The sequence below is a fragment of the Bactrocera tryoni genome, unplaced genomic scaffold (assembly GCF_016617805.1).
Source record: "Bactrocera tryoni isolate S06 unplaced genomic scaffold, CSIRO_BtryS06_freeze2 scaffold_11, whole genome shotgun sequence".
Classification (NCBI taxonomy): domain Eukaryota; kingdom Metazoa; phylum Arthropoda; class Insecta; order Diptera; family Tephritidae; genus Bactrocera; species Bactrocera tryoni.
In genome coordinates this window covers 9,257,573-9,329,661 of record NW_024395824.1, presented here as the reverse complement: position 1 = coordinate 9,329,661, position 72,089 = coordinate 9,257,573, and the positions used below count along the sequence as shown (strand labels likewise).

The 72,089-nt window shown below is 36.7% G+C and overlaps 2 protein-coding genes across 4 annotated transcripts; one reads left to right on the top strand and one right to left on the bottom strand.

The window, feature by feature from the left end:
* Positions 1-33,708: 33,708 nt before the first annotated feature.
* Positions 33,709-65,289, top strand: LOC120779606 (bone morphogenetic protein 4). Of its 3 annotated transcripts, none has more exons than XM_040111953.1 (2): positions 33,709-34,079; positions 63,076-65,289. In XM_040111953.1, exon 2 carries the CDS (start codon positions 63,412-63,414, stop codon positions 64,399-64,401), a length of 990 nt encoding a protein of 329 aa, XP_039967887.1. In that variant the 5' UTR covers positions 33,709-34,079; positions 63,076-63,411; the 3' UTR covers positions 64,402-65,289. The 3 variants fall into 3 exon arrangements, with proteins under 3 accessions (XP_039967887.1, XP_039967888.1, XP_039967886.1); XM_040111954.1 differs by lacking the exon at positions 33,709-34,079 and adding an exon at positions 47,275-47,804; XM_040111952.1 differs by lacking the exon at positions 33,709-34,079 and adding an exon at positions 53,410-53,484.
* Positions 34,156-34,935, bottom strand: LOC120779607 (putative nuclease HARBI1). Its single transcript, XM_040111955.1, has one exon. The coding sequence runs from the start codon at positions 34,918-34,920 to the stop codon at positions 34,165-34,167; it is 756 nt and encodes a 251-aa protein (XP_039967889.1). The 5' UTR covers positions 34,921-34,935; the 3' UTR covers positions 34,156-34,164.
* Positions 65,290-72,089: the final 6,800 nt, after the last annotated feature.

Below are 72,089 nucleotides of genomic sequence, written 5' to 3'. Positions count from 1 at the left end.
AAGGAAATAATCAACCAATTTCGAATTGTGATTTTAGTGAATTTCCAAGGTGCAAGTGCAAGTGAGTATATCACCGACATCCGGGTGAACACAAGCTTTACAACTAAACATATGGTCCTTCGAGCCTCTTTGAAAGGCACCTAGAAAAAAATAAAATAAAAAATTTGACCAGGGAAGAAAAATACAGAGTACAAGATACTCGTACATACACAGATATTAACAGTGAAAATAAATTATAATAAACGCGAAACAAATTAAAACAAACTAACACAAAACTCACTAAAAACTAAAAGCGGGCGCGATTTAAAAAACAAAAAAAACAAGTAAGGAAGGGCTAAGTTCGGGTGTCACCGAACATTTTATACTCTCGCATGGTAAAGTGATAATCGAGATTTCATAATACGTCATTTACATATTTTTCAAATACCGTATTTTTGTAAAGTTTTATTCCGCTATCATCATTGGTTCCTAATGTTTATACTCGTATTATACAGAGAAGGCATCAGATGGAATTCAAAATAGCTTCATATTGGAAGAAGGCGTGGTTGCGAACCGATTTCACCCATATTTCGTACATGTCATCAGGGTGTTAAGAAAATATTATATACCGAATTTCATTGAAATCGGTCTAGTAGCTCCTGAGATATGGTTCTTGGTCCATAAGTGGGCGGCGCCACGCCCATTTTCAATTTTTAAAAAAAAGCCTGGGTGCAGCTTCCTTCTGCCACTTCTTCCGTAAAATTTAGTGTTTCTGACGTTTTTTGTTAGTCGGTTATCGCACTTTTAGTGATTTTGAACATAACCTTTGTATGGGAGGTGGGCGTGGTTATTATCCGATTTCTTCCATTTTTGAACTGTACATGGAAATGCCTTTTGCGAAACGACTCTGTAGACTTTGGTTGACATAGCTATAGTAGTTTCCGAGATATGTACAAAAAACTTAGTAGGGGGCGGGGCCACGCCCACTTTTCCAAAACAATTGCGTCCAAATATGCCCCTCCCTAATGCGATCCTTTGTGCCAAATTTCACTTTAATATCTTTATTTATGGCTTAGTTATGACACTTTATAAGTTTTCGGTTTCCGCCATTTTGTGGACGTGGCAGTGGGCCGATTTTGCCCATCTTCGAACTTAACCTTCTTATGGAGCCAAGGAATACGTGTACCAAGTTTCATCATGATATCTCAATTTTTACTCAAGTTACAGCTTGCACGGACGGACGGACAGACGGACGGACAGACGGACGGACAGACAGACATCCGGATTTCGACTCTACTCGTCACCCTGATCACTTTGGTATATATAACCCTATATCTGACTCTTTTAGTTTTAGGACTTACAAACAACCGTTATGTGAACAAAACTATAATACTCTCCTTAGCAACATTGTTGCGAGAGTATAAAAAGAACAAAGCATTAAGCACGGCAGAGGAATCCAGCAGGAAAGCAGTGAGGAGGAAGGCTACACACAGCAATAACGCCGGAAAGAGGAAAAGACGAAACTCAGCGAGAAGGAAGAGAAATAATCTCATAAAACATAAGTATCTCACCCTCTGAAAGACCCTTGGCGGAAATTAATGTGAGTCCAGTCCAATTTAATTTTTAAAAGTTGAAGTTTTATGCACGCATGCACATACTTATATACATATGTATGTATTTTTGTTTTTTCTTTGAAGTAACAGTCAGTAATGTTTCGGCAAACAGTTACTTATAAAAAACTCAACTGTTCTTGGTAATATACATACATATATATATATATATATATATATACAGTAAGACGGTTCGGTATATGTATACGTATGTGTGTACCGAAATAACTGACCTGCCTATAAGCTTATTTTGTGTTTCCAAACACACCACAATATAACTGAAAAAATAAAATTAAATTAAAATTTTACAAAGTCAAGTATACCAACCTGCAACTATCCAGCGATACCCCTTGGGCTAATAAGCAACAAGCAGGATCGTGTACAACGAATAAGCAAAGGCGAACAAAGAATAAAGAGGGAAAAAAGGGGAAAAAGGAAGTATAAGAAGAATACATATGTATATATAGACATTATTAATATGTATATAATAATAAGTGCAACACATGTGTGCATATATTTCCGGATTTTTATTCTATTACACAAATATGTATACATGCCTATGTAATTAAATAATCAAATGGTACATACATAAATTAAATAACGCCAAGGTTCAACGACTTGCCTTTCGCTTAATTTGTGTTTCCAAACACACCAAAAAATAAAATACAAAAAAAAAACCAACAAAAAATTTGTTAAGTCAAGTATAACTTGCAATAATTCTTGCGATACCCCTTGGGCTAAAGAAACAAAAAAAAAGCAACAAGCAGGATCGCTTTAAACATAAGCAAAGGTAAAAAAGAGAATCACAAAAGGTAATAAGCGAAATTTATGTATGTGCACATATTTACTTTTACATTTGCATGTCTCCCGCCGAAATTTATACCGCAATATCACACTCACCTTTATGCTCATGCTCTTTCCGTACTCAATCTCTCACTAAAGAGATCCTTAGAAAAACAAGTGATAAATATGTATGTACTGACCTGGGAACAAATACTTATAATCTTTCAATATAACATATACATATACATACATACAAAAAATGTATGGGCAATCGAACTTTCCGCGCCAAATTTTATAAGCTGTAATTAATATACATATATTCATGGACATATGGTACATACATAAATCAACTGCAAAAATTTTTTGAAAAACAGTTGTTACATAACTACCTGCCTTCAAGCTTACTTCGTGTCTCCAAACACACTACAAAAAAAAAACTTAAAATTTTTTCAAAGTCAAGTATTCTTACTTGCAAGTTCTGGTGATACCCCTTGTGCTAACAAAGCAACAAGCAGGATCGCTTTAAAAATAAGCAAAGGCAGAAGAAAAAAAAAATATAACAACAACATAACAGTGGATATTTGTGTATGTACATATGTATACATATGTATATCGCGATCTAACTACATATTTCTCGGTTATCTCTCTTACGTTTTCTCTCTGTCTTAATACATACCAACGGACCAATATAAAGGTCAACGAACTTCAAAAACAAAAAAAGGGAAAAGCCGTCAAAACGGAACATAGAAAAATCATCAGAGTATATGTACATATATGGAGGATATCCATATTCAAACATTGGAAAATTAAATAAAATTAACCAACACTCATATTCACGTATGCGCATTTTTACATATATACGTGCTTATAGTACATATATACATATGTGCATACATCGAGTAATTATCGAAATTTCCTTTTAGCGCTCCTTTTGACTAACGTACATAGGCAGATTAACAAAACATTTGCATACATATGTACATACTTAAATGTTAACATATTTACAAACATATAAAAATTTTATACTTATTTAGTATCATTGTTCCGCACATTTCGCTACATTGCACATACGTATTATATACATACATATGCATGTAGATACATATGTATATGACAATTGTGCGAAACTAGAAGGGAAACGAAAGAACAAACAAATATTAAGCATAACTATATGCATATAAATATATACATACGTTTATTTTTGCGATTACTATTAATTTCTTTCCTTTTGCGTTCTTATCTCAAAAGATAGACGTACTAAGGAATAACATCCAAATTAATCGCGTATTTCACAGATACGTTTAAATAATACACGGTAAAAAAAATAATAATAATAATTATTATTATTATTACATATAAACATTTTTTGGTTTTGACAATTTATGCGGTGAATACGTGTTCGTAAATTTATATTATATCATTCAATTAATAATAAAAGTTTCAAATCTATTTTTCTTTTCAATTCTAATTTACGCATTTGCTCATAATACCAATTTTAATTGTATTTCAAAGCAAAATATTGCCAAGCTCAAAGCTTACAATTTAATTCTATAAATGCAATCGGAAAAATCAAAAGAGGTTAAACCAAGAACACCTCAATTATTAGAAATTCCGAAAATGGCTGATGATGATAAATCACAAAGCACACCTGCAGAAGCTACACGCTCAAAGCAGGGTGCCAAACAAAAAAGAACCAAAGATATTTCAGTGTCAAGGTTCATAACTGAAAGTGACAGTTTTGTTAGATACTGCACAAGATTTACTGCTTCCCCGATTAATGATAACACAGAATCGGTTCTAAATTTAAAAATTCAAAGCATAGATAGCATATGGGCACGCCTTCTGGCAGCATACGATAGAGTACTAGATACTGACGACGCTGAACTCCCAGAAAACGTAAAAGCTTCGGCGTCAGCTAAATATGAAAACTGCCTCGAACAATATGAAATTACGAAGGCAATGATATTGGACCAAATAAATTTATTAAGGCCATGTAGAGCCACTACTCCTCCCCCGACAGTAGTTACGACACAAAAAGATGAAATAGATACAGGTATATTCTTGAAAGTATCAGCTTGTGATACTGAAGCTTTTCACGGAGGTTATGAGCAGTGGCCGTCCTTCCGGGACATGTTCACTGCCGTATATATTAACCATCCCAAACTTTCACGAACTCAAAAGCTGTACCATCTCAGATACAAAACAAAAGGGGAAGCTGGCAGTATCGTCAAGCGTTTCGCTTTAAATGACGAAAACTTTAATCTGGCTTGGGAAGCACTGGTCGAAAGATACGAAAATGAAAGAGTATTGGTAGACAACCAAATAACAATTTTAATGAATTTACCAAAAATTCAACAAGAAACCAGCCAAGAGTTTCAAAAACTATACTCGACAGTGACTAATTGTTTATCTGTGTTAGAAACACAAAAGATTTCCACAGAATCGTGGGACCCTATCCTAGTAAATATTTGTGCAGCAACACTGCCTGATGCTGCTTTGCTACGATGGGAGCAATCACTAGTGGCAAGAAAGAAATCGCCAAAATGGCATCAAATGAAAGACTTCTTAACAACTCAGTACGAAATAGCTGAGCGAGTTGACAAAAAAATAGTCAAGCAAAAAAATAATCAAAATGAGTCGAATAAAAACTTTTTTAAACCCCAAGCCAGCAATAATACACAATATACTAGGCACGCTAATAGAAGCCAAACATTTGTGACAAATCAAACAAATAAATGGCAACCATTATGTGAAATATGTAAAGGAGGTCACAATATAAAATCTTGCGAGAAATTTAAAAAATTATCCGTTTCTGACAGAAACAATCTTGTCAGACAACATAAACTTTGCATCAACAGTCTGTGGAATGCTCATACAACAAAAGACTGTGAAAGCAAATTTAATTGTGTGTACTGTCAACGAAGACATCACTCACTGCTTCATATTACTAACTTTCAAAATATGAAGCAAAATAAATTTCAAAAAACCACCGGGTTAGTCACTACAACCAAAAGTGATAATCCCGAAATCTCAAATCCCGAAAAAAGGGAAGAACAACCATGTTGCTCTAAAGCAGCAAAAATTCAAGCTCTTCATTCAGAGAATGAAAGCAAAATTCTTTTACCCACTGCGGTCATCACCATAGAACATAAGGGTGATTTATTCAAATTAAGAGCACTAATTGATCAAGGATCTCAAAGATCTTTTATATCATCAAAGGCTCAAAATCGGCTCAAATTGCCAATAAAACATTCAAATTTCCAAATTTCAGGAATGGGCGGAAGAATTATACAAAATTCAAACAAAATTTGCCCAATCACTATAGTCTCCCCAAACGCGGATATAAGAATAGATGCACAAGCCATCGTTCTACCGCAACTCACAAATTTGCTTCCAAGCTGTGAAGTAAATAAAAAGCAATGGGAAAAATGCTCATATCTCAAATTAGCAGATCCCAACTGCCATACCCCATCACAAATCGATTTGTTATTAGGTAGTGACTTAATACCTCAAATAATTCTTGAAGGTATAGAAAAAATATCCAATAAATTGTTAGCCCAAAATACAATCTTTGGGTGGATATTAAGTGGCCAAGTCACAGAAAAAATTAATTCTTTTACAACTGAAATTGAAAATATTTCAAACGAATATTTAAATGATGAACTCAAAAAATTCTGGGAAGTAGAAGAATTACCTCAGACTAATCAACTTTCAGAAGAAGACCAGGCATGCGAAGCCTATTACAAGTCCACAACAACAAGAAACGAAAATGGTCGTTATGTTGTGCGACTCCCTTTCAAACCCACCTTCCCAGATTCGATAGCTCTAGGCCACTCTAGAATATCAGCAGTCCAGCAATTTCTAAGCTTGGAAAAAAGTCTGATAAAGAAAAGTGAGCTCAAATCAGCATATGATAATGTGATGGACGAGTATCTAGACCTCAATCATATGGAAGAAACTGTACCATATGAAAAAGTATCTAAAGGTAGATATTTATCTTTTTATCTGCCACATCACGGGGTAATACGACCTGATAAAATCACAACAAAGATACGAGTGGTTTTCAATGCCTCAAAGTGTACGAGCTCAGGCAAATCACTGAACGACATACTATATACTGGCCCAACCTTACAACCTGATCTCATGCTGTTAATATTAAATTGGCGCATGTTTAAATACGTATTTAATGGGGATGTAGAGAAAATGTACAGACAAATTCTAGTACATAAAGATGACCAAGATTTCCAGCGTATAGTCTTCCGCAAATCGAGTAATAGTCCAATCAGCGACTACAAACTTAAAACCGTCACCTTTGGCATCAATTGCGCACCCTATTTGGCGATCAGGACACTGCGTGAAGTGGCAAAAACATGTGAAACAAATTTGCCCTTAGCAACTTCTGTGTTACAAACACAAACATACGTGGATGATATTCTATCAGGTAGCTACAGTCTGTCCTTAGCGTGCGAATCACTATCTCAAGTGATCAAAGCACTAAATTCAGCGGGATTCCCCTTAAAGAAAATTACATCAAATCATCCCGAAATAATAAAAAACATAAAAAAGGAAGACTTATTAGATACAAATTTCCTTAAATTTGAAACGGCCAGTGCAACAAAAACCCTAGGGATTCAATGGAAAGTGATAACAGACCAATTTTCATATACAATTGAGTCAATATCTGCAAACGCCAAATACTTTCCTCGGTGGCAAAACTTTTCGACCCCGCAGGATGGCTTTCGCCAATAATGATACAAGCAAAAATCCTAATTCAAGAATTGTGGCAAGATGGCACTGAATGGGATGAACAGGTAAAACTTGTACGTTTAACAAATGGGTACAATTTGCTAACAATTTGCATACTATATCAGAAATTCGAATCCCTCGATGGGTAAATTTCCCCCCTAACATTAACACAGAATTACACGGTTTCTGTGATGCCTCTGAAAAGGCTTATTGCGCAACAGTTCACGTACGCACACAGTACGAGAACAAAATATCTGCACACCTCTTGGTAGCCAAAGCCAAAGTTGCACCTTTAAAGACACTCAGTCTGCCACGGCTTGAACTGAATGGTGCTCTTCTGTTAGCAAAATTAATTTCAATAGTTCAAACCCATCTGAAATTAACCGATCATAAAACATATCGTCAGACTCAGAAATAGTTTTAGCATGGTTATAAAAACCACCCTATTGCTGGAAGACCTATGTATCTAACCGAATATCCCAAATTCTAGACTTAGTTGGCCCAGCAAAATGGCAACATGTTGCAAGTGCGGATAACCCAGCGGATCTTGGGACAAGAGGTTGCAAGCCACTGCACCTCACCAGCACTACACTCTGGTGGAATGGTCCAACATGGCTAACAGAATCACAAGAATTCTGGCCAAAGTCTCCCGCTCGTAATATAATACCGCCGGAAAGTCGGAAAATTTAAAATTTTCATATCACTCCAGAAGAGGATGATATTCTCCACCGATTTTCTTCCTTTTATAGAGCACTAAGAGTAGTGGCTTACATGCACAAATTCACCCAAAGACTTAAACAAAAAATGAAAGGGATACCAAATGAATCTTGCGTACAACTAACGCATACCGATTTGCAACATGCCAAAGATAGCCTCATTACCTACACTCAAACTCGCTATTTCAGTCGAGAGAAAGCAAAGTTGGTCGAAAAACGACCACTCGAAAAGGGAAGCTCTCTTCTCGTCTTAAACCCATTCTTGGACGCTAAGGGATTAATAAGGGCAAATGGAAGATTAGCGAACTCCAGCCTTAGTTATAACTAACGACATCCCATTATTATACCTGAGAAATCCCGTTTTGCTCATTTATTCTTAATATATCTTCACCAGCTTACACTACATGGTGAGCATCGCTTGATGCAGCAAATGGTCCGACAAGAATTTTATATACCGCGTCTAAAGCCACAACTTAAAAAGACGATTTTTATGTGCAAACAATGTACCTTGTACAAACATAAAATGCGTACGCAGATCATGGCAGCTTTACCACCTGAACGCTGCAATTATGCTCTACCTTTTACTATTACTGGGGTTGATTTTGCTGGACCTTTCCAGATAAAGGCCTCGATGTTAAGATTTTCTGCCTTTAGAAAAGGGTATGTGGCTGTTTTTGTATGTTTTACAACAAAGGCAGTACACCTCGAGCTTTGTTCAGATCTGACAACTGCGGCTTTCCTCGCAGCATTTGCACGCTTTGTCGGACAACGCGGATTTCCCTCAAAGATTATGAGCGACAATGGAGCACAAAGAGCCACCGAGAAAGTATTCATAAACTTTATGAAAGAAGTATCCCCCGAAATTGTTAAAAAATATGCACCTCAAGGGATCGATTGGCAGTTTATACCTCCATGTTCTCCACACATAGGCGGACTTTGGGAATCAGCAGTCAAAAGCTTTAAGTCCCATTTAAAGAAAACGGCTGGTAATCATAAATTTAATTATGAGGAGTTTACTACACTACTCACTCGTATCGAAGCCGTATTAAATTCAAGACCTATATCACCACTCTCGCAAGATCCCTCCGATTTCTCAGCTCTTACACCTGGACATTTCCTCAGAGGAGCTCCCCTTCTCGCCATACCTGAGACAGAAGGAGACTCACTCACTTTAATAAGTCGAAAAGGTACATCGGGGACGAGATGGTCATATAAGAGTAGTAGATGTACGAACACAAACTGGCCTACTAACTCGACCACTAGTGAAATTGTGTTTTCTTCCAAATACGAAGAACCGATCACCGAAAACACGCGAACGCAAACGCATACATAAAATTAAATAATAATTAATCAAAAATACACCGTTTTACAATCCGTACGTACAAATCAAAAGCATAATGAACGCGGTTAATAATAACCAATAAAATCCATATATAAGTGATATACAATACCTAAATACATACATCTATATATATATATAGTATACACGTATACATATATAATGAGTAGCATATTTCATACTACTAGCAAAACCAAGTTAATATACATATTCCTATTCCACTAGAAATGGACATAGAAGACAACCAACTTACTCCCAAGACTGTGAAGTCCACGATTGCTGCACCTAGAACATCAGCTCCACCCATCGCCGCACCAAGGACACGAAGAGTCTTGAGTCCGCCAAGGCAATCACCTGTTGCAACACCTAGGGATACATATGAAGATACATTTGAAGAAAATTTGCCTCCCCGATGCAGCTTATGCCAGCGACCCCACGTTCTGAAGAGGTGCACTATCTTCAAAAGCATGAAACCAGCTCAACGCCAACAGATCGCCCGCGCACACGGACATTGCACGAATTGCTTGGCAGACTCCCACACCACATTCGAATGTCCAACCGACGGGTCATGCCAATACTGTCAACGCCCTCATCATACCCTGTTTCATCGGTTCCCTCGCCGAGTCAATCCACCAGCAATTCACACAAATAATAGACACAGACAGCACGAGGATCCTATCCAGCGCCGAAGAGTGCATCATTCCAGGCGCACCAGGGGAGCGCACTCACGACCACCTGCCCCAAACTACGGTCATCGTAACCAACAACCCAAACCAACTGGGCTGAACGCCGTAGTGAGCACTCTGCAACGGTTGCAAAGACTTCTAAGCGATTAATCCGCCTAGGGGGCCGGGATGTTTATGCGACCTCTCATCTTGCGATATTTTGCTACGCCGCACATATCATCCTGGCAGCACTCATCGCACAAAACCCACACACAACACAACAAAAGGTTATACCACCCAATGCAACCCAACATGTGATCCACACAACCACAGCTACACATCATACCAACCACACTACACACCAACACATCGTTTTTTCACCACCCACAACCGATACAAAAGGATTGGTCAGATGGGAATAAGGCTCTTTTTTCGTTTTACCCGTGACCTCTAAGGTTTTCGCTATAATCGAGACGTTCGTCGACGCAACGCTGTGTAACACTAGTGAACTAAAACTTTAAACATTTTAAACTTTAAACAATTTTCACATTGTTAACTGAACCAAAGTGCCAATAATTGTTGTGTAAAGAAAATAATACTTTTTAAAAGTCGAGAAGCATTGAAAAAAGAAATAAAGAAGTAAAAATAAAAGGAATTCGTTTGAAAAGGAAATATTCAACCAATTTCGAATTGTGATTTTAGTGAATTTCCAAGGTGCAAGTGCAAGTGAGTATATCACCGACATCCGGGTGAACACAAGCTTTACAACTAAACACTATATGTAAAACAATCTTTTGTGGCCACTCTCAAGTGAATGGCAATCAGAGAATTAGCAGGTAAAAACCTTTTAATATTTTATTTAATAAAGAAACCCACGTATACTTGAAAGCTACGTTAAAAAAGGCTCAGGAAAAGATGTTACAGTACCATAATAAGAAAAGGCTTACAAAAAGCTATCATACGTGGAACAATATATGGGGAAAGGAATAAACTAAATCCTAAATACAAAAAACAAATAGAAGACTTAGGAAATAAAGTAAAAATACAAAAAAGATATAAAATAATACATAAAGAAAATATGAAAGTTTAATTTCATTACTTTATAGGCACAATGAATATGTTTTACAGATTTCGTTGATACTTCTATGTATGTATCAACAATACTATATCAGACATAATTGACTACACCAGAAAAAATTACTTAATTGTAGAGGAAGAAGATGCAGCAATTTATTAAAATTAACAAATTTATCATTATTTGAAAATACATTAAAAAATATCTAAATCCAACGAAGGAATAATATTAATTGACAATTCACGTATGGACTTTGAAATAGAAATAATAGAAACATTATTAAGATAATTAAAAATTGACAATAACAGACCAAAAAGAGGCATTAATGAAGTATTTGTAATACCCGTTTCACAAACAAATGGAAAATTACTAATCGAAAGTGAAATATTAAAATGCGAAAATAAATTTTGTTCCGTCCAATTTTGCAAAAAAAAAAAACAGATAAATAATGCATTTATCATAAAAAGAAATAATACTTGTTTATCAGACATGGTAAATAATAAACATGCTAATTGTACGAGTACAAAGTTTAATTAAGCAAATGAAGTAATAAATATTGTAAAAGACCGTGCTTTAATAGTTTCTGGAAAACATAATGTGAATAATCATACAAGAGACGGAGTATATTTAATAACTTACGAAGATAATGTACTAATTGATAATATAAAATATGAAAAGCCCACTGGTAAATTTTTTAAATATTTAAAAGAAGAAAAAATTAAGCTATTTTTTGTAAAAGAGTACATTGAAACAACAAATATTGATTGAAGATTGTAAAACTTTAACATGTTAACACCAATAAAACAAAAAATAAAAAGAAATCCCGTTTGGGGGGCATTTAGTAATTTATTATTGATAACCGTATTAGTTTATTTTGTTACCAAAGTAAAAATATATATTATATTAAATATTAAAATTAAAAATTCAATGGAAAAAGACAAAATGTAAATAAAACTATGGACATAAATTAATATATCGCAGAATATATATTCGGAGACGGGACGCTTTGATATAGAGGTGGGGGAGTTAACGCTACCTATAGCTAACAGCACTTGTATATAAAATAAATAATAAGTATATAATTTCTTTATTAAAAGAATGTGTCAAATATGTCATTGACACATCGACAATTACGAAGCGGCCACCAACTATTACTTATGACAGTCTTTATGTAGAATTAGAGATCATCATTATCTAACACCTAAGCTCTGCACTTCTTAGAATGTAAGATGAAGCTTGGTATCTAGGCTTAAGAAAGTAATTGTATAAAAGAATGTGAAATAAAGATATTTCAGTTTAGTACGTTAACAAAACTCACTAGATTCACTTCTTTTGTGATCTTTTCAAAAACAACCCCGCGTTCTCGGAAATCATAATTTTCATATCTGGTTTTATAGTAGCAGATGATTGGCTATTGCCGAATTATTTGTGACTGATGTGGAAGCAACAGATAACCATTTCGAATTTAATTTTGTACATCGCTTACTTAATACATACTTTATTAAATAAAATTACCTTTGTTTTGTTGTTAAATTATATTTTTAAAACGGTTTAATCTAGAGGAAAGTGTTTCCACTTATTTGGGCTGATGTAGCATTAGCAGATTATGTGATAGGTATGCTAAACTTATTAAAACGTCGGGCCATAAATATCTCAAATTTAGGTTATATAGCCCAATTTGTAAATTAGATACATCAACTTATAATTTTGATTGATAATTCATGCATTATATGCTCATAATATTGTAATTTGTTTGTTCGAATAGCGATAGTGTTTCCTACAACACTTACAAATTATGGATATATGTATGCATATACAAGTACATATGTTCCATACTATGTATCTACATGATAACTATGAAGAGATGCGTTTATTTATTATTATTTTGTAAATTCGGTAATAGAAAAGAAGATGAGATCTTAACTATAACACAAATTATATATACTTAGTCATTAGAAATTTTTTGTAGATTCCAGTGAAAAATACCCTCTAGATTTAACACATGCTTTGAATTTATCTCACCGCTGCAGAGCAATTACTTTTAGATTAACACATTTACCACCATATGAAAAATTTGCATCAATCGTTAGAAATCCTGATATGTATTTTTAGGGATAATTCTGTTATGTTTTGGCTCCGATTCCAACCTAGTAAGTTTCTTAGATTCATCTTCATGCCAGGATGTGAAAATAAACAGTAACCTCACTAACAAAGGTTCAAAGCTGGAAATGTGTTATCTCTCCAAATGAATTAATATGTAAAGGTGATAAATTAAGATACGGAAAAAACTGCACTATTCGTTAGTTATATATATATATGTATATATATATATATATATATCGCACACTCAACAGACTTTGACCACATTGATTTTAGCTTTCTGCAATCTCCAGACAGATATTAAATGACACAAATCTCCAATTAAAGTTGAGATTTTTTATTTTAAAGCCAATGCGATAGTTTAATCGTTGTCAAAGAAAAAATATAAAATATTTATTTGTTTGGTGCTAGTATTTTGTGTAAAATACCGTTTCGTTCCTAATATATGACGACTATAATTTTAAACTACTAAAAAAAACAACTTTTGACACGAAGTAATAATATTTACAACAAGATTCAAATCAATAAAGAAATAGAAAAACATACATATAATACATAGGTATATCATTTGCAATACATAAAATGTATATTATGCGTTAGTTTTAATATTAAATGGTCAACCTTCATGCTTTTGTTTGATAAATTACTTACTAAAACAAACTTCAAGTCAAATACCACACGGTACCTTTTTTTATAATCACTTAAGTAAAAAGGCAAATTAAAAGTGTTTGTTATAGATTATAACACTGTAGAAACGTGAGTTCATAAGTAATAAGGGGCTAATGAATTATTTCATTTACATACAAATTTATAGCCTAGCTCATCATAGGAATAGTATAGTTGATTTAAATATGTGCAGATCAGTAAATTATGTTAGCCAGTAATTTTGTTAATTTTTCATTACAAGTAGCGTATTAATTCAAACTTATTTATGAGGCCACTGCTTACCACTTAAGATTACACTGGAGCAATTCGGTATATAAGTATAAGCTAATTATTGTTATAACTGCGTTCGAGATAAATATTTCATATTCACAAAGAATTTTCGTTAAACCAGGAATGATATGAAGAACTAATAAAATATTTATAATAATTTCAGTAATTTTAAAATGAAATATTATATAATAAATTATTTTTTTTGTTTCTAATCATTTTTTTACATCTTTTGGTAGATGATTTTCTATGAGAAATGCACTGACTTATTCAATCACAATTTCCCTGCTGCCTAATTGCATTATGCGTTCTTGTAGCCACTTTACTCATGAAAAGACAATTGTAAAAATCTACTTTTCCTGTTGGTGAGAACAAGATGTCTAGCTGCAGTGCTTTGTTTGCTTTCAAAGAGCATTGAAGCTAATTTAAGTTTATTTTTAAATCGGATTAAAAAGCATAATTCGGAACACATAGTGAAACACATTATATACGCCTCTTATACATACATACATATATACCACATATATATGTATGTTGTATAATAATTTACGATATGTACAGTTTTGGCTATATATTTATGAAATATATGATAAAAACTGTATTTAAAATGCTTATATAATAACATTTCTATGATCTAAAATGGTATTTCATTCTTAATTCGTTTATGTTAAGTTCTAAACAGATAATCTCTCTGCAGTGACAGAGCTGACGCCTGTTGTTTGCAAAGATATCAATTAGTTATTTGATGGTAATCTGATACGTTCGTACCAAGACACAGTGATCGGTCATGTATGAAATCAGCGGCCAATACTACTTCCATGCCTAAATCAAAAATTTTTTTTTCTTAGCTTTTTATAATTATAATAAGCAATAAAAATAATATTACTATTAATCAAACTCTCCAAACTAGGCTCCCACTACTCACGCTGCCTCTCGCAAAAACACATATTTATGTACTACTGTGATCAAATTGAAAGGTGAAATGGACAAATTACATTTCCTTCAAAGTAATCCCCTCCCTCTGCAATACACTTATGCCAACGAATTTTCCAGCCATCATAGCACATGGAAAAATCCTCCGTCGTAATGGCCATCAGAACCTTCTTCGATTCAGCTTTTATATCCTCAATTGAGTCAACGATCACGAATAACTACTTGTAGTAACAGTACTACCAACTTACAGAACAAAAATTTACCGATACGAAAAACACACGAAGTATAAATTAAATATTCACCTTTCAATTTGTTCACAGTTGTACATTGTAAAAAACATAAAACGTAAGAGAAATAATTTTAATGATAACGAATTTAAATTTACTTAAAATAGTTTAAGTTAATAAATGAGAAAATATTTCTAATATTATTCAAATGACTCAAGGACTGATTTTAATAGAATCGACTCTTTTTTGCAAGGTAAAATTAATCGGTTAAACAAGTCCTAATTTCTAGCAAATGGTGAATCTTTTCGTGTAAGATGCAGTCGATATATCATATCGTCCTTATTCTTTGATTCAGTAGCTTCTTCAGAGAGCTTTCCTATTGAAGCTATTACATTTTGAATGACACTGGAAGCGTGAATCAAAATTGTATGTACTGAAGGAGGAAGATAATAACAAGAATACATGGGTATTAGTTCCCTCGGAGTATCCAGAGCAAATTTTCTAAATTTGTCCACATTAATTATGTACCCAGATGATAAGGCTTGCAGTAATTTTGCACAACTTTAAATTCGCTGTTTTTCTATGCAAGTTATTTCAGCTGATAATTGGGCATTATTAAAACATTTTCTTGTAGTGTTGTTATCTTTTAAAGATTTACTACTACTCGTGTTTGGTTTGTTGGCAAATAAACTGATTTTTTATGAAATGCGGCCTGAATATTTTGTTTTCTTTTTGGAAATCGCTCGTTTTCTTTTAAGCCCTTTATTGTCTGATTTCAAGTCTATAAGAAACGTTAACATACTTTTCAAAAAATCGACTGAAGGCATTTAAGAGTAGATATCTCTTCAAACTTCTTTTTGTAAGCATTTTTAATATTATTAATCTCAGTAGGTTTGGTTTGGCAGATGAGGTTTCAGTTAAAGCATTACATACTTCGCCTGCCAGGGCTAGCATGGGCCACTATAGGGGTCAGCAGGTGACAATGAAGTGAATCGACACCGCCCATTAATAATTTTGAAATCACCAACCCGGAAGCAACATAATCAGAGTGAGCGGCTTACTGGGCAAAGTCTGACTACAGGTTAGGAGCGGCTTAACAAACCACCTTCCAATGGGTATGTGGGTATAAAATGGTACGGACATGGCGAATATGGTACATCAGAAAAATTCAAAGTTACGGTGCAGGGTGTACAAAAGCCCAGTGTCGGCGGTTTTGGGGGTGAGCAAGCAGACCACTTGGCCATTGAATGAGATAAAATTACAAGTTTGAAAGTGCTGAAAAACAAATATGAGCACAGTCGTACAGTCTCGCTGCAAAAAAGATCCTGGGGATCCTTGGGAGAAAAAAAATATATACGAGTATAAAACCATTAGGCATGTGCATAGAAAGACTATATTAAACCCAAGAACTCCGGTTCACAAAACAAAGTCTTACTGAGTGCTGTAAAAACCACACCGTAAACGCAACGTGATGAGAGCAAGCGAATCGAAGGACTCTACCAAAAAGGGCTTAAAAATCGCATGGTTAAGGGTAGCCAAAGAGTCAGACAATATAGAGAGAATAGGCGAAAGTGCGGTCAATGTGAGGAGACAAATACCAAGACATGAAGCTTGGGTTAGAGTAAGGCACAAAACACTAAAGAATAAGAAAGCAAAGAAAGGAAACTTCAAGCCACCTTAGCCGCTGCGACCGAATCCTCTAGTTATTGCAAAAACTGGAGACATGTCTTACAGTGACATACTGAGAGCGGTTAAAAAGGATGGGAACCATCCTGACTCATGACCTAACTGTCGAGTTTCGCGATTTGGACGAAATCACAACAAAGGAGTATATATTCGAGGTCAGCCGCACACAAGTAAAGAAGCTGAATCTCCTCAGCTCTGATTCATTAAAACATGTTAAAATGTTATCTTACGTAAATGGAAAACAATGATAACCATTAAATGGGGAGACGGAGGTGTCCCACATTCATAAAAAAGTGTATGAAAAACGAGAATATATTGAAAATACTTTAGATCAATGTAAATCACTGCGAAGTCGCACAAGAACTCTTGACGCAAACCGCGTAGAAAAACAAAGTCGATGTCGTTATAATATTTGAGAAATACAAAACCCGAGCTCGTGGTGATAAAATGTTCTAGGAAAAATCATTGACATACAATTCCTTTTAAACGGCGGATTACACTTTTACAGCTGTTACTTACCAAAAAGCTTACCACAGACAGATTTCGAAAAAGTTCTTAATGAGCTAGTTGGGGATGGATCTACTCAAACTCATGTTCTTCTTCTTTATTGGCGTAGACACCGCTTACGCGATTATAGCCGAGTTAACAACAGCGCGCCAGTCGTTTCTTCTTTTCGCTACGTGGCGCCAATTGGATATTCCAAGCGAAGCCAGGTCCTTCTTCACTCTATCCTTCCAACGTAGTGGAGGTCTTCCTGCGTCCAATACTTTCATAGATGGAGTGTTTTCGTCCATTCGGACAACATGACCTTGCCTGCGTAGCCGCTATCTTTTAATTCCCTGAACTATGTCGATGTCGTCGTATATCTCGTACAGCTCATCGTTCCATCGAATGCGATATTCGCCGTGGCCAACGCGCAAAAGACCATAAATCTTTCGCAGAACCTTTCTCTCGAAAACTCGCAACGTCGACTCATCAGTTGTTGACATCGTCCAAGCCTCTGCACCATATAGCTGGACGGGAATTATGAGTGACTTATAGAGTTTGGTTTTTGTTTGTCGAGAGATGACTTTTCTTCTCAAAGTGTAAACACAATGGCTACGACAGACTGCAGCGGCACGACAGTGAACTGAAAACGTCGTTGTTCATATTACTACATGTACATTTTGAGAAGCAACAACAACACAATGGCCGGCATGTACACAAAACAACGCAGTTGTCCATTTTGTATGTACACAATTTCGTTGTGGCCATACTAATTCCTTTCACTTCAATGAAATTTTAATATTTTGTTCAAAGTGAAATTTTTTATGCAAAAAATAAGTAAATAGGTCAATATTTTTGCTTTAAATTATCAATTGTTATTACAAATGATATAATAGAGCTATAATATAGCTATTTTATGCTTTTATTTGTAAAATAACGTCAAGTTTGTTGAAGCTGTGAATAATTTTACATTTTACATATTAGTGGCATCACCACTCTACCTCCTCTTTCTATCTTCCATTCTACTGTTAACTCTACTGTCGTCCTACTGTCGTTGGCAAAAATAGGAGCAAATTGAAGTTAGCGAGAACGACAACTGTCGGCCTGCAGTCGTGTAGTTGTGCAGCTGTCAAAATAACACTGCCCATAAGAACGTGTGTATTTTAATATTTGACAGATGTAGTTTGCAGTCTGTCGTAGCCATTGTGTTTACACTATCAATTGCCTACTCAGTTCGAAGTAGCACCTGTTGGCAAGAGTTATCCTGCGTTAGATTTCTAGGCTGACATTGTTTGTGATGTTTACGCTGGTTCCAAGATATACGAAATTATCTACAAGTCGCGAGTGCGACGACTGTTTGTTGGATGACAGGAGATATTTCGTCTTGCCCTCGTTCACTACCAGACCCATTTGTTTTGCTTCCTTGTCCAGTCTGGAGAAAGCAGAACTAACGGCGCGGGTGTTGAGGCCGATGATATCAATATCATCGGCATACGCCAGCAGCTGTACACTCTATTTAGTTATGCAGCTCGAATTATTTTCTCCAGAAGCAGGTTGAAAAAGTCGCACGATAGGGAATCGCCTTGTCTGAAACCTCGTTTGGTATCGAAGGGCTCGGAGAGGTCCTTCCCGATTCTGACGGAGCTTTTGGTGTTGCTCAACGTCAGTTTACATAGCCGTATTAGTTTTGCGGGGATACCAAATTCAGACATCGCGGCATAGAGGCAGCTCCTCTTCGTGCTGTCGAAAGTATTTTGAACTCTTCGTCGATTTGATGGTGTGTGTCGATTCTCCTTTCACGGGTCTTTTCCAAGATTTGGCGCATGGTGAATATCTGGTCAGTTGTTGATTTTCCAGGTCTGAAGCCACACTGATAAGGTCCAATCAGTTTGTTGACGGTGGGCTGTAATCTTTCACACAATACGCTCGATAGAACCTTATACGCGATGTTGAGGAGGCTTATCCCACGGTAGTTGGCGCAGATTGTGGGGACTCCCTTTTTATGGATTGGGCATAGCACACTTAAATTCCAATCGTTGAGCATGCTTTCGTCCGACCATATTTTACAAAGAAGCTGACGCATGCAAACTCGTATTAAATGATGATATTCAATAATCAGAAGACGCAAATCAAAAGTCTGAGTTGTTAGTTCAACATATCCGCAGAGTCCAACGAAGGCCAGTATGCTGATGGAATAATGAAAGTTCTAAGGACGCATGGAATCACACCCAAAAAACGTTGAGGATGGTTTATCTAGCAACCAATAGGTGCTGCAGGGGGCGTTCTACTGTCGACCAAATCAAAAATCTGACCGGTAACTAATGCTGTTGAAGATGTCAGATGGATGCGTGGCACCAAAGAATATTACGTATTTATCTCATTAGAGGTGAAAAATGCATTCAATTCGGCGCACAAAACGGATCGTGCCTAATGTTATGGAATATATTATATGACGAAATATTACAGCTCTCTTTGCCAAAAGAAGCTTAATTAATCGGATACGCTTATGATATTTCTGTGGAAATAGCAGCAAACTAACTGCATCAACTCCAAAGCGTATGTGTACCCACACCCCAGAATATAAAAAACTGACTAACTGTCATATCGGCATTTTCGCGAAAAATGGCAACATAGGTTGGCCAAACCAAGGTAGATGGTTACTTTTAGCAAAAGCCAGCCAATCAGTTATGTTGTGTACGGCACCGGTATGGGCGTTGATCAATTAAATATATACTAAAATTGTGATTTTGCTGTTCAGACTAAGCGTCATTAAAGTAACCAGTGATCAGATTGAAAGGTGAATTTCTAATTTACACTGCGCGTGTTTTTCAAATAGGTAATTTTTTTTCTGTAAGTTGGTAGTACTGTTAGTTACATCTATGCTAAATTTCACGTCAAAATATTTAGTATTTGAGATACAAGTCGTTTTGTGAAGCTCTAAAAGTGAATCCTTCGATTTTTACTATGTCATTTTCAACTAACCAACCACCACATTCGCCTGATTTACCTTGGTGTAACTTCTGGCTATTTAACAAACCCATCATTCCGAGGACACTGTTTTGACTCAATTGAGGATATAAAAGCTGAATCGAAAAGGACTCGGATGGCCATACAACGCCATCAAAAAAATCGCGCATGGAGAAGTCAATAGTGAAGACAATGCTGATTTGTTTTTTATGATTCCAAGGGTAATGTCCACAAAGAATTTGTTCTACCCGGCCAAAACGTTAATGATGATGTCGTGTTCGGTTCGAATATTGTGAAGATAAACGTTGGCGTTTGTTGCACGAAATTGCGCCGTCTAGCTAAAAACACTCGTTCGACATGCCTTTGGACCGTGCAAAAAGCTGTGTTGAAGCAGAAGGAGACTATTTTGAATAAATAAATAAATTGATTTTGCCGAAAAAACTATTTGTTCTGTTTTTTCTAAAGTCCTGCTTACTTTGGAAAGCACCGTGTATTAAGCAATTTCTAACTGGCCATGAGTGCTTTAGGGAGTGCGTACGTATACTAGAGAACATGTAGTATACTCGATATATTGCTGTTACAGACGTATGTTACCTGTTTCCTTTTTTATACCCTGAACAGGGTATATTAAGTTTGTCACGTTGGAGACCCTATAAAGTATATACATATATAAATGATCAGTATGTTGAGCTGAGTCTATTTAGCCATGTCCGACTGTCTGTCTGTCCGTCTGTATGTCTGTATATATACGAATTAGTTCCTCAGTTTTTACGATATCGTTTTGAAATTTTGTAAACGTCATTTTCTCTTCAAGAAGCTGGTCATTTGTCGGAACAGCCTATGTCGGACCACTATAACATACATATAACTGCCATACAAACTGAACGATCGGAATAAAGTTCTTGTACACATTTGACAATGTATCTTCACAAAAGTTGTCACAGGTTATTTTATAAGATAGTAATTTAATATACGAAGAAATTGTTCTAATCGGCTTACTACAGCATATAGCTGCTATACAAACTGAACGATCGGAATTCAGTGCTGGTAGGGAAAACTTTTGCATTTGACAAGATATATTCACGAAATATGGTATGTGTTATTGTTCATATGTAGAAATAATGTAATATCGACAGAAATTGTTCAGATCGGCTGACTATAGCATATAGTTGTCATACAAACCGAACGATCGGAATCAAGGGCTTGTATGGAAAACTTTCGCATTTCACGTAGTATCTTCACGAAATTTGACATGGAATACTGCTTGAGGTAATAACATAATCTCCCGCAAAATTGTTCAGATCGGATTACTATAGCACATATGTAGCTTCCATATAAACTGGACACACAGTTATTAAAAAAATGCACCTGTGAAGGGTATATTAGCTTCGGTGCAGCCAAAGTTAACGTTTTTCTTGTTTATACGTGTATATGGAAACATGTGTATGTATGTCATATTTTAGAATTCACATGAATTCGTTTTGTGCATATTTATAAAAACAGGTGTAATGTAATATTTTTTTTTTTTTTTTTGTTTTTTTTTTTTATAAATTATTTCTACAATACTTAATATTCTACAAATAAATATTTAGCAGCACTGGCAGCAGAGGCCTTCGGCTGTAATAAATTTTAATTAATGTACTATTTCAAACCAATATTTGTAGTTAACGTAAAAATGGGTGTACTTTTTAATTATTTCTATGCTTGTATATACATATATGTACATACAAATATCTTCTATGTTTATACTTCATTACATATGTACTAAAAAATTAATATATTACTATAGCGACAAATGTACATAAATCGTATATTTTGTAATTCAAAACTTATATGCACATGTATTACGATAATATATTTATGTATGTAAATATACTTGTTGTATGTACGCTTTTGTGAATTGATATCACATTAGGGGTATTCAGACCGAACCTGTTAATCTGGTAAATCGTTAGTTGATAATTCGTTAAAAGTTAACTGTGAACACACTGTGAAAGTTTTGTTCCAAAATAGCTGATTCAGTTTTATTCTTTTTCTTCTTCTTCTTAATTGGCGTAGCGGTGTCGCTTACGCGATTATAGCCGAGTTAACAGCAGCGCGCCAGTCGTTTCCTCTTTTCGCTACGTGGCGCCAATTAGATATTCCAAGCGTAGCCAGGTCCTTCTCCACCTGGTCCTTCCAACGTAGTGGGGGTCTTCCTCTTCCTCTGCTTCCTACGGCGGGTACAGCGTCGAATACTTTCAGAGCTGGAGTGTTTTCGTCCATTCGGACAACATGACCTTGCCTGCGTAGCCGCTGTCTTTTAATTCGCTGAACTATGTCAATGTCTTCGTATATCTCTTACAGCTCATCGCTCCATCGAATGCGATATTCGCCGTGGCCAATGCGCAAAGGACAACAAATCTTTCGCAGAAATTTTCTCTTGAAAACTCGCAACGTCGTCTCATAAGTTGTTGTCATCGTCCAAGCCTCTTCACCATATAGCAGGACGGGAACTATGAGTGACTTATAGAGTTTGGTTTTTGTTTGTCGAGAGAAGACTTTTCTTCTCAATTGCCTACTCAGTCCGAAGTAGCACCTGTTGGCAAGAGTTATCCTGCGTTAGATTTCTAGGCTGACATTGTTGGTGATGTTTACGCTGGTTCCAAGATAGACTAAATTATCTACGACTTCAAAGTTATGATTCTCAACAGGGACGTGAGTGCCAAGTCGCGAGTGCGACGACTGTTTGTTGGATGACAGGAGATATTTCGTCTTGCCCTCGTTCACTGCCAGACCCATTTGTTTTGCTTCCTTGTCCAGTCTGGAGAAAGCAGAACTAACGGCGCGGGTGTTGAGGCCGATGATATCAATATCATCGGCATACGCCAGCAGCTGTACACTCTATTTAGTTATGCAGCTCGAATTATTTTCTCCAGAAGCAGGTTGAAAAAGTCGCACGATAGGGAATCGCCTTGTCTGAAACCTCATTTGGTATCGAACGGCTCGGAGAGGTCCTTCCCGATTCTGACGGAGCTTTTGGTATTGCTCAACGTCAGTTTACACAGCCGTACTAGTTTTGCGGGGATATCAATTTCAGACATCGTGGCATAAAGGCAGCTGCTTTTCGTGCTGTCGAAACCAGCTTTGAAATCGACGAAGAGGTGGTGTGTGTCGATTCTTCTTTCACGGGTTTTTTCCAAGATTTGATGCATGGTGAATATCTGGTCGCTTGTTGATTTGCCAGGTCTAAAGCCACACTGATAAAGTCCAATCAGTTTGTTGACGGTGGGCTTTAATCTTTCACACAATACGCTCGATAGAACCTTATATGCGATGTTGAGGAGGCTAATCCCACGGTAGTTGGCGCAGATTGTGGGGTCACCTTTTTTGTGGATTGGGCATAGCACACATAAATTCCAATCGTTGGGCATGCTTTCGTCCGACCATATTATACAAAGAAGCTGATGCATGCTCCTTATCAGTTCTTGGCCGCCGTGTTTGAAGAGCTCGGCCGGCAATCCATCGGCCCCGCCGCTTTGTTGTTCTTCAGGCGGGCAATTGCTATTCGAACTTCTTCATGGTCGGGTAATGGAACGTCTGCTCCATCGTCATCGATTGGGGAATCGGGTTCGCCTTCTCCTTGCGTTGTGCATTCACTGCCATTCAGTAGGCTGGAGAAGTGTTCCCTCCATAATTTATGTATGTTCTGGGCATCGGTGACTAGTTCACCTTTGGGGGTTCTACAAGAGTATGCTCCAGTTTTGAAACCTTCTGTAATCTTATCAAGCTCTTCGTGCTCATATATTTCGGCCTCTTTCCTTTTCTGTCTGCAAATGCGTCTCGCTTCCGTCTTCAACTCTCGGTGTCTATCGCATCCCGCACGTGTTGTGGTCGATCGTAACGTTGCGAGGTAGGCAGTCTGTTTCCTTTCCGCTGCGACACGGCACTCTTCATCGTACCACCTGTTCTTTGGCATTCTCCGAAAACCAATGGTTTCGGTTTCAGCTGTACGTAAGGAGTTTGAAATGCCGAGTTGTTGACAAGTGCTTTCAAAAAGCAGGCCGAGTAGAAAATCGTTCGGCTGTCTGTTGTGATTGCGGCTTCTCGACGTCGAACCTTCCTTGTGTTTGTTGGCGTGCGTTTTTTGCTGCACAGAGGCGGGTGCGAATCTTGGCTGCAACAAGATAGTGGTCCGAGTCGATGTTAGGACCTCGGAGCGCACGCACATCTTAAACACTGGAGACGTGTCTTCCGATCCGGTTGGTAGTTTTTCGATCCGGAGACAGCCAGGTAGCTTGATGAATCTTCTTATGCTGGAATCTAGTACCACAGATAACCATATTTCGGGCCCCGACGACGTCGATCAGCCTCAACCCGTATGGGGATGTTTCCTCGTGGAATCTGAATTTACCGACCGTGGTGCCAAAGATACCTTCTTTACCCACCCTGGCGTTAAAGTCGCCAAGCACGATTTTGACATCGTGGCGGTGGCAGCTCTTATAAGTGCGCTCCAAGCTCTCATAAAAGACATCTTTGGTCACATCGTCCTTCTCTTCCGTCGGGGCGTGGGCGCAAATAAGCGATATGTTGAAGAACCTCGCTTTGATGCGGATTGTGGCTAGACGTTCATTCACCGGAGTGAATGATAGTACTCGGCGACGGAGGCTTTCTCCCACCACGAATCCAACACCAAACTTGCGCTCCTTTATATGGCCACTGTAGTAAATGCCACAAGGACCTACTATCATCGACCAGCTGGGCAGCGGCACCTTCCCAATTAAGCGACCGGACATTCCAGGTACATGCCCTTAATTCGTAGTCCATATTTCGTTTTCCATGGTCGTCATCAAAAGGGGGGTCTCTCATCCGAGGCTTGTTGCTTCCTTTCATTGGGGGTGTTTTTTTACGTGGTCCCAAACCCAACGCACAACCCTGTGGAGGCGATGTTTCGCCTTCAAACGGATGTTCTTAGTCTACCCAGAGGATACTGGGTAAAAGACCGGAAGTCGTGAGCTGCTTGAGTCATATGTAAAAGAATCGTTTCTGGCCGCTCCCAAGAGAATGGCGATCAGAGAACTTTCCTCACTTGCGTGAACTTCTACACATGACTCCATCCTCCAAACACACCCACTATAAAAGAAAACCAAAGAATTATATTCAAGTATTTACTTGCAAATCTTTCCAGCAATACCCCTTCTGTTTCTTCAAACAGTAAGCAGCATTGCATAAAATAGGTAAGCAAACGGCATAAAAAACAAAAATTCCAATTTACAAGCGAGAATAAATGCGAACATATGTACATTAGGGTGATTCAAAAAAAAAATTTTTTTTTTTTCAATTCGTACTCGCAAAAATAGGTTCCTAGACACCTCTAAGAAAGCCTCTCCAAATATGAGTTTTTAATTGTAACGGGAAGGTCCCCCGCCTAACGGTTTTCTATTTTTTCTTATTATCAGATAGAAAAATTTATATCTCGCTTCCAACTACTTGAAAAAATATTTTGTTAATTAGGTTTTGTAGGAAATTGAATGCTCTAAAATATGGTCTCTTATGATTTTTTTCGTAAACCCAACCGTTTAAAAGATATTAACGGTTGAAATTTGACTATTTTTGGAAAAATTCTTTTTTTCTTATTAATTTTATAACTCAATGAAAAAAAATTATTATGAATGATGATACACATAGTTTTGTAGGAAATTTACTGCTCTATAAAAATGGTCTACTATGATTTTTCGATTAAGCTAAGCGTTTTCGAGATATTCATCGTCAAACATCAATGCATATTAGGGTGGATCAAATAAAATTTTTTTTTTTCGTTTGGTACTCTGAAAAATAGGCTCCTAGACACCTCTAAGAAAACCTCTCCAAAAAATCATTCATAATAATTTTTTTTCATTGAGATATAAAATTCATAAAAATAAAAAATGTTCCCAAAAATAATCAAACTTTAACTGTTAATATCTTTTAAACGGTTGGGTTTACAAAAAATCATAAGAGACCATATTTTAGAGCATTCAATTTCCCACAAAACCTAATGAACAAGATATTTTTTCAAGTAGTTGGAAGCGAGATATAAATTTTTCTATCTGATAATCAGAAAAAATAGAAAACCGTTAGGCGGAGGACCTTCCCGTTACAATTAAAAACTCATATTTGTAGAGGCTTTCTTAGAGGTGTCTAGGAACCTATTTTTGCGAGTACCAATTGAAAAAAAAAAAAAAAATTTTTTTTGAATCACCCTAATGTACATTTTTACATATTCTCTTATCCAAATCATACCTATAAAATACATAAATGCACCAAACATAAATTAGTACTTACTAACATATACAAACAAACACTCAAATAATTATTAATATGTATATTGAAGCATATACTTGCTAATCCGCAAGTGCAGAGGCTAATGACCTGCACATTGTAAATTTTCTTTTCTCGCTCTTCTCTGATCGCGAGTTAACAAAATGTCGTTTGTTGTGAGTAAAAGAAATTATATTTATTTGGGCAGTACACTTATTTTTGTGTTGCCTTTTTTATTATTATTCATAATTTCTTACTGCCTATTTTTCATAATCTTACTTCCATTTATACTAACTAGTATGTTTACTTATTACTAGTTGATATTTTGTTAGATACAGATTATATTACGTGTTTAAGTTTGTTTACAGATATATTTCTTGTTTAGATACATTTGGTTTGTTGTATTGATAGTGCATTTACAATGTTTGCTTACTTGCTAATGAGATAGTTTGGTGCAGTTTACATTTTCGCACATGCATTTTGTTTGTTACATTTATAATGCTAGGCGAGACTATTGTTATGGTTTGTTTCGGTTACCAGTTGATAATTTATGTATTCGGTACAAAAATGTGATAAGTAACACATGTTCCTTAACTCGCGTAAGTACAAATATATGTATAAATTATTGCCGGTTACATTAAAACGACAAAAAAAATTATTTTTTTGGTCAAAATGACCTTTATTAACAAACGTTCTGCTAAGACTAATTACAATTTTACTTTATCCTTTATTTATAACTTAAAAATTACTTATGCTAGCACTATTAACTTATTTACTTGTGTCGCGTAATTCTGCGTATGCCGGATGTTGATTTGCAATTGTTGCAATGCTTGCATTATTGTTGGTCGGCCTGGCTGTAGTTTATACTGCGCGAATTACGATATTATATGGAATTTATCCGACTGCGCCAATTACGATATTATATGTAATTTATCGGAAATTACATATCTTTCGTTTGAATAATAAAATTCCAGCGAATTTACCGTACTGTGCGGCTTGCCGTCCAGTTTATTAATAATAATTTTATTCTTTATAAAAATCTTATTTGCTAAATTTACCTGGAGCCGTTGTGCTGATTTGACATTCCTCAGCATCAACGACCCGGCATATCTTAAATAAAAATAACAGTGGCATTTGATTTCATTTTTAAAGGAATTTAATGCTTGCTTATGAATATTTCCTTATTTATGTATTTTGCAATTTAATATGTATGTATGTAGTTGAATCTGAAGATTCAACTTACATTTTAGAGGAATGAAAAATATTATAAGTGGTGGAGTCGTTTGACGACGCAACTCGCGTGCCGGATGTTATTTGGTTAATTGCTTATCCAGCATTATTCTGCTTATGGCAGTTAACTTTAGTGTTGCTAACTTATATCTTAGGTCAATATTTTAACATATGTACACATCTTCACCTAAGTAAATACATATGTTTGTATTGTTGATGTATGCGTACTGTATTAAGTGCATGCGTGTTGCCTATAAATGCATATATGTTTATGTGTTTATTTGCGTATGCACGTACTGATGTTTAATATATTTGAGCATACATACATATTTATTATAAGTGGGCTGTATTGAAATCGTAAGAATCACAAAAAAAAAAAACGAATTTTGCAGAATTTTTATTGGGAAAACTTTTAAATTTATTGATCCAAAAATTTGTACACATATGTATGTATTTATTATGGTATCTTTTAACTGTATTTTAAGACTTAGTATTAGTAAAAATATTTATTTGGAAAGGAACTTCAGTTGATCTCCGGGAGCTCCTCCCAAAGAAGACGTTTTGCGGTGACCACTATATCTCTGAAATTAAAAAAAAAAAAAACAGATTTCGTTAAAGTATTGTTCGTTAAAGTATTGTTAAATCATTTTGAGAAAAACGCGTTGTACTTGTTCTTCCTAGCACTCTGAAACGCCTCTTCAAATTTGCGTGTAACTTCGAAAATATTCACCGGAACGATATGACATTTTTTGTGTGTATTCTTAAATATATGTACATTAAGAAAATAAGTTTAAAAAAGACAGTTCTTTTTTAACTGTATATAACCCTTTAAAATGTAGGAAATCAAAAATACTAAATATATTGCTGCACCCCGACTAAGTGCGGCCGTTTGGTACCAACGAATATGTTCGTTTTCGAACACTTTTTTTTGTCGTACATATAATCGTACAGAATATGCACTTGGAAATAGTGATAAGCATTTCTTTTTACACCCCTAAATAAATAATAATTAAATAAATAAAATTTTTAATAAACAAATTTATTATGTCAGAACATGAACGCCACGCACTCTTCAAGGAATATTTTTAACGGTATTTCGCGAGTAAAGCACAAAGCATAAACTTCAGCTGTTTACATTATTTCCAATGTTATGAGTTCAAATCTGTGTCGGTCACTGAATTGCGCTGTTCACAAAAATAGGAGTGTGAGCTGCCGAGTGGTATAATACATTATTATTTAAACAAAATCTGTAAAAAAAAACTAAAAAGTAAGTACAAAAAAAATAAAAACGATGGGATTTTTTTAAGGATAAGTCATTTATTTTTATTAGTGGATAGAGGAAAATACTGCAGCGACAGAAAACGTGATATTATTAAAAATCTTAGAAAGAACGGGAAAACTTATAAAGAAATTTAAGGAATACTCCTATCTTACAAAAATAAAGGCAAAATACCTGGACAAAAACGCAAAACTACTAAAGAAGTCGATCGACGCATGTTCCAGTCGTCTAAAAAAGATCCCAAAGCGTCGTCTAAAGAAATAAAGAAGCATCTAATGTTGATGCATGTGAATGTATTGAAAAAAGTTATGCTGCCATGCGTGGAATGGAATATGCCATTAAAGTGGTTGTGTCAGCAAGATAACAACCCGAAACATACAAGTAAATCTGCAAAGGAATGGTTTCGGGTCAATAAAGTTGAGGTTATGTCGTCTCCTGTTCAGTCGCCTGACCTTAACCCCATAGAAAATTTAGGGGCAGATATTCATAAAGGCGTTGCTGACCGTAGACCATCAAATACAAGGGAATTAAGGAGCACAGTCCACGAGGCATAGCAGAAAATCCCGTTGAAAAGGTGTCGTGATTATATATGTACATATACATATAAATTATGTTATAATGACATGAGTTGATTAAACGAAACCGACGATACGGGACAACTATAGAATATAGCTGCAATATAAACTAAACGATCAAAATAAAGTTCTTATTGGAAAAACTGTTTTATTTGTTAAGATATCTTCACAAAATTTGTCATGGATTATATCTAAGACAAAGGTATAATTTTCGAACAATTTTGTCAGATCGTACTACTTCAGCAAAGAGCTGCCATACATAATGGCTGACTTAGAAAACTTCAATTGCAATGCACATAAAAACAAATTATAACGTTCTGTAATGCATGCGGAATATTTGTCAAATTACATTATGTTTTGAAACGCATAAACGAAAGTTTATGTGACAGAGAAAATCGCGCATCACAAATAAAGTTGATGCTTCTTGATATTTACATAAGCAACGATATACTTATGATGGCAAGAATGCAGGTAAAATATATTTTAAGGAATATTGGAATGCTTCCATTTTCGATGAAACCGAGGAAATTATTTATTTTTAATATCTATTCGATTTTAATTTAATAATTTTTTAGCTATATAAGTTCGCAAAAACAAAACAATTTACTGAGAAAGTGAACATTGCAGTGAAAGTGTTCTATGATGTCACATTATACAACGTATCATTTTGCAATGTTGTTTGATGTTGCATACCGACAATGTATAAATACTGAAGTTATACCGTATCGACACTTTGCAGTAGTACGCTTCGAAGTCAGCCACTGAATGATGAAAATCTAGTATTTGCATGTAAAACTTTTTAATTTGACAATAAATCTTCATGAAATTTGGCATGGATTATTGTTCAAGGCTTTGGTACAGCTGAATTTAACGTTTTTTTCGTAAATATAGAATGTTATGAATGGTGAAATGAACAGTAAACTGATCCAGCAAATTTGAGTGTTTTACCATAATTACAATTGCATCGATCTTTGGTAACATTCACTAAGACTTAGATGATCGCCAATTTAAATAGAGATGCGCAATAATAATTGTAAAACTAAAATTTCCTGTTTGACAAGTACAAGTCTACAAGAATATTAGAAATGTAGAAATTTTATTGTTAGCGTTAAATATATGTATATGTATATACTTACATATATGCATGTACGTATGGTAAGTACACATACATATTTACATATACTATTGTTATGATGTCTTTAATAATTTTTTCTTAATTACAAACATTATTTCATCTGAAGCTTATATAACAGACAATATAAAAATTTTAATTTAACGGTTTAAAGTCATATACACATCCATTCTTCTTCTTCTTCTTAATTGGCGTAGACACCGCTTACGCGATTATAGCCAAGTTAACAACAGCGCGCCAGTCCTTTCTTCTTTTCGCTACGAGGTGCCAATTGGATATTTCAAGCGTAGCCAGGTCCTTCTCCACCTGGTCCTTCCAACGGAGTGGAGGTCTTCCTCTTCCTCTGCTTCCCCCGGCGGGAACTGCGTCGAATACTTTCAGAGCTGAAGTGTTTTCGTCCATTCGGACAACATGACCTAGCCAGCGTAGCCGCTGTTTTTTAATTCGCTGAACTATGTCAATGTCGTCGTATATCTCGTACAGCTCATTGTTCCATCGAATGCGATATTCGCCGTGGCCAATGCGCAAAGGACCATAAATCTTTCGCAGAACTTTTCTTCCGAAAACTCGTAACGACGACTCATCAGTTGTTGTCATCGTCCAGGTCTCTGCACCATATAGCAGGACGAGAATTATGAGTGACTTATAGAGTTTGGTTTTTGTTCGTCGAGAGAGGACTTTGCTTCTCAATTGCCTACTCAGTCCGAAGTAGCACCTGTTGGCAAGAGTTATCCTGCGTTGGATTTCCAGGCTGACATTGTTGGTGGTGTTTACGCTGGTTCCCAAATATACGAAATTATCTACAACTTCAAAGTTATGACTGTCAATAGTGTGACGTGGGAGCCAAGTCGCGAGTGCGACGACTGTTTGTTTGATGACAGGAGATATTTCGTCTTGCCCTGCCAGACCCATTTGCTTTGCTTCCTTGTCCAGTCTGGAGAGAGCAGAACTAACGGCGCGGGTGTTGAGGCCGATGATATCAATATCATATGCTCCGGTTTTGAAACCTTCAGTTAACCACCTCATCTTTTCGTAGAATTTATATATAGCTCTTCATACTCACGCATTTCGGCCTCTTTCTTTTTCTGTCTGCAAATGCGTCTCGCTTCCCTCTTCAACTCTAGGTATCTATCTCATCCCGCACGCATTGTAGTCGATCGTAACGTCGCGAGGTAGGCAGCCTGTTTTCTCTCCGCTGCGACACGGCACTCCTCGTCGTACCAGCTGTTCTTTTGCATTTTTCGAAAACCAATGGTTTCAATTTCAGCTGTACGTAAGGAGTTTGAAATGCCGTCCCACAGTTCCCTTATGCCAAGTTGTTGACGAGTGCTCTCAGAGAGCAGGAGTGCAAGTCGAGTAGAAAATCGTTCGGCTATCTGTTGTGATTGCAGCTTCTCGACGTCGAACCTTCCTTGTGTTTGTTGGCGTGCGCTTTTTCTACACCGAGGCGGGTGTGAATCTTGGCTGCAACAAGATAGTGGCCCGAGTCGATGTTAGGACCTCGAAGCGCGCGAGTTAAGTGTGTAGAGCCAAGATTAAATAAAACACAAAGTTGTTATAATTAACTGCACTCTACTTTATTGGTTCTTCTGAACTGAACTGAACTGAAAATGTGAATATCACTACTATTAATAATAATAAAAATTGTTAAGCTGTTATACTGTAACATATTGTGTATTTGTTTGTGTACCTTATTTGCATATGCAGAATTTACTGGTCAATGCTCGAAAAGTAATATAAAAAATAATAAAGTGAACAACCCTTATGCAAGCAAATTGCGTAAAAGTGCCCATACATGAGCACACAAGTGCGTTCGATCGGTATGAATTCGTTTGCCCATACACGACACCCAAATCCATTTTGCGTTCGTTCTTCACAGAGTTAACATGTGCGACAGGGAAGCGGAACATTTCTTCGAATTTATTTCTAATGTAGCACTTTTATCTATTTCCTTGTATTTCGTTAATAAGTTATTCCAATTTTTATTTTTCTCAATTTTATTTTTATATTTATCACTTTTCATTTGCCAAATTGCCAATTCATTTTTTATAAGATCAATAAATTCTGATACGAAATCTTTATTAAGGAGGGGGGCCTGCTTTAAAAGCTTCAAACAATTGATTTTTTTTTTTTTCTTAAATTTCCTTAAAAATTATCTAAGAATATGTCCCAAAGTTATAGATGGGAATTCGAAATATTATCGAAGCTAGAAGGGAAATGACCGAGCGTCTAGCAGATATATGTATGTATGAGCGCTTGAGCAAAAAGCGAATACTTTGAAGCGTGATTTCTCGGTTCTTCATTTTTACGATTATTCTTAATTGGCGGGCAGGATAGAAAAAAAACTAAACGTCGTTTGGAATTAGGGCAAAATTCATTATCATTGGCATAAAATTAACTTCTATTTAAACTAAAAAAAAATTTAAGAAAAGTCAAGTTTTAACATACTTTTAAACAGCATAAAGAAAAACTTTTTTGGTCAAAAGCCACTATATATTTAATTTTGGAAAAAAATTTTAATTTTTACCCTTTTTTTAGAATTTTCTTAGTTTAACTAGAAGATGGATTCATAAAAAAATATGAATCTCTTTGAATTTTTTGTTTCCAATAGAAACTGCGACCTGCATCCTGCCCGCCGTCCGAAAAATGCACATGCGAGATGCATCGGGCAATTGCTTCCCAAAGGCAGAATATAAGAGATTTCGTATCCAAAAAATTTGTGAACGATGTTCAAATATATAACTATGAATCCTAGAAATTTGGTTTGAATCAATTATTTCTTTCCCTCCCAAAAAAATCCTCAAAAAAATCGATTTTTGGAAGCCTCGAGAGCAGGCTCTCCCCTTAACACTTGCCATTGTCCGCGACCTTCACTGTTCGTAGACACGAGAGAAATGAAATTTTGTGCGCAGACAACGCCATACACGATACACATGTTCGCGCACCGATCGTAAAAAATCAAACATTTTCGCGAACATGGATCGGTACGCGAACAAGCCCATTTTCCAGAGCTGTGGCAAGTAAAAAGCGACTGCTACAAAAATAAAAACAAAAAGAATGCAGCTTATGAAGTTCTTCTAACAAAACTAAGAGAAATTGATAGTAACGCTACTTTAGACAATTTAAAGTGTAAAATTAATTCATTACGGACATCTTACCGCCGCGAATTTAAAAAGAAAAAGCGAAGCGAAAAATCTGGCGCTGGTGTGGAGGACATATACTTACGTACCTACGTTGTGGTACTTTGATGACCTCTCTTTTTTAGAGGACCAGGAGGTGCAATTAAGCGGCTTCTCTTCAATCGAAATTGAGGAGAATGAAGGAGATATTGTTGAAGAAGTAAGTAAATAATACAATATTTTTAATTTACAAAATATGAATTTATTTTTAATGACTATTTTGTATACATATTTTTTTTATAAAGTTAATTTTCCAATGAACCGACACTATTGAATGAAGTTGTATTGAATTCACAAAATATGTTTCGAATTTCCTTGGCGTTGTTGGAATAGTTTCGGCTTGTGGTATTTTGTAATTCTGTCATTTCAATAAATTGCTTATCATTCTCTTCTATTCGGCGAAGATATGAAGCGCTACTTCGTTTACTTAAAAAATTATGCAAATAACATATCGCAAGTACAATTTTTGAGCATTTTTCTGGGGATAAATTTATGGTTGTCAGCAAAATACGAAATCTTGAAGATATGATTCCAAACGCATTTTCCACAACCCGTCTTGCTCGTGATACTCGGTAGTTGTACTGTAGCTGCTGGTGTGTCAATCCTCTGTGGCTATATGGCTTCATAAAATTTGCATGCAGTGCAAAAGCGTCATCTGCTACAAAAACAAACGGCAGCTCTTTGTCAAAACCAGGTGGTTTAACTGGGGGAGGAATTTTTAACTTTCTCTCTTCATGCATAACTGCAAAATTTGAGTTTCCATAAACCCCACCATCAGACACTCTTCCATTAGCTCCAACTTCGACCATTGTAAATTTATATTTTGCATTGACAAGTGCCATCAGTACAATGCTATATGTTTTCTTGTAGTTGAAATAATAAGCTCCTGAATGTGGTGGTCTTTTAATGTTGATGTGTTTGCCATCAATAGCACCAAGACAATTCGGAAAATTCCACATTTCAAAAAAATTCCGTAGCAATAATTTTCCATTCTTCTTCATTTTTGGGCATCTGAAATAATAACAATATTATTTTTTATATCGTTTAGAATCGACCACCTTCTGCAAAGAAATATAAAAAAGATTATAGCCGAAAAGAAAGGAGTGAGTTGCTAGCTAAGGCAATTGAAGTTCTTGATAATTCAAACCAACAGAAGGACGATGCAAGCACACTTAGCTCAACGTGGGAATTGCTTTTCAGAAAACTTTCTTCCACACAACAACTCTTTGCCAACAAAGCAATAATGGAAGTTTTATATCAAGGAGCATTGGAACGCTTGGATGAAAACTCCTACAAATTATTCGAAAAGAAAACGACACAGCATAGCTTTCCACCACGATCATCTTCAACACCATTTTTTTCGAGCGATACTTCATCTGCAGCTTCACAATATTTTGTTTCCACACCGCTGCAAAGTCCTGAGCTTATACCACTTCAATCCCATGCGCACCAACTCCAGCCATCCAGAGCAGTCATCACTCTACAACAGTCAAGTCATCACTCTGGACCACAACAACCTCAGTTTATACCTGCAATCAGCATAAATTCGCATGCGAATGGAAACAACCTTGACGCGACCACAAAATATAGCAATTTTAATGAATTATTCACCGATTCAGATTATACTTAACTTTTTTGAAATGTAATTATTTTAAGTATAGTTTATAAGCACTCATATTCCTCCCTTTATGGCTTTAGTCTTTTACATTTTGAAAAATGTCTTATGTTTTTTGTTGAATAATACATACAGAAATAAAATCCTTGAGTACTTTTACTATTGATTCACATGTTTCTATTATTATTTTGCTCAAAGTTGGGGTAGCAATGCGTGACGGAAATTTTAAACTTTCGTAGGACTCTCCAGTGGCCAAAAATCTTAGCGTTACGGAAAGACGTTCATTCGGTGAAATTGCATCTCTCATAATAGTATCTTGCTTTTCGATTAATGGCGTTATCAGCGCCAAGAGGTCGTTGTAAACTGCAACATCCATCCTTAAAAAGTTTTTGTAATCCTTTGGGCGAGATATTTCCAGTTCTTTTAACAAATTTGTATGCGAGCGTTTTGGTCTTTTCTTACGCCAATCTTGCACCCAAATTCGTTTTTTCTTGCCACTTTTTGCAATTTCTTCCTCTTTCTCCATTTCTAAAATTTCTTCTATCAGAAGAGCTGCCACTAATGCGCGTGCCATGTTTACTCGTTAAAAGCTGATCGAAAATGAGAAGTTCACGCACATGCTTGATCGTGTAAACGAAAACGTCAAACTTTTGCATCATGCCATGTTCGCAAGCATGTGTGACCGTGTAAAGGCCGCTTAAGTGTCGCTACAAAGTAATAAGCGACAATAATAAAGACTGCTGTTTATGTTTAATCGGCATATTTCATTTCTGATTGTTTATATTTTCGTGCCTTGGTTTTTTTCAAATGTGAAGGCTAAGACTTAGCTGTGGTTTTGGTGTTTTTGGAGTTGGAGCTGCCGTCGTTATTACTGACGTAACTCCTCCTTCCCTTGATTGAAAATTCTCCCGAATTTTTATTCTAAGTACAGTAGAATCCCGATTATCCGGATCAATTAAAACCAGGGGTATTCCGTATAATCGAAAACCCGGATAATCGATTTCAAAGCAAATCAAACAATAATAATATATAATAAAGTTTTATTATGTAATAAGTTTTACAAGTGTAGTTCAGATAATACATATGTACGATATATAAAAACCGAGCTATAACGATAAATAATGTATTACATAATGCCTATGTAATTTAAAACTTTTGGTTGGAAATAACTTGTTATTGGTCTTTGACGTAAAGAATCATTTCGTTTCATTGCGGCCAAGTCCCTGATGTGTTTCAAGATTAAATAAAAACACAAAGTTATAATTAACTGCACTCTACTTTATTGGTTCTTCTGAACTAAACTGAAAGTGTAAACACAATGGCTACGACAGACTGCAAACTACATCTGTCAAATATTAAAATACACACGTTCTTATGGGCAGTGTTATTTTGACAGCTGCGTGACTACACGACTGCAGGCCGACAGTTGTCGTTCTCGCTAACTTCAATATCCTCCTATTTTTGCCAACGACAGTACGACGACAGTAGAGTTGACAGTAGAATGGAAGATAGAAAGAGGAGGTAGAGTGGTGATGCCACTAATATGTAAAATGTAAAATTATTTACAGCTCTAACAAACTTGATGTTATTTTACAAATAAAAGCATAAAATAGCTCTATTATATCATTTGTAAATGCAATTGATAATTTAAAGCAAACATATTTACCTATTTACTTATTTTTTGCATAAAAAATTTCACTTTGAACAAAATATTAAAATTTCATTGAAGTGAAAGGTATTAGTATGGCCACAACGAAATTGTGTACATGCAAAATGGATAACTGCGTTGTTTTGTGTACATGCCGGCCATTGTGTTGTTGTTGCTTCTCAAAATGTACATGTAGTAAGATGAACAACGACGTTTTCAGTTCACTGTCGTGCCGCTGCAGTCTGTCGTAGCCATTGAATAGAAATTGTTAAGCTGTTATACTGTAACATATTGTGTATTTGTTTGGGTACATTATTTGCATATGCAGAATTTACTGGTCAATGCTCGAAAAGTAATATAAACAATAATAAAGTGAACGACCCTTATGCAAGCAAATTGCGTAAGTGCCGTTCTGTACATAAATTGTGTAAGTGTCGCTACATAGTAATAAGCGGCAATAATAAAGACTGCTGTTTATGCTTAATCGGCATATTTAATTTCTGATTGTTTATATTTTCGTGCCTTGGTTTTTTTCAAATGTGAAGGCTAAGCCTTAGCTGTGGTTTTGGTCTTTTTGGAGTAGGAGCTGCCGTCGTTGTTACTGACGTAACTCGCGCACATCTAAAACACTGGAGACGTGTCTTCCGTCTATCACAACATGATCGACCTGGTTGGTGGTTTTTCGATGCGGAGACAGCTAGGTGGCTTGATGACACATCCATCCACTTGTTTTAATATTAGGGGCTCATAGTATAAAGAGCATATTTCCAAAGTCGAAAAACTTACTTTATTTTTTCTGAGTTAGTTGCACTTTTCATAAATTTAAACTTAAAAACAATGGTTAAGGCGCTAAATCAAGCGCAATCGGATATTTAATATATTTTGCTATTTGTAGAATTAAATTATCTGAAATACGTCGAGATATCTGCGAAGCTTTTCGAGTATTATGAATATTTTTTATTTGGCAAAATTATTAACACATTTTCCGCAGTTTATAGTCAAACAAACTTACCTCGAAGTTTGAATATAGTTCATATGATTTCTCTTATCTTATAGATAACAAGTAAGAAAGAGCTAAATTCGGGTGCAACAGAACATTTTATACTCTTGCAACTTGCTGGAACAAAACCAAGGAAATACCTTAACGTTTAAAACGTCTACCAGAGGATCGGAATCTAAGCAATTTTATGTACATATACGTATATATTCGGCATAAGATTTGTTAGAAAAACCAATCTTTATATGTACATACATACATACGTAGTCATAATATGTACAAAAATAGCCGGATGTTCAAAAATCCTGGTAATGGTCATTTGGGGGCTAGGTGAAGTTTTCGCCCAATTGTATTAATTTTAGCCACTACTACTTTATGAGTGAATTTCCTTCTGAAATTTTCATTGAGATAATGCAAATATTGGCCGATATATCCACCTTAAAATCATCAGGAAGTTCGAAAATTTTTATATTAAGTTTAGGGCTCAGAGAAGTATTAGATACATAGATACAATTACTACTGCAGGAAAAAGATTCTGTTTGATATTTTCAAACAAAAATCAACTATAGGTACTGCGGCCATCATATTTGGTAACTAGGGTCTAGAACAGTTTTGGTTGAATTTGAACAATTTTTTGTCATAAAGTGGCATACACTAAACACATTTTTGACTAACTGCTGATTGACGGGACCCTCATTGTGTTTTGTTGCCAGCTCTGAAAAAAGATTAGGGTCCGCTGCCAGCTGCAAAGCGAGAAAGTAAGAAAAGAGTTTCATATCATATTATCTTTGTCTGGGTTTTAGCTGTCGATTTTACAATTACATTCGATGAATGTTGAACACAATATCACCATATGGTCAGACAGCCGCGTCCTCTTCTACTTAGACACAATAGCAAGAAACATTAAGGGAATTCTGTTGCTCTTGCAAAACTCTTGCACGGTGCACGAATTACAGAATTTTCCACTTGGTGCAACGGCACAACAACAAACACACGCAGAAAATTATTTGCAATGGCTGTAAAATATATCAGACCAAAACCTATGTTTATTTTCGTGCAATGACACATAATAAAATAATTGCAACCCTGTGCCACCTGTCATTTTACATAAAGACATTTTTCGCTGTTAAATTGTTGAGGAAGGTAAGTTTTAAATAGATTTTATAATTTCTGCTAAAATTATAAAGATTTGTTACAGTTTTTTCTTAAGAATGAAGGCAGAAGGTGCGCTAATTCACAATAGTCATGCACAATAGTCATTCTCAATAAATTGTCCGAATCAGCCGGTCATATATCACTAGATTCTGCAATTGGTGCTTTCTTGGCCTTGCATATTTCGATATAGGATTTTTGCATTTTGTGTCATCAGAGAATCACCCTATTGTGTAACGATACACGATGTTGTATTAGGCAGAGAGTGTCACATATGTATTTTACGTATTATTTTATGAAGTGCTAAGATATTTGTGAAAATATTGTTACATCAACGTATTTATATATGAATGTACTATTCCTTAAGTGATTTGCCAATTTAACTATTCCAATATATTGTTATCATGATTAATAATATCCTTGACAACAAGCCGCGAGGTGAGCTGCGGGCTTAGGATAGTTTTAACATATTTTATACTCGTATACTACTATGAGCAAAAAAACAGTAAGACTTTGTTCATAATTTATTCTTCAAAATCTATGTCGCCCCTTTCAAAGTAGCGATTCACGTGTAAGATCGTTCAAAACGGTTTCCTCGGAGCGATCCTTTCAGATTGCTAAACTTGCCAGAACTCACACGGAGTTAATCAAGCGGATACGGTTATTTTGGCACGATATTAGATGAAAATTTAGAAAAAAATTCACGAAGAATCAATGCAGAATGGATCGGTGCATTATCGCGGTGCGAAAACCAAGAGTTGTCGGCCCATAATTCCGGTCTCTTTTTACGAATACCTTCGCGCACGTATAACACTCAAATAGAATTCTTTGTTGACAGTTTGGCCGGTCGGTTTCATGACATCCTGAAAGTAGGAAAGCATAGTTTCACAAACCCTAAGCGACGCAGTTTTTCGACAAAAACTGAATAGTTTTGGAACCAATCGTACTTTCACTTTTCTTAGGCCCAAATGATCCTTCAAAATGGTTTTCACTGATCCTTCCGATATTTCAACGAGTCCAGTAACATCTCTCACTGTTAATCGTTGATTCCCAAGCATCAATTCTTTCATTTTCTTGACGTGTTGATAGGGATGCAAGTCAAAAATATATATACATCGATGTTTATTATGGCCTGAACCACTTTGAAGGGAATCCAATGAGGATGGTTTGTAAACAAAAATCAGAAAATGTTCATTTTTAACCGACTTCCTCTTCTTAATTGGCGTAGACACCAATTGGATATTCCAAGCGTAGCCAGGTCCTTCTCCACTTGGTCCTTCCAACGGAGTGGAGGTCTTCCTCTTTCTCTGCTTCCCCCGGCGGGTACTGCGTCGAATACTTTCAGAGCTGGAGTGTTTTCGTCCATCCGGACAACATGACCTAGCCAGCGTAGCCGCTGTCTTTTAATTCGTTGAACTATGTCAATGTCGTCATATATCTCGTACAGCTCATTGTTCCATCGAATGCGATATTCGCCGTGGCCGAAGGACCATAAATCTTTCGCAGAACCTTTCTCTCGAAAACTCGTAACGTCGACTCATCGGTTGCTGTCATCGTCCAAGCCTCTGCACCATATAGCAAGACGGGAATTATGAGCGACTTATAGAGTTTGGCTTTTGTGTTCACTGCCAGACCCATTTTCTGTGCTTCCTTGTTTCTCAACTTTTCAATTACCTACTCCGTCCGAAGTAGCACCTGATGGCAAGAGCAATCCTGCGTTGGATTTCTAGGCTGACATTGTTGGTGGTGTTAATACTGGTTCCTAAAAAGATAAAATTATCTACAACTTCAAAGTTATGACTGTCAACAGTGACGTGAGAGCCAAGTCGCGAGTGCGACGACTGTTTGTTTGAGGACAGGAGATATTTCGTCTTCCCCTCGTTCACTGCCAGACCCATTTTCTGTGCTTCCTTGTCCGGCCTGGAGAAAGCAGAACTAACGGCGCGGGTGTTGAGGCCGATGATATCAATATCATCGGCATACGCCAGCAGCTGTACACTCTTATAGAAGATGGTACCTTCTCTATTTAGTTCTGCAGCTCGAACTATTTTCTCCAGAAGCAGGTTGAAGAAGTCGCACGGTAGGGAGTCGCCTTGTCTGAAACCTCTTTTGGTATCGAACGGCTCGGAGAGGTCCTTCCCTATCCTGACGGAGCTTTTGGTGTTGCTCAACGTCAGTTTACGCAGCCGTATTAGTTTTGCGGGGATACCAAATTCAGACATCGGGGCATAAAGGCAGCTACTTTTCGTGCTGTCGAAAGCAGCTTTGAAATCGACAAAGATGTGGTTTGTGTCGATTCTCCTTTTACGGGTCTTTTCAAAGATTTGGCGCATGGTGAATATCTGGTCGGTTGTTGATTTGCCAGGTCTACAGCCACACTGATAAGGTCCAATCAGTTTGTTGACGGTGGGTTTCAATCTTTCACACAATACGCTTGATAGAACCTTATATGCGATGTTGTGGAGGCTTATCCCACGGTAGTTGGCATTGTGGGGTCTCCTCCTTTATGGATTGGGTAGATCACATTTAAATTCCAATCGTTGGGCATGCTTTCGTCGAACCATATTTTACAAAGAAGCTGATGCATGCTCTTTATCAGTTCTTCGCCGCCGTGTTTGAATAGCTCGGCCGGTAATCCATCGGCTCCCCCCGCTTTGTTGTTCTGTAGGCGGGTAATTGCTATTCGAACTTCTTCATGGTCGGGCAATTGAATGTCTGCTCCATCGTCATCGACCAAAATAATATAATTTAAGTATGCTCTGGGCATCGGTCACTAGATCACCTTTGGGGGTTCTACAAGAGTATGCTCCGGTTTTGAAACCTTCTGTAAGCCGCCGCATTTGTTCGTAGAATTTTCGAACAATACCCCTGTCGGCCAGCTTATCAAGCTCTTCGTTCTCACGCATTTCGGCCTTTTTCTTTTTGTGTCTGCAAATGCGTCTCGCCTCCCTCTTCAACTCTCGGTATCTATCCCATCCCACACGTGTTGTGATCGTAACGTTGCGAGGTAGGCAGCCTGTTTTCTCTCCGCTGCGACACGGCACTCCTCGTCGTATCAGTTGTTCTTTTGCAATTTCCGAAAACCAAGGGTTTCGGTTGCAGCTGTACGTAAGGAGTTTGAAATGCCGTCCCACAGTTCCCTTATACCGAGTTGTTGACGAGTGCTCTCAGAGAGAAGGAGTGCAAGCCGAGTAGAAAATCGTTCGGCTATCTGTTGTGATTGCAGCTTCTCGACGGTGAATCTTCCTTGTGTTTGTTGGCGTGTGTTTTTTTCTACACCGAGGCAGGTGTGAATCTTGGCTGCAACAAGATAGTGGTCCGAGTCGATGTTAGGACCTCGGAGAGTTCGCACGTCTAGACACTGGAAACGTGTCTTCCGTCTATTACAACATGATCGATCTGGTTGGTGGCTTTTCGATCCGGAGACAGCCAGGTAGCTTGATTAATCTTCTTATGCTGGAATCTTGTACCACAGATAAGCATATTTCGGGCCCCGGCGAAGTCAATCCGCCTCAACCCATTTGGGGATGTTTCGTCGTGGAGGCTGAATTTACCGACCGTAGTGCCAAATATACCTCCTTTGTCCACCCTGGCGTTAAAGTTGCCAAGCACGATTTTGACATCGTGGCGGAGGCAGCTCTCATAAGCGCGCTCCAAGCGCTCATAGACGTAGAAGACACCTTTGGTCACATCGTCCTTCTCTTCTGTCGGGGAGTGGGCGCAAATCAGCGATATGTTGAAGAACATCGCTTTGATGCGGATTGTGGCTAGACGTTCATTCACCGGAGTGAATGATAGTACTCGGCGACGGAGTCTCTCTCCCACCACGAATCCAACACCAAACTTGCGCTCCTTTATATGGCCACTGTAGTAAATGTCACAAGGACCTACTCGTCTCTGTCCTTATCCCGTAAATCGCATTTCTTGGACGGCGGTGATGTCAGGCTTTATTTTTGCGAGGACATCAACCAGCTGGGCAGCGGCACCTTCCCAATTAAGGGTCCGGAAATTCCAGGTGCATGCCCTGATATCGTAGTCCTTATTTCGTTTGCCATGGTCGTCATCATAAGGGGGGTCTCTCATCCGAGGCTTGTTGTTCCTTTTCATTGGGGTGTTTTTTTACGTGGCGAGTCCCAAACCCAGCGCACAACCTTATGTGGGGGATGTTGCGCCTTCTCACTTTAGCTCGCCTTCGAACGGATGTTCTTAGGCTACCCAGAGGATACTTGGTCAAAGACCGGAAGTTGTGAGCTGCTTGAGCCATGTGCAAAAGAATCGTTTCTGGTTACTCCCAAGTGAATGGCGATCAGAGAACATTCCTCACTTGCGTGAACTTCTACACATGACTCCATTCTCCTAACCGACTAAAGAGTGTAAATTTCTAAAAAGTGACTTTTCCATAAACTTTTTTTTGTAATTTTTTTGTTTTGTTTTCCAATTGATTTATTTGTAAATTATTTGAATCGTTCAATTTAAGTCGTTTGCTTTCTTAATTACGGCTATTACTGTAAATTATTGAAAATTATTCAGTGAAATCTTTATGTGTGTTTCATACAAATCATCAATTCCAGATTGAGATTTGTTACGATGAAACGAAGTGGTCGCCCTAATATCGGTCGGCGTTCTTTTTTCCATCAACGTACATTGACAGCCCAAAGCACAAGCACGAGTACTCGCAGGATGCGATGAGATACCTGTACGTGCGGAATTATGGACGGGCGGATTTGTTTGTTACATTTACTTGCAATGTAAATTGGTCATAGATTACGGAATTATTGAATCACGATCAATCAGCAAGATCGTCACAATGTCACAGCACTGCTTTTCAAACAACAGCTACGATGTTTGATGGACTTTATCTTGAAGCAACGTATGTACTTATATACAAGTACTATATGGTGCTGTTAGATGCTGGATGTACTCTGTTGAGCGGCAAAAAAGAGGTTTGCCGCACGCACACATTTTTCTTTGGGTGGTGGATGGTGGTTAAACCAGATCAAATTAATGAAATAATTTCTGCGGAAACTCCTGATCCAGAGATAAAAACCAATACGGTTCATTGACCTTGCGGACATCACAATCCCACTTAGGTTTGTATGTCTGACCATTAATGCACAAAACACTATCCACGTGCTTTTCTTTCGGAAACGCAAACTGGAAATGATGGATATCCTCTCTATAGGCATCGCTCACCAGACGACAATGGCAGAAATTTCAGCATTTAATATAGAGGAGTGAATATCGAAGTTGACAACACATGGATCGTACAATATTCGCCACTATTACCTAATTTACATTCAAAACTCATATCAATGTTGAGTATTGCAGTTTGGTGAAATCGATGAAATACGTTTGCAAGTCTGTCACCGAAGAAAGCAACATGGCGGTTATTGGCCTTGAGCGATAAGTATCAAATGGGTCGATACGCGAGCTGCAATGAATAAACGTTTACTTTTGCAATTTCTGAACGTTTTACGTTTTCCGACTGTTATTCGGAAATGCCTTGATATTATAAGTTATTTCTCCAGTCCTACGGGCTGTTGTCCAGGAAATAAACTTTAAACTTTAACTTTCACAATTTAATAATTTTTATTAAGCAGTTTGTTTCTCCAGTTCTACGGGCTGTTGTCCAGGAAATAAACTTTAAACTTTAACTTTTACAATTTAATAATCTTTACTAAGCACTATGTGCACTTCTTAAAGTCTGGCTTAAGACTAAAACGTTAAAAATATGAGCCCTCTCTGATTCCCTATGGTTGGCACAATTTCGGGAAATCTGCTGTTACTGCACCTGATACTGTTGTTGTTGTCTAGCTGCACCTGCTGTTGTTGTTGTCGTTTAGACAACGGGTGAATCGCTGCTTCCGCGCTGATATTGGAGTAGCGAAGAATTTGCCAGTTGATCATAAAATGCTGACGCGGACTATTCCCACGCTTACTGGCTAGTGTGGAGTAGCTCTAAGAACGCTACAGTGGGCAGACTAGCAGACTAATGTGTTAACTTATACATGGAATACATCGTTGAAGAAATGGTTATGCAGAATCAAGGCCAACCAGTATATGGACATCCAGGTGTGTTCCCAACTAATGCATTAGGACGAATTTGCACGATCCACCCGAAAACGACGATTGCTTCTACCTTCGGTTGCTATTGATTAATGTACGCAGTTCAACTTTGTTTGAGTCATTGCGTACTGTGAATGCTACGGCAACTTTTTGAGAATCATGCCAGCAATTACAATTGCTGGAACATTATAATGACTGGAATCAAACGAAGGACGATGCGATAGCTACTGCGCATGCCGCGTCAATTATAGGATACGAACAAAAATGACACTGCCAAAGACATTTTACATCGTATTCGCTAAGAATTGGAAATGGGCAAATTCCGATTGTCTTGACAATGAAGACGAAGCCGTGATTTATCCAATGGAATTTCTAAATTCTTTGGAGAGGCTTGGTATGCCGCCGCATTATTTGCGTCTCAAACTTGGATCTGTCATGATTATGTTTCGCAATCTCCATGCGCCGAAATTTTGTAATGGAACCTGACTGATTGTGAAGCAGCTATCGAATACAAAGGGGCAGAATGCTTGATTCTACGAATTCCTCTGAGTTCTAACGATTTTGCCATTTCAGTTCAAACGTATTCAGTTTCAAGTGAAAATTGCATTTTAGATGACAATCAACAGGACGCAAGGACAGTCGCATAGTGTGTGGCATAAATTTGGGTGTGCCATTTTGAGGCAACCTTTTTTTTCAACTGAAAAACAGGCTCAAAACTTTCGAAATGTGTAAAAAAAAAGTCACTCAAAAGATGAGCTCTTAATATTAATGTTAAGAGGTGCCTGTTTCAAATTTTCTGTTTTCCATATAAATTACATGGAAAAAAAATCGTTTTTTTTGTGGTGGTTATTCTGCGGAGGTTATTATATGTGCACGCGATGGCTGCAAGTTGGGATGGTAAACAAAAAAACACGATTTTTTTTCCATTTAATTTATATGGAAAACAGAAAATTTGAAAGAGGCACCTCTTAATATTAATATTAAGAGCTCATCTTTTAAGTGACTTTTTTTTTTACACATTTCGAAAGTTTTGTGCCTGTTTTTCAGTTGAAAAAAAAGGTTGCCTCAAAATGGCACACCCTAATACATATATTTATATTTATAAACATAAGTGTTATATAAATGGAAGAAAAACAAGTACGGAAGGGCTAAGTTAGGGTGTAACCGAACTCGCAAGATTCAAAGCTCGGGAAATTCCTTCCTAGGGTGGGAAACTTTTTTATTAAAATATATCGGGAAATAATTAATCTTAGTTGTATTGCTAAATTTAAGTTCACGTCAGCTAAAAATAGCTCGGCCGAAGAAGCTAAATTTTATATATTGACTTAATATGGAAACCCTGAATCAGAGGGTCGAAATTTTTTATATTAACGATGAGATGAGGTTTAGACCAAGGTATAGACCAATTCAAAACTTAACAGCATAAGTTTAAAGAAAAATTGACCATTTAGTTTCATTAAAATATCACATTTTCACCAACTTGAATGATTTAAAGTCAGATAGAAAAACGGAAATCATTATATGAGGTGTTTTTGTAATTTTTCTAGGAATTTTTTATATATTCAACTCACACACTGACCAAATAATTCTTCATAAAATTTGTTAGAAAAACGAAAATCATTAAATAAAAAATATGTTCCTTGGGTTTCTTTAAGGTACTTCACATACCATCACCAATCATATAGAATAAAGTCAGCCGGATGTTTAAAAATCCTGATGTTATTTTTATAGGAGCGAGGTTAAATTTTCGCCCGTTTTTATCAATTTTATTCACAAAGATATACTGTGAGTAAAACACGCTATATTTTTTTTATTCTGATATCTCAATTTTTACTCAAGTTACAGCTTGCGTGGACGGACGGAAGGGGAGACATACAGTCACCCGGATTTTTATAATCCTCCATCTATCTTGATTAGTTACATACTATTTTACTCTTAGGTTGCGTGCATGTCGGAGCTCCAATAAGCGATAAGAGCGTCGATAAGAGCAGCGACAAGAGCATAGCGTCGAGTTATAGTTTTGTGTGGTGTGCATAACAGAGCTGCGATAAGAGCGTAAATTGCATTTGCAATTTAAGTTTTGTATAGTGAACAGCTAAAAAAATGAGTGATTCTGAAAAAGAAAATATTTTGTTGTTGACATCTACTGCTGCATATTATCATATGCATAATACTGAGGGGACAAAACGCTCGTTTTCGGCGCATCCTATAAATCAAGAAAGGCCAAATTTCGGAGAATTTCATCGTCTTTATTGTAGCTTGAGACAGGGTCCAAAAAAGTTTTTCGAATACATGAGAATGACAAGCGATACATTCTGTCTCAAATTTTGGATCGACTGCAGCAAGGCTGGCGAAATTGCCACAGCAGGCCCATACTTCAAGAGGAGCGATTGATGCTAACCATAAGGTACGCACAAAAGAATTTATTGGTAAATAATATACATATGTATGTATGTAAATGAAATCTGTTAAGCATTTTGATTATTGTGAATCGGAAGCGATGTCGATGTTATTGTTTTCTGCATTGTTATGACCTGTAGTACTAGCCATGGTGTTTTCATTAGCACATTCGATATACACAGTTTTTGGGTTAATCCATTCATGGGTCAGCTGCAATACCTTTACCTGTATACCTGTAAAAATGTTGGAACTTCAATTTCACCTGTTTCTTTTAAAATACAATCTTGACTTTCATCAGGTAAAATTTCATCCATCAAAAAATTCATAGATGCGTCTTCAGCTGTGTCTGGTAAGTTGCTGATGGATTTTCTGGCAGTAAACTGATCTTTTAAAAATGACAGGTTATCAAAATACTTCCACGAGCCTCTGTACTCCGCCAATCGAGCGGAACCAGATTTTGGTTTGGAAATGTTTGCTAGTGTAATTCTGTATTTGTCACGTAGGCCTTTCCATTTATTTCGAACTACGGGTACTACAATAAAAAATTAAACAATACTTAATGCAAATTTTAAATTAATATATTTGTTAAAATGTGTTTTTAAATCTTTTTTATTTAAGATATTTATCAACTGGTCAGTCATTTCGGAGTCTAGCGTTTTCGTTTCGAATGGGAGCTTCAACAGTTGGACAAATTGTAAAAGAAGTTGTTAATGTTATCTGGGAAGTTCTTCATCCCATCCACATGAAAGTTCCAGACGAAAGTGACTTTTTAAAAATTGCGGACGATTTCAAAAATTTGTGGGATTTCCCTAATTGTATTGGGAGTATAGACGGGAAACACGTTCGTGTTCAAAGTCCTGCACCTTCTGGAACAATGTACTACAATTACAAAATTTTTTTTTTTTGGTATAATTTATTCCAAATGGAAAATTTTAGCTACATCTATTCAAACCGGCCCAACTTTAGCTGACGATATAATTAAATGCATTTGCTTACTGCATAATTTAATTATTGATAGAGAAGGAATTGAACATTATTTAACTCAAAACTGGACTTTAATGCCTAGAAATATAGTAATAAACCAAACAGTCGCATGGCGACAGAATCAAACTGCTGAGAATATTCGCAATGTATTCAAACTATACTTTTGTCATAATCCAATTTAATGAGTTTTTAAAATAAATGGCACAATAACACAAACTTATCCGTTTTAATAAGCATACGAGTATGCGACAAACGAAAAGAAACGGTACATTTTTGTTGTTCTGCTGCTCATAAGAATCAACAAATTACTATTGAAAAAAAAAACAATGGAAAAAACAACACAAATGCACTGTAAGCTTAAATTCATATTAAAGTAACAATTTTACAATAAAACACATAAAAACATATTACTGCACTTACTTTTTGTATTAAATTGTGTAGATATTTCTAACCACAATTTATCCAAAACGAACCTGTTGTGGTGGTTTGGATCTTTTTGATCCCAGATTGCTGGTCTCAAAAATACTGCACTTATTAAGTCTTCCGTGTCCATCATCAATAAGAGCGAAGAAATTACTGACCTACAATTTCTACGCTCTTATCGATGATAGCCAGCAAAGAGTGAGTTCGCGCGCTGCTCCGACATGCACACTTGTATTAAATTACATGTATCAAATTTCTACGCTTCGCTCTTATCGACGCTCCTATCGCTTATCGCAGCTCCAACATGCACGCAGCCTAAGCCGGGTAAGTCAGTACCCGATGTTACATCATATAGACCAATTTCGCTGCTGCCAGCCTTATCTAAAATCTTTGAGAATGTACTCATAAATAGGCTCAAACCAATAATCGCTCATAAACACCTAATACCAACACATCAATTTGACTTCCGTGACCATCATTCAACAATTAACCGTTAATTTCATTGAAAATACAATCGATAAAAAGAACGTTTGTACGGCGGCCTTGGTTGTTGATCATTATGTGAAAAAGAGTGCCTCCTACGGTAAGAAATACAAAGGTACAACTGCGATAGCTTTAACACCAAAGGAAACCCGGAAAGTCCTTAGGATTGCATCCAATTCCGCACTTTCAACATCAAAAATTATAAAATTAGCTGATGTTGCAGCTAGCAAATCCACAGTTAGAAGGGCTATTCTGAAAGCACCACATCTGAAATATAAAAAATTACAAAAAAAAAACGCCTTTGAATAAACTTCGCAAGCAACGTCGCCTCGATTTTGCAAGAGACCACATGGCTTGGAATTCTGTCACAAATAACGACCCTGGTGAATGGAAAAAAGTTGTATTTAGTGACGAAAAGAAATTTAATTTGGATGGGCCGGATGGATAAAATTACTATTTCCATGATTTAAGAAAGGAGGAGAAGTACTTGCGTCGCCATCACAGACGTGAAAGTGGAGTTATGGTATGGGGAGCAATATCGTACTATGACGCGTTCGAGCTGAGAATTGTAGACTCCAGAATTACGGGAAACAGCTATAAAACGATGTTGTAATCATCTTTTCCAGAGATTCGGGAAACATTTGGACCAATTCCATGGATCTTTAAACAAGATAATGCTCCTGTTCACACTGCAAGATTGGTCAAAGCTTGGATGGCGTGCCAAAACATTGAAACCTTAGCATGGCCCCCGTATTCCCCAGATCTCAACATTAAAGAAAATGTATGGGGATGGCTAACTCGTTAGGTTTATGAGAACGGACAACAATTTGAATACAAAAATGATTCAATTCGAAGCATTAAAGCGGCCTGGTCTGAAATTTCGCTAGTCTATCTCGAGAGTTTGTACAAATCCATTCCCCAACGTGTTTATGAAGTAATTTACAAAAAAGGTGGCAGCACAAAATATTAATCTTTAAAAAATAATGGTTAAAAAACTTTGTTCTTGTATCTATTTATATATTTATTCTAAATTTGTAAGTGCCTCTATTCAAGTGAACCAATAAATCAAGCAGAATATTGCAGCTGCCGAACTTTTACCGCTACGAAATACCGTTAGCTGAAATAATATTTCGATGTGTTTGTATTTTTAAACCAGTACAGTCTTAGCTGGAGTTAGCAGAAAACTATTTGTTGAAAGATCAAATATGGAAACTTTAATCAACATTTTCTTTCACAAAAATTGTTGCCTCTAATCAAGTGAACCAGACTGTATATATGCACACATATCATATTTTATAGAGGGCGATCTTGTTGTTATGGCGCTTTATAGGTTTTGGATTTATGGATTTTTGTGGGCGTGTCAATAGTTCCATTACGCCCATCTGCAATACCGACCCGTCCATTTAAGCTATAACTTCAGTAAAACATTAGCAATCGTAATGCATGGGTCTAATCTGACCACTGAACGAATGAAGTAGCATATATATTTCTAAGCACTGATATAGAAATGTAATTTGGCACAGGAGATTGCAGTAGAAAGGGAAAAAATGGGTGTGCCCCGTCCTCTAATAGGTTTAATTAACATATGTATATCCTAAAGCTCTAAAGCTACAACAACCAAATTCGCTTAGCGAAAATACTATACGAATTTCTACAGGCAGTGTGAAAATGGATGAAATTAGACTATACTCCTCATATACGGTTTTGTAAAAACCTACAGAAGAACGATAACTCAAAAACTAAAACCGCCAGATGCATTTAATTTTCCACCCCAGAAGATACAATAGAGCTTTTTTAGGAGCCGGCGAGGATGCCTAATTCTCAGATTGTACAATTTAAATAACAAATATGGTATATTCGGATAAAACATTACCTAAACAGTCCCTTGATGGGCTGACTTTTCGCCGAGAATATCGGTCAATCTATGAAATATGTTATTAAAATTCGGGGAATATGTATCCTTGATACTCGTAATAATATACTATTATGTCATGCCCCCATATATCTAATGTAAAAAGTTTTGAACTTGATTGGATTTTCTACAACATACATATGTATGTATAGCGTTCAATATAGAAATTAATTTAATGAAATTAAGTAAGCGTATTTTTCTTATAAACGTAACAGTGTATCTTTGTGCCTAAAATGGATAAAATCGTGTGAAAACTTGCTTTGGCCCCCATATAATTCAAAGTATTTTGAAACATCCGACTCTTTTATTATACATTTATAGAATTTCTTGAAAATATGCTTTCAATTGTACATGAACAATGTCCAAAATTAATGCAATGCGCCCACACCTTTTGTGCCCCCAATACACCCCATATAATGATTTCCGACTTTGGTCTTTGGTTGGTTGATCAATATGTGTGATATTTTAATGAAATTAAGCAGATGTGAAAATTAATTAATTAAATTTAATCAAAAGATATTTTATTATGTTAATGGTTTCACACTCAATAAAAATGAAACTGGACTTGGTCTAAACCTCATATCCCTATTATAATTAATTTCGATCCTTCAGTTGATTCAGTTGGTCGACTGACATAAACAGCTGCTGTAAACACACTTGTAATTTTTGGCATCATAATTAAGGAGAGTCGTACCAACCTTGGAAAAAAATTTACTTGTCTTCCATAGAAGCGGGAGATGAAAGGGGGAAATGAAGAATTCCCAATACTTTCTTGACAGGGTGTATGTCTTTTGAGGATGACTCAGTTTTAATTTTCGCTGACTGGAAGTAAAATAAATTAATATAACTAAGTGAGTGTATGGCCTTCAAATAAGTTAATATGATACCAAATTTTATCTTAATTAATTTACAATGAAGCTGAACCCTTTCGCTACATTTTTTAATACTTGAACATATTTAGCCGGCGTTAATTTTTTCAAGTTGCAAAAGTATAAAATGTTCGGTTATTCCCGAATTGAGTCCTTACTTGTTTTATTTTTTCACACATTATTGGAACCATTCCATTCTGCTATTACAGACACAAGTTATACTTATGCATATATACTTGTATCTGTGTGTGAACAATGAGTTTCTTATATTTCTCTACAGACAATCCATGAAGTATCTTCGTTTTTTCTCTAAACACAGCCTTTGTAAACTGCAAATTGTGGCTTTATACATATGTAGTAGAAAATAGAAACTACTATTCCACAGGCGAAGGATACAACGATGTTTTGGTCAGGCTACTTTTTTCATCAAATTAAATTTCCCTTTCATTCCAATCGGTCTTTATCTGACTGTCACATTATTGTAGTGTGGTCGACTCTTTGATTTTTCCATTGGCTACACCATTTGTTCACTGTTGATAATTACTTAAAGCTTACATTTTTTACGAATACGCTGTGTCCCGCTTTTAAAATTCAGATGCTATTTCATGCTTTCCATTCACGTGAAACCTAGTATTGATTTTGAGTTTCGCCGTATCAGTCATTGAGAGCAATCGAAATATTAGCTGGGCAATTTTTACAATTAAACAAAGTTGCAAAAATTGAAACAATGTAACAGATAAATACTACTTTTAACACAAATAAAAAAGTTTGAAAGTCAGATCTAATATATGTACAATACTTAGATTTGGTATGACCAAATTTATAAAATTAATAACAATGTTTGTTTGCTTTGCCTACTTTTCTAGTACCGTATTATTCCCCTCAAAAGAATATTGGAATTTCATATACTATAATAATGTGCCTTGTTAGAGGACAACTATACTTGCGGTAACTGCTTATGAAGTTCGGCAAGATACCAAGAGACAATCATTTAAATAATTTCTGTTTTAAATTGTGTAAGTATTATTATTAAATAGAACAGTTGTTCAGTGTCTGTTTTTTATAACTTGAACAAGGTATACCTAGTTTGTCACGAAACAAACTTGTAGTTTTGGAAAGAGCAGGCGAAAAAAGACCTAGCGTCCCGTAGAATCTCCAGTTACGTATTAATTCGACAGATCTGGCTACTAGGAAAAATGTCACAAAAAACGCTAGGCTCACGCTGGAATAAATTGGGCATCACATTATCCCTGCTAAAACTTTGTTCACTATCAATAAAGCGTTTGCTAATAACGCTCAAGAACGGCTGCACCAATCTTGATGAAGTTTTCAGAGGTTGTTCGCTGTGGATCGGAAAAAGCTTAGAACTAAAAACAAAACCGTATCCTTTTCGTGAGGAAAATTCGGAAAATTGGACAATTTCAAAAAGTAACTTTTTTTCATACAAACATTTTTTTTAAATTTTTTTTTGTTTTGCTGTTCAATTATTTCAAATTTGTGGTTTGCTTTCTTTATTCCGGCTATTGAATAGAAAAATGTATGTGTATTTCACACAAAGTGATCAATTACAGATTGAAATTTGTTACGATGCCACGAAGAGGTCGCGCTTATATCGGTCGGCGTTCTTTTTGGCATCAACGTATGGCAGCCCAAGGCACATGACCGAGTACTCCCAGGATGCGATGACATACGTGTAGAATTATGGATCGCGGTCAATCAGCAAGCGGTCGTCACGATGTCACAGCACGACTTTTCAAACAACAGCAACGATGTTTGATGGACTTAATCTTCAAGCAACGTATGTATATACTATACTTGTATGACGCTGTTAGATGTTGGATGTACTCTGATGAGCAGCAAAAAAGAGGTTTGCCGCACATTCTTTTTTGGATGGTGGATGGTGGTGAAACCAGATCAAATTGATGAAATCATCTCTGCGGAAATCCCTGAAGCAGAGAAAGATCCAGTACCAGAAAACCAATATGGTTCATGGACCTTGCGGACACCACAATCCCACTTTGGTTTGAATGTCTGACAATGAATGCACGAAACAATATCCACGTGCTTTTCTTTCAGAAACACAAACTAGAAATGATGGATATCCAATGTATCAGCGTCGCTCACCAGACAATAATGGCAGAACATTCAGCATTCAATTTAGAAGAGTGAATATCGAAGTTGACAAAACTAGGATCGTACTATACTCACCACTATTGTCTAATTCACATTCAAAACTTATATCAATGTTGAATATTGTAGTTTGGTGAAATCGATATAATACGTTTGTAAGTACATCACCAAAGGACGCAACATGGCGGTTATTGGTCTTGAACGAGATGAGATCAGCAATTATCAAATGGGTCGATACGTGAACTGCAATAAAAGGCATTGTAGGATATTTAATTTTGCAATTCATGAACGTTTTCCGACTGTTGTGCGTCTCGCAGTTCATTTGGAGAATGGACAAAGAGTGTATTTCAACCCAGAGAATACAATACAGCCAGTGGAAATATCGCTAGCAACAAATTTTTTTTTCTCAATTTTTGTCAGTGATCCTATTCGGAAATGCCTTGATATCATACATGGAATGCATCGTCGAAGAAATAGTCCAGGTATGTTCTCAACTAGTGCATTAGGTCGAATTTGCACAATCCACCCGAAAAACGAGGATTGATTCTACTTTGAGTTGTTATTAATTAATGTACGCGGTTTAACAACATTTGAGTCATTGCGTACTATGAATGGTACGGTGTGTGCAACTTTTTGAGAAGGAAGCCAGCAATTACAATTGCTGGAACATGATAATCACTGGAATCAAACGATGGACGATGCGATAGCTACTTCGAATACAAGTGAAGTTCGCACACTTTGCACGCGCTGCCAAAAATACCAATGTTGTTGACTTGAACTGGAAGATTCAAAGTCAAATGACGGGAGACTTGCGCTTATACAAATCGATCGATGGTGTTGACAATGAAGACGACGCCGTGAATTATTGGTGGTATTGGTATGCCACCACATCATTTGCTTCTCAAAGTTGGATCTGTCGTTCTTATGTTTCGCAATCTTCATGCGCCGAAACTGTGAAATGGAATCCGACTGATTGTGACGCAGCTATCAAATACAAGGGCCAGATTGCTTGATTTTACGAATTCCTTTGAGTTCCAACGTTTTTCAGTTCAAACCTATTCAGTTTCCAGAGAAAATTGCATTTGAGATGACAATCAACAGAAGAGAGGGATAGTCGATAGAAGTGTGTGGCATAAATCTGGAAATTCCATGTTTTTCACATGACTATATGTGGCGTGTTCACGAGATGGAAACCCATCTTCTCTGCACATTTACGCACCGGAATAGAAAAAAAATATATTGATATATAATGCAATATAAATTTAACTTTCTTTTCATTTCATAACACATAATTATCACCCACATACCAAGTTTCATATCTAAATTTTTCCTTAAGTTACAGCTTGAACGGACGAACGGGTAGACAGATAGTCATCCAGATTTCAACTTTTCTCGTCATCGTGATCATTTATACATAGTATAAAACCCTATATCTATATCGCTTATTTTTAGGTGATACGTACATCCGTATTATGTTCTTGCTATAGAAGTATGGTTGCAAAAGCATACAAATTATTCAATAAAGAATGTTGTTTATTTACATATTTATAAACCCCAGCTTTTTTCCAATCTTTGGAAAAATAAAACTTTGTTTACATGTTTTGCCTGCAGTTTATTTCGCTGTTAATTTAAGTACTTGTACGCTATGTGAACAGTTGTAATTGCTATTTAAAATCTTTCCAAATATACAAAGGATTTTCATTTAACCGACCAGCTTATGTTTTTAAGTAGACTAATAGCTTATCGGAAACCATTTCCTCGCTTCTATTGGATTTCCAATTTTTGTGCACTAATTTGTGGTGGTCACTCCAAAAACTGAAATCTTCTAAAGTCCCCTCCAATTTATCTGAATCGGATTCGATATGGTATTCGCTAAGGCTAATATTTATAGGACCCTTAATTTTTGGATGGCATTTGCGCAGGCTAGCGGATCGTGGAAATGGATTTTTTTGAAACGTGGGTCCAATAACGTGAAAATAGCTAAAACGGAAACATTTTCATTAACACCCATTCGCTACCTGTTTGATGGGCCTAATAATAAATTGCAAGCAGTAATTAATTGTCTCTCTACCACAAGACGATGCATTCAAATACTCTTTGGAAAACGTTATAAATAGTGCAAGCACATTATAATCCCAAGTTGATGCATCGAAAAAAATACATCGTCCCAAACATCCTGTTCCTTCGATGCATCGGGTAGCAAACATTGATGTTTTCGATGTACCGATGTCTTTTTTGCATCCCTACGTGTTGATCATCAATTGACGTTGATGGCCGTCTTGGACGAGCTTGTCGTCAACGCGTTTAAGACCCTCTTTAAGTAATTTGTACCAATCAAAAACACTTGCTCAAAAAATTATCACCACCACCACCAGAAATTTGATTCCGCACACAAAATTTATTGAAAGTTCTTTGCAGAATGAATTTACTCATCGTAATAATAGCCGAATGTACTTTATGTACTTCAGAAGGATAAGCGTATAATAAAAATTAATGATTATTTTGATGTGACATTTGTCACAGATGAATGGGTTTTCGGACGATATTTAAATATCCATATCATAATATGCCATACATCAAATATTACTTCGCTGATTGATTCAGAAAAATCATAATGTTTGTAAACTTAAGAGGAGCTTGTTCTCTATGGTTTCAGAAAATTAAATCACTTTATGTTAAATAAAACATTTCAAATTAATTTAAATTAGATTTCGACGTATTGGCTGATATATGTCTATCAACCGGCGGTTAAGAAAATATTTGGAATTTTGGAACAAGACGTGCTCGTACGTGAGTTTTTATCAAATTATGCTTATAAGACATCATGAAATTGCCATAAATCAAACTTAATAAAATTATTTTGTGAGATATCATTATCTATCTAAATAAAATGGGCTGCACCACGTCAATTATTTAGTTTCTAAAATGTTTCGCATGACAACTTATAAATCCCATATACTTAATTATATTTTTCTGACATATTTGTTCAGTGAGTTAATGCTCTTTAGATTAAGTTAGGTTATACCTATAGTTGCCATGCCATACATAGACCTACTAGCCTTTAGTAATTCCAGATGGAGGTTCAGTTTAATTCGAGCTGGAGTATTTGTCATACAGGATGTCTCGGCTTTTTGCGAACTTTAAGAGAAACCTCATATCTAATTTTGATACTCCATTTATTATAGCTATGAAGTTCCTAGATACCTAAGGTTCCTAGATACCTAAGGCCTATTTCCTTGCACTGTTTTCACGTATCCTCGTTACGAATGTCCATCCGGCTCGCATGTAACTTTCATTAGGCCAACAACTGTCCTGCAGTCTTTTCGAGACATATGATGTGATCGAGACCTTGGTGATCCTGTATGTTTGTCAGCCCTTTCGGAATTGCTCTTCAAATGGTTTCAAATAATGGCGAGGCATAAGGTGACCAATACTTCTTCCAAGGTGTAATAAGTCATCGTAACAAGTCAACGCTGGTACAGACGGACGCATAGACAGAAAGTCACTCGAGATTCAACTCTCTCGTCATCCTGACCATTTAGAAACCGACAAAAATGAGGATGAGAAATTGATATAAATAAACTAATACACATTTATTATTAAAAATAAAAATACTTAACTATTGTTCTACCTTTGAGACAAATAAAAAACTGCTTTCAATAAAAGGAAAAAGTACAAAAACTAGACGCACAGACTATGAATAGTGCCTGACGTTCCATGTCAGAAAATGTTCGTACGTAGGTTGTCCTTTATATTTCGGGATTCGAGAACAAAAACAAAATTTAATCATCATAAATCGCTTTATAGTTTTTCAAAATAATCTCCGTTAAGAGGTATACACTTTTGCAACTTTTGGTACTCTAATTGCGGTATCTCCAAAACATGCCTTTTGAACGCATCAACTGTCTCTCCAGCTGTCGAAAAACGTTGACGTCTTAGTTTATTTTTTATGAACGGGAATTAAAAGAAATTATTCGGTGCTAAATCATGAGTCATATAGCCTCCATATTGTCTTTATGGAGGATGACTCATCAAATCGATGTTTTGAGTGGTCAAAAATGCAATTGTTTCAGGCGATGTGTAAGAGCTTTCAATGTCATCTTCGAAGATTGGCTTTTCTGATTTTTTGAAAGACAACTGGCAAACAGATAGTTATGTATCACTCAGAATTCACTGTTCCACGTTCTTATAGTGGTATGGTTGCGATATATCCAGTTGTTCCAAACAACAGGCATCGAAGTCTTTGTGCGCGAGCATCTTTTTCATATGCACCTAGCATACCAATAAAAATGTCAAACTTTATGATAAATTTGTGAGTTTCCACATTGCAACAATAGCATTGTAAAATATAAAGACATTTAGTTATCTGTGACACCCATTAAACTATACTATAAGAGCGACCGAGTTACGATGGATGGCGTTAAAAAGACAAGATTTCGTATAAAAAACTTTGCAGATAGTTTTGTGATGGCTGGACTCAGTATTGCTTGAGTCTAAGATAAACACTAGTCAAGGGAAAATATTTATTACATAAAGGAGAAAAAACTAAGCCATGTAACGGGTAATCACGCGCAAATTTGGTTTCAACGATTCCATTCCGGTAGTTTTGACATTTGGCAGAAAACCACATCGATAGTGGCTCGCCAAAAGCTGACGGAACTTGGTTGAGAGGTTTTTAAGTATCCACCTTAAAGACAGGATCTGGCTCCAAGCGATTACCACCCATTGTTGTCCATGGAAAATTTATTTTACTGGTGAAAAATTCGCCTCAAGAGAAGCTTGTGGAAACCAACTGTCTCAGTTTTTGGCCAATAGCAATGAGGATTTATATGACTATGAAATTATGTTTACAATGGCAAAAAGTTATTGAACAAAACGATATATAATTCACATTTTTCTATGCTAAAAGAACCTTCAATTTAATGTAAAAATAAAGGATTTTTTACTAGACATAATAAATCGCATGGGTTGAAAACATAGCTCGCTTCGTAAAACTTTTAAGAAATAAAATGCACTACAAAATGGTCTCTTATGATTTTTTCGTAAACCCAGCTCATTTTTATGCTCTTGCAATCTGTTGCTATAGAGTATTACAGTTTTGTTCACTTAACGGTTGTTCGTATCTCCTAAAACTAGACGAGATAGATATAGGTTTATAAATGATCAGGATGTCGAGAAAAGTTGAAATCCGGTTGACTATCTGTGTATCCGTCTCTCCGTCCGTCCGTGCAAGCTGTACCTTGAGTATACTTGAGATATCTCGATGAAACTAGGTATGTTGCTTCCTCAGTACGAAAAAAAATTCAAGTTCGTAGATGAGCGCAATCGGACCACTGCCACTCCCACAAATCGCCATTAATCGCAAATACAAAAAGTGCCATAACTAACTTCTTCTTAATTAGCGTTGACACCGCTTACGCGATTATAGCCGAGTTAACAATAGCGCGCCAGTCGTTTCTTCTTTTCGCTACGTGGCACCAATTGGATATTCCAAACGAAGCCAGGTCCTTCTCCACTTGATACTTCCAACGGAGTGGAGGTCTTCCTCTTCCTCTGCTTCCCCCGGGGGGTACTGTGTCGAATACTTTCAGAGCTGGAGTGTTCTCGTCCATCCAGACAACATGACCCAGCCAGCGTAGCCGCTCTCTTTTAATTCGCTGAACTATGTCAATGATAACAATATCATCGGCATACGCCAGCCGCTGTACACTCTTATAGAAGATTGTTCCTGCTCGATTAAGTTCTGCAGATCGAACTATTTTCTCCAGCAGCAGATTGAAGAAGACGCACGATAGGGAGTCGCCTTGTCTGAAACCTCGTTTGGTATCGAACGGCTCGGAGAGGTCCTTCCCGATCCTGACGGAGCTTTTCGTGTTGCTCAACGTCAGCTTACACAGCCGTATAAGTTTCACGGGGATACCAAATTCAGACATCGCGGCATATAGGCAGCTCCTTTTCGTGCTGTCGAAAGCAGCTTTGAAATCGACGAAGAGGTGGTGTGTGTCGATTCTCCTTTTACGGGTATTTTCCACGATTAGGCGCATGGTGAATATCTGGTCGGTTGTGGATTTGTCAGGTCTAAATCCAAATTGATAAGGTCCAATCAGTTTGTTGACGGTTGGCCTTAATCTTTCACACAATACGCTCGATAGAAACTTATACGCGATGTTGAGGAGGCTTATCCCACGGTAGGTGGCGCAGATTGTGGGGTCTCCCTTTTTGTGCATTGAACAGAGCACACTTAAATTCCAATCGTTGGGCATGCTTTCGTCCAACCATATTTTACAAAGAAGCTGATGCATGCTCCATATCAGTTCTTCGCCGCCGTGTTTGAATAGATCAGCTGGTAATTCATCGGCCGCTTTGTTGTTCTTCAGGCGGGTAATTGCTATTCGAACTTCTTCATGGTCGGACAATGGAATGTCTGCTACATCGTCATCTCCTGGCGTTGTACTTTCACTGCCATTCAGCAGGCTGGAGAAGTGTTTTCTCCATAATTTAAGTATGCTCTGGGCATCGGTCACTAGATCACCATTGGGGGTTCTACAAGAGTATGCCCCGGTCTTGAAACCTTCTGTACCGCATCTTCCTTCCTTCCTTCCTGCCACCGCATTTTTTCGTAGAATTTTCGAGCATTCCCCCTGTCGGCCAGCATATCAAACTCTTCGTACTCACGCATTTCCGCCTCTTTCTTTTTCTGTCTGCAGATGCGTCTCGCCTCCCCAGAGTAGAAAATCGTTCGGCTGTCTGTTGTGATTGCAGCTACTCGACGTCAAAGCTTCCTTGTGTTTGTTGACGTGCGCTTTTTGCTGCACAGAGGCGGGTGCGAATCTTGGCTGCAACATGATAGTGGTCCGAGTCAATGTTAGGCCCTCGGAGCGAATACACGTCTAGAACACTGGAGACGTGTCTTCCGTCTATCACAACATGATCGATCTGGTTGGTGGCTTTTCGATCCGGAGACAGCCAGGTAGCCTGATGTATTTTCTTGTGCTGGAATCAAGTACCACAGATAACCATATTTGGGGCCCCGGCAAAGTCGATCAGCCTCAACCCATTTGGGGATGTTTCGTCGTGAAGGCTGAATTTACCGACCGTAGTGCCAAAGATACCCTCTTTGCCCACCCTGGCGTTAAAGCCGCCAAGCACGATTTTGACATCGTGGCGGGGGCAGCTCTCATAAGTGCACTTCAAACACTCATAGAAGGCATCTTTGGTCACCTCGTCCTTCTCTGGCTAGACATTCATTCAACACCAAACTTGCGCTCCTTTATATGGCCACTATCGTAAATGCCACAAGAACCTACTCGTCTCTGTCCTTGTCCCGTCCATCGCATTTCTTGGACCGCGATGATGTCAGCCTTTATTTTCACGAGGACATCAGCCAGCTGGGCAGCGGCATCTTCCCAATTAAGGGACCGGACATTCCAGGTGCATGCCCTAATATCGTAGTCCTTATTTCGTTTGCCATGGTCGTCATCAAAAGGGGGGTTTCTCTTCCGAGGCTGTTGGTAATTTTTCATTGGTATGATTTTTTACGTGGCGGGTCCCAAGCCCAGCGCACAACCCTGCGGAGGGGATGTTTTGTCTTCTCACTTTAGCTCGCCTTCAAACAGATGTTTTAGGCTACCCATAGGATACTTGGTCAAGGACCGGAAGTCGTGAGCTGCTTGAGTCATATGTAAAAGAATCGTTTCTGGTCACTCCCATGTGAATGTCGATCAAAGAACTTTCCTCACTTGCGTGAACTTCTACACATGACTCCATCCTCCATAACTAACACCTTATAGTATTTCCCTGACATTGATTTTTGCAAGTTGCTAGAGTATAAAATGTTTGGTTGCAACCGAACTTAGCCCTTCCTTACTTGTTCTTTTATAAATTTTGTAACTCGAACTAAAAAAATCATTATAATTTGCAAAGCTAATGGTATTAAGGAATTTTTATGCTCTGAAAAAATTGTCTCTTATTCTTTTATTTTTATTTTGTTTTTTAATATATATTTTTTTCATTTTCAATTTCCTGAAAAACAATAAGAAATAAACAGAGACCATTTTTGTACAGCAGATGAAACTTGAAATGTTTTTTATTCAGTTTTATAATTCATAAGTACTAATAAGAATTTCTTAAACTAATCACACATCAATATCTTTTATGAGGTACGGTTTACGAAAAATTTTTAGAGACCATTTTGTAGAGCACTTAATTTCCTACCAATTATATGAAACGCGATATTTTTTCAAGTTATTCAAAGCGAGGTATGATACTCATATTTGTACAGATTTTCTTAGAAGTGTCTAAGAACCTATTTTGCAGAGTACCGAGCAAACAAAAATATTCGTTTTTTTCCGTTTTTTTTTATATATAAAATGCAATATATTTGCAATGTCATGTCAAAAGCAGAAATGCAGACAAAAAATCCAAAGAAATGCTCCTATTGTTGTTGATGTTTAAACTTACATTTTTTACCGTTTTAGGTTAACATAAGTCAACGTGAATATGTTACAAAGTATAGGGAATATTTACGGCGGGTGCACGATCGCAAGCGACGAGAGCTAGCTCAATCAACATATGCTATTGGAAACAAAGCTGAGCAGGAATTAGAAAGCGCCCCTTTACGTATAGTCAGCATCGCTCCGAATGTCACGAAGTACGAGACTTATTTGCGTCGAAAACGGAACACTCAAACTTTTTTGGATAACTTTCCCCATCCAAAAGATGAGGTAACCAATGCTGAAACAGTATCTAATAATTTCGTATTACCACGACAGCAGCGGAACAATAACCGAAAGTTTCGGCAAAAACAAACTACTATGATTTTACATTTTGCTCTGGAGACAAACGCTGCTCAATTGCAACCCGGCGATGTCGAAGAGGCCAACATTCGGCTTATGATAATACACAGCTCGGCTTTAGCAGTCAAGCCCAATAAAAAAAAGCAGAAATCTAAAAATCGATCATGTGGCAACAGCGTAGAAAAAAGTGGTAAAGACCATGCTAACGCCACGGCGGCCAATGATAAACAGAAACATAGATTAAATTTGAAGGTATTTCAACGTTTGGGAAATGGTAAACGGGTGTGTCTCGATAGCTCTAAACTGACCATCGAGATAGATCAAAGCCGCAAATATGATACTCATAGCCAATGGGTGCAGTTTGATGTGACAAAAGCTGTAGAGACATGGTTACGCGAGGAGCGGTCTAATCTGGGTCTGGAAGTGCAGTGTGATAATTGCCAACGTGTTGGTGCTCGTATATTAAACGACATTTCGTCACCAACTAATGTAGACGATGCGGACGCCGATGGTGCACAACTAATGCCAATTTTGAACATAATTGGTCATCTTGGCGTGTCATACAAGGAAATCAGATCCAACAAACATTCCAATTCCGTTGAGAAGCGACATCACTATCATAACGTGGCCACATTTTCAAATGGTCAACAAGGTCTCAGCGGTGCTATTGACAAACTTTCTTGTCATAAATTCAATCAACGTTGCTGTCGGCACACAATGGAAGTAATATTCAAGGAAATCAAAGGTTTTGAATTTATTATTCAGCCAAAGGTATTCGATGCTGGATATTGTCATGGCCGTTGTCCACCACGATATAATCCGGCTCACCATCACGCCATGTTGCAGAGTTTAATATGGAAGCAAAATCGTGAACGCGTACCTCGCCCCTGTTGTGCGCCTTCTAAACTAGTCGAACTAGAAGTATTGCATGTGGACGAGAAAGACAGTGAAAAACTGAAGATCTCCACGTGGACAGACATGCGAGTGGTCGAATGTGCTTGCTCATGAATGTCACAGACACTACAGCGATCCCGTTTCTGCTATTTCTCCAGCAATAACTGTCTATTGGCCGGTAAGACAATAATTGTGTGATAGCGAGATGAGTTCTATAGTATTTAATATTGCTTATTTATTTATACAATACATATACACATACATATAAGCGGACACAAGTCTACCTAACATGAACGTTAAATATATTTATTCATGTGAAATCAAATATATATTTATATAATTAATTTTTTATACAAAAGTTGTTTTTACATTATTTAAGTTTTCGTCTTAAGGTAACATGTATTTCGTTGATTTAGTTTGCAAACGCGCATAGTCTTACTATTTCCATTTTAATCAAAATTGAGAATTGTATTCGTACGCAGATATCACAACTAAAAACAGATCATTACCAAAAATTTTGGCGGAATGCCGTTCTTACATGTTGTTGTGAATAGGTATCCTAATGTGATAAGTAAATAAATAAATAATATATAATTTAAATGATTTTAACAAGTAATTTAAGTTTGAACAAAAGCCAATACCGATGAGCTTACGTTTTGCTTCATTTTCACAAATTTATTTTTCGCCTAAAAAATTAAAATAAATGGTTTAAGCACGATTGGATACTAAGCTAACGATATTTTAATGTACATACATACATGTATAGTCATGACCGTTGTTAAGTCAAACAAACAAACTGAAATTCCAGTGCGTTGGATGTATGATTGGAAAAATAAAATATGTAGTTTTACAGACATATACATAAGTAATTCTTGATTTGATGCCCCAAACGACACATGCAGTTTTTCTCAGGGTGAAACTAATAAATGTCAGATATATTTCTAACCCATATTTTGTATTTGTCGGAAATATAATTGTTTATACAACGACAAACTCTAATAATAATAAAATAAAATTATAACATTTTCCGTAAAGTTTTTCATTTGTTATATAAACTGGCATATTGAAAGTTAGAAAGATAATTAATATATTTACTCCTGATTGTAATTAGTTATTTCCATTTCTAAAAAAAAACGACTGGAATATACTGGTATCAATGGTAAGTTATACTATTAAATATTAAGGACTGAGCGCCGACGTACAAATTTCGTGGGAGTTAAGTAGAGGTAAAGTCCTCGTATATAATAACGACTGGCCTTAATCAAAAGTGTTCAAAAGCATTATAATGTATGAATACTGAAACAAAAGAGTACAAGAAGAAATCCCATTTGTCGAAATATTTTTGGAATGAAGTTCCTTACGGCAGGCTTGGAGAAGATAGGGATTTTCCTGCGGGACCTAACTAAAAAAAAGTGATAGCAAAACCGTAAGAAAAAACCCGTAAGAAATTACCCGTAAGAAATAACCCGTAAGAAAAGGACTGTAAGATCGCTAGTTATAGCCTACCTTTAGGTTTTGCAAAATAATTAGGCATGAAAATCTGTAACATTATTGGGTATGCAAATTAGTTTTGAGTGAAGTGCGGAACACATAGAGCGCGACAGACTGCAAACTACATCTGTCAAATATTAAAATACAGACGTTCTTATGGACACTGTTATTTTGACAGCTGCACGACTACACGACTAAAAAAAAAGTTGGCACAAGTGGAATTAGAGGGACGTCATACATATATAATGAAGAATACAATAAAAATTTTGGAATTACATATGAACAAAGTCTTACTATTTATTGCCCATAGTTTTAAGTAGATGTTAATTTATTATTATTTACTACGAACTATTTCTTAAATTTTGGATGAAAATCTATCCCCATTAGTAATTTCCGATATCCTCCATATCGAAATGTTGCGACGGAATCTTCTTTGATGTTTTAAATCATTTGTCGTTGTTGGATGCTAAAAACATATCATCTACGAACATATACATTCACCAACATAATGTTGTCACCTTGGATTCGTTGTCAACAGCATATTTGGGCACGGGTTATACATACCATATAATTTATTAAGAGATACCGGTCATCCAATTTAGGATTCACTGTTTCAATTGACATTTTAAAATATAATCTAAATGTTTAAAAATGAACTCTTATATTCAGTAAAAATTTCCCTTATATTCCCTCCAAATATAGTCACCCATCATGCTTTCAGGATACTGGCCTTGGTAACGTCTTTCAAATTCCATTATATCTTGATGCAAGTGTTCTCCTTGTTCTTCCGAATAAGCTCCCATATTATCTTTAAATTTATCTAAATGAGAATGTAACATGTCCATATTCAGAAAAATTATACATTCGATGATGGAGATATTCATCATAATTGGCAACTCCATGGCTTCCTAGAAAACCACACATTAAGCCATTGTTAAGTAACTTAGGGAAAATATCACATTCAATATTTTTTTTATTAGAGTTAGACCAACTTGCAAAAAAATTATTCAAGTACATATTTGAAAAATGGTCACCTGGGCTCCTACAAATTCTTGGCACTGCAAAATTCAGTACTATTTTTTACCTCGATATCAGACGATAATAAAACGTTTGGCGTAAACTGAACATTTAAATTTAATTAATGTTGCCAAAATAGTTAGTAATTATTATAAAATAGGCAATAAACTCACCATCCAAAAGCAAGAGTTACATGACACAACACAAACAGAAATGGCTTTATAATTGATCAAAAAGCAAATATTTTCAATTTCCCACATATTCGCTTATAATATGTACAACCCAACAAAACAACAAAATTGTTTTTTTGTTAACTTGTTCAATTTATAATACCACATTAAGACTGACTGACGCAAACCTTCTAGTACTTTTTTTAATGATGGTTGCCACACTTCTGTCGGTCGCTGGTATATTTCGTCAAATCTTGAAAATCGGCGGGTTGCCCACGATGAAAATTCTTCAACAAACTCATAAGCAAATCTGAAACATCCATGTAGATATCTTCATCTATATCCCCATTTATATACGTGATGACTACATCCTTCTGATGTTGCTGGATATCTTCTTCTGCACTTCGCGCCGTAAAAAGTCGTATTGAAGTTGACCGTGTAACTGGAGAGGAAATTTCATGAAAGTCTTCCCCTAAGCGTTGAGCGTAACTTTCTGCAACTAAACGAACTTTCTTTAGATGCTCATCTTTAGTAGGGAAAACGAACTTGTTGATCTTACTTTACCTTTGAAGGTCTTTTAACTATTTTCCAAGCTCTCTTTCTTAAGTGCCCCTTTACCCGCATAGACGCATATTCGGATCTCAACGTATCCGCTAAATTTTGACGACCGTCAGTGACAAGACGTTGTATTCGTCGAAGTCGTCTACATCAACAGTGTTCTCCTTTGAATCGTTGTCAGAGATCGATTGATGTACCATACTTTTCGTAAGCGTCCTCGCTGCACCATGAAACATTATCCACCTTTCATTTAAAAATTTACGCTTACATTTTCTTTCCCATAAAAGTTTTAGCTTTCAATTCATATTGTTTAAAAATGTAACAAAATATTTGCACTCCTCATTCAGCCGCACACGTATCACTGTAAACAATCTCAAGTAAATCCTCTGCCCTATTTCCGTCTGATTTAGGGAAAACCGCGCGAGTTACTAATATGTTGATAATACTATTGCTGTAGATGTCCCTTTATTTATTGAAATCACTGAAAATGCAGTGTTGTTTTATTCCTTAATTGCTTCTTTTTATTTCAAGCGTCTGTTCAATCGCAATGTTCACACTCGATTGCTTAAAAAACGAAAAATAGCCGCTTCGCGATTCTCTCTTCTCTTTTCTTTCATAACGGTAGTTTCCGATTGTGTCCAGTCGGATCGTGCCAATTCGAGTTAGTCGTAAACTCATAGCATCTGTACGAATGGGGTAGAGAAGGTAACTCGCGCACTTGCTTTTCAACATCAAAATCTTTACAGTCGACTAGTTTTTTAGTTTGTTTAAGTTTTTCTATGTTTTTAAATGATACAAATTACCAATTCGTTCGGATTCCAATATAATTTTATAGTCACTGGTCATAAACATGGCTTCATTCTATTGAAATTTACAAAGTAAGCCTTGTCAGTAATTATTGCAACTGATAGCAAATTCGTACACAAGTCAGCCACAAGCAAAATATTTTTTAACTCCAAATTGATTTGTATTCCGCGAATGTCTACCATAATTCACACTTTACCAGCACCACTTATCTTTGTCGAATAATTGTTTGCTGAACTTAATTTTAATTCGTCATTTATTTGCTTGGCACTTTAAAATTGTTTGTATTCTCGTTGAATGCGTTGAGATGTTCTCGAACTTTCTAGATAAACCACTCAATAGCCGAAATCGTGTGATTAAGTGTTGGTCTGAACATAGCATATTTTAATTTAATATTAATTAAATTATAATGACCTCTATTCAATATATTCAAAAAGGCAAACAATAGTTCATAGACACGAACGTCGATTTAAATCCTGCTTGAATTTAGTTTATGAGTGCGCTACCTATTGGTGATATTTTTATCACATACTTTCCCTTGACCTTTGAAGATTATTACCTTTTTAAACCTTGGTGCCAATAGTTATTTCTTATAGAGGGTTTTGGTTGTGTTTTTTAGTGCTTTCAGCGCCCTCTATTTTCGATTCTTGTTAGGAAACTGCAATACTGTGTTCCGCCCTCATAAAAATCACCGTCCCTACTATTGAGACGTTTTTGATATTTGTGAGGTTTTCCGTATGCTGAGGGATTACAAAAGCTCAAATGTTCGCAATTTTCTCACAAATTTGTGATTTCTAAATGCAAACCACACAATGCAAAGTCGGTTGTGTTTGTTCTGTTAATTTAAATTTTTTAAAGAAATTTGCAATTATTTTATTGAAATAGAATGGAGGAACTATTTTTTCCAAAGGCGTTATCTATAATAACTTACGGTCTTTGTACATTTTACTTCATTTTAAGTATGAATAAAAAGACATACTATATACATATATATATATTTATGTTTAAATAATTCAGACAAGGTCTTATTTGTAAATATGAATGTACATATGTATGTATTTAATATATGTGCGAATAAAAAGATATTTATGTTTAAATAATATGCTGTAATCTACAGCTGCTTCCGAGTTGTTCCTTCACATTTTGAAATCCTAAAAATAAATTTGCACCAAATTTAATGGATTTGCAGAATTACTCACTTATCGGTTGTCCGTTTGTCTTGTTAGTTTTTGTAAAACAGCAGCTTCACAGCAGAGTGCTTTTCACCTCATGTGTTTTTTGTGCTTTTTTCTTGTGAAATTTGAGCAAGAATAATATCACAAAATAAACTTCACAACCAACCTCACAAATCAGTTGTGAGGTTTTCTCAGAATATCTACTAAATTTAGCAAGATTCCGTGATACAAAAATAATATTTGTTAGTCTCGTTACCGAGAAGATTTGAAGCCAATTTACCCAAAATCTCTCTGCACGGCTCTGATTGCGTTATCTAATGGGGAAATTTATAACATTTGCACATCTTGTTAAGACACTACAAAGAGAACAAACAAATAAATAAAAAGCAGAGCATCTGAATTCTCCTGACAATCCATTATCCAAATCAAAAAAAGGGTCCATTATTTATCTTAAATGGCATATACATATATAAAAAAAGACGACTTTTATAACAAAATAAGACGTTACAATGTTCTATTATGATAGTTATTAAACTATGTAAATTTTTTAATGTCAAAGGCAGATGTAAACTAATCACTTCAGATTTTTGGTCGGAACATAGTATAAGGTGCTGTATTTTAAGAGCGAAACATATATGTACATATGTCATTGCTATAAGAAATGCAATTGTGGAGCCGAAGATTACGTTTTTGCCAAAAAATATTAAAACAATAGTTTTTTATAAATTTACGCTTGTATTATTAAAAAAAACTAAACTTTATAAATCTAATACGAGTACATTGCTAAATTTTAACGGTCTTTACTTCTTCTTTACTGGCGTAGACACCGCTTGCTCGATTATAGCCGAGTTAACAACAGCGCGCCAGCTGGTCTTTCCAACGGTGTGAAGGTTTTCCTCAAACTCTGCTTCCCTCGGCGGGTACTGCGTCGAATATTTTCAGAGCTGGAGTGTATTCGTCCATTCGAACAACATGACCTGGCCAGCGTAGCCACTGAACTCTGTCAATGTGTATCTCGTATATCTCATACAGCTCATCGTTCCATCGAATGAGATATTCGCTGTGGCAAACGCGCTAAGAACCATAAGTTTTTCGCAGAACCTTTCTCTCGAAAACTCGCAACGTCGACTCATCAGATGTGGTCATCGTCCATTCCTCTAGAGTTTGATTTTTGTTCGTCGAGAGAGGACTTTAATTCTCAATAGCATACTCAGTTTAAAGTAGCACCTGTTGGCAAGAGTTATCCTGCGTTGGATTTCGAGTCTGACATTGTTGTTGCTAGTTCCAAGATAGACGAAATTATCTACAACTTAGAAGTTATGACTGTCAACTGTGACGTGGGAGCCTAGTCGCGAGTGCAACGACTGTTTGTTTGATGAAGGAGATATTTCGTCTTGCCCTCGTTCACTGCCAGATCAGTGGCGTAGCTACCCAGGGGCTAGGCGGGGCAGTGCCCCGGGGCCCTCAATCTCACGGGGCCCTCTAACACTTATCAGAAATCTCGACCGAACTGAACTTCTGGAAACTTCTCCCATTTTCAAAATATATTAAATAAGAAAGGTTGCAAAGTATTTCTATATATCATATTTTTATTTGATAAAACCTAACCAGTTTACATAGCAGTAAATTTTTTAAATTGCCTCAGGGCTCAATATCATCGGGATACGCCAGCAGCTGTGCACTCTTATAGAAGATTGTACCTGCTCGATTAAGTTCTGCAGCACGAATTATTTTCTACAGCAGCAGACTGAAGAAGTCGCACGATAGGAGTCGCATTGCCTGAAATCTCGTTTCGTATCTAACGGAGAGGTCCTTCCCGATCCTGATGGAGCTTTTGGTATTGCTCAACGAAATCTTACAACGCCGTATTAGTTTTGCGGAGATACCAAAATCAGACATCGCGGCATAAAGACAACTCCCTTTCGTGCTGTCAAAAGCAGTTTTGAAATCGACCAAAAGGTGGTGTGGGTCGGTTTTCCTTTCACAGGTCTTTTCTAAGACTTGGCGCATGGTGAATATCTGATCAGTTGTTGATTTGCCAGTTTGTTAACGGTGGGATTTAATCTTTCACACAATACCCTGTTCTTTTGATTTTTCCGGAAACCAATGGCTTCGGTTGCAGCTATTGTAAGAAGCTTGAAATGCCGCCACACAATTCCCTTATATCGAGTTGTTGACGAGTGCTCTCAGAGAGCAGGAATGCAAGTCGAGTAGAAAATCGCTCGGCTGTCTATTGTGATTGCATCTTCTCGACATCGAACCTTCCTTGTGTTTGTCGACGTGCGTTTTTTGCTGCACACAGGCGGGTGAGAATCTTGTCTGCAGCAAGATCCCTATCTTATGGTTATCTAAAACACTGGAGACGTGTCTTCCGCCTATCACAAAATGATCGATCTGGTTGGTGACTTTTCGATCCGGAGGCAGCCAGGTAGCTTGATGAATTTTCTTATGCTGGAATCTAGTACCACAAATAACCATATTTCGGGTTCCGGTGAAGTCAATCAGCCTCAACCCATTTGGCGACGTTTCTTGATGGAGGCTGAATTTACCGACCGTTATGTCAAAGCTCTCATAGGTGCTCTCCAAG

What these genes read in the sequence shown, in the direction of transcription:
- LOC120779607 (XM_040111955.1), bottom strand. Translation starts at nt 34,920, where the DNA reads ATGAAGAAGAATGGAAAATTATTGCTACGGAATTTTTTTGAAATGTGG.
- LOC120779606 (XM_040111953.1), top strand. Translation starts at nt 63,412, where the DNA reads ATGATTTTACATTTTGCTCTGGAGACAAACGCTGCTCAATTGCAACCC.